Raw genomic sequence first — 72,089 nt, forward strand, 5'->3', positions numbered from 1 at the left:
CTATTATTCTGATTACACGCTTTTGTGCAATAAATACTTTATTCCTCAGTGATGAATTCCCCCAAAATATGATGCCATATGAAAGCAATGAGTGAAAATAGGCGTAGTAAGCTAATTTACTAAGATGTTTATCACCAAAATTTGCAATGACCCTTATTGCATAAGCAGCTGAACTCAAACGTTTCAGCAGATCATCAATGTGTTTCTTCCAATTTAATCTCTCATCAATGGACACACCTAAAAATTTGGAATATTCTACCTTAGCTATATGCTTCTGATTAAGGTCTATATTTAATAATGACGTCATACCATTTCCTGTATGGAACTGTATGTACTGTGTCTTATCAAAATTCAGTGAGAGTCCGTTTACAAGGAACCACTTAGTAATTTTCTGAAAGACAGTATTGACAATTTCATCAGTTAATTCATGTTTGTCAGGTGTGATTACTATACTTGTATCATCAGCAAAGAGAACTAACTTTGCCTCTTCATAAATATAGAATGGCAAGTCATTAATATATAATAAGAACAATAAAGGACCCAAGACGACCCTTGTGGAACCCCATTCTTGATAGTTCCCCAGTTTGAGGAATGTGCTGATCTTTGCATGTTACGAGAACTACTTATTTCAACTTTCTGCACTCTTCCAGTTAGGTACGAATTAAACCATTTGTGCACTGTCCCACTCATGCCACAATACTTGAGCTTGTCTAGCAGAATTTCATGATTTACACAATCAAAAGCCTTTGAGAGATCACAAAAAATCCCAATGGGTGGTGTTCGGTTATTCAGATCATTCAAAATTTGACTGGTGAAAGCATATGTGGCATTTTCTGTTGAAAAACCTTTCTGGAAACCAAACTGACATTTTGTTAGTACTTCATTTTTACAGATATGTGAAGCTACTATTGAATACATTACTTTCTCAAAAATTTTGGATAAAGCTGTTAGAAGGGAGATTGGACGGTAATTGTTGACATCAGATCTATCCCCCTTTTTATGCAAAGGTATAACAATAGCATATTTCAATCTATCAGGGAAAATGCCCTGTTCCAGAGAGCTATTACACAGGTGGCTGAGAATCTTACTTATCTGTTGAGAACAAGCTTTTAGTATTTTGCTGGAAATGCCATCAATTCCATGTGAGATTTCGCTTTTAAGCAAGTTTATTATTTTCCTAATTTCAGAGGGAGAAGTGGGTGAGATTTCAATTGTATCAAATTGCATAGGTATGGCCTCTTCTATTAACAGCCTAGCATCTTCTAATGAACACCTGGATCCTACTATATCCACAACATTTAGAAAATGATTATTAAAAATATTTTCAACTTCTGACTTTTTGTTCGTAAAGTTTTCATTCAATTTGATGGTAATACTGTCTTCCTCTGCTCTTGGTTGACCTGTTTCTCTTTTAATAATATTCCAAATTGTTTTAATTTTATTATCAGAGTTGCTGATTTCAGACTTGATACACATACTCCTGGATTTTTTAATAACTTTTCTTAATATAACACAGTAGTTTTTATAATTTTTGATAGTTTCTGGGTCACTACTCTTTCTTGCTGTCAGATACATTTCCCTTTTCCGGTTACAAGATATTTTTATACCCTTAGTAAGCCATGGTTTGTTACAAGGTTTCTTACGAGTATATTAACTATTTTCTTGGGGAAGCAGTTTTCAAATGCATTTACAAAAATGTCATGAAATAAATTATATTTTAAATTGGCATCAGGTTCACAGTACACCTCATCCCAGTCTAACTGCTGTAGGCTTTCCCTGAAATTTGCAACTGTTAAATCGTTGACTGAACGTACTACTTTGGAGGACTGTTTAGTATTGCTGAATGGAGCTATGTCATATATTGTAACTAGCTGAGCACCATGATCAGAAAGACCATTCTCAACAGGCTGAGCATTTGTCTGGTTAAACTTATCTTGGTCTATAAAGAAGTTATCTATCAGTGAGCTGCTATCCTTTACCACCCGAGTAGCAAAATCAATAACGGGTGTCAAATTGAAAGAACCGAGTAAAACTTCAAGGTAATTTTTCCTATTACCCTCTTTCAGAGAATCTACATTGAAGCCCCCACAAATAATAATTTGCTTCCCCCTGTCTGACAGGTAGCACAACAAGGAGTCCAAATTTTTCAGAAATAGATGAAAATTACCTGACGGGGACCTATATACAGTTACAATTATAAATGTGCCTTTATTTAATTTAAGCTCACAGGCACATGCTTCTACACTCCTGGAAATGGAAAAAAGAACACATTGACACCGGTGTGTCAGACCCACCATACTTGCTCCGGACACTGCGAGAGGGCTGTACAAGCAATGATCACACGCACGGCACAGCGGACACACCAGGAACCGCGGTGTTGGCCGTCGAATGGCGCTAGCTGCGCAGCATTTGTGCACCGCCGCCGTCAGTGTCAGCCAGTTTGCCGTGGCATACGGAGGTCCATCGCAGTCTTTAACACTGGTAGCATGCCGCGACAGCGTGGACGTGAACCGTATGTGCAGTTGACGGACTTTGAGCGAGGGCGTATAGTGGGCATGCGGGAGGCCGGGTGGAAGTACCGCCGAATTGCTCAACACGTGGGGCGTGAGGTCTCCACAGTACATCGATGTTGTCGCCAGTGGTCGGCGGAAGGTGCACGTGCCCGTCGACCTGGGACCGGACCGCAGCGACGCACGGATGCACGCCAAGACCGTAGGATCCTACGCAGTGCCGTAGGGGACCGCACCGCCACTTCCCAGCAAATTAGGGACACTGTTGCTCCTGGGGTATCGGCGAGGACCATTCGCAACCGTCTCCATGAAGCTGGGCTACGGTCCCGCACACCGTTAGGCCGTCTTCCGCTCACGCCCCAACATCGTGCAGCCCGCCTCCAGTGGTGTCGCGACAGGCGTGAATGGAGGGACGAATGGAGACGTGTCGTCTTCAGCGATGAGAGTCGCTTCTGCCTTGGTGCCAATGATGGTCGTATGCGTGTTTGGCGCCGTGCAGGTGAGCGCCACAATCAGGACTGCATACGACCGAGGCACACAGGGCCAACACCCGGCATCATGGTGTGGGGAGCGATCTCCTACACTGGCCGTACACCACTGGTGATCGTCGAGGGGACACTGAATAGTGCACGGTACATCCAAACCGTCATCGAACCCATCGTTCTACCATTCCTAGACCGGCAAGGGAACTTGCTGTTCCAACAGGACAATGCACGTCCAAATGTATCCCGTGCCACCCAACGTGCTCTAGAAGGTGTAAGTCAACTGCCCTGGCCAGCAAGATCTCCGGATCTGTCCCCCATTGAGCATGTTTGGGACTGGATGAAGCGTCGTCTCACGCGGTCTGCACGTCCAGCACGAACGCTGGTCCAACTGAGTCGCCAGGTGGAAATGGCATGGCAAGCCGTTCCACAGGACTACATCCAGCATCTCTACGACCGTCTCCATGGGAGAAATAGCAGCCTGCATTGCTGCGAAAGGTGGATATACACTGTACTAGTGCCGACATTGTGCATGCTCTGTTGCCTGTGTCTATGTGCCTGTGGTTCTGTCAGTGTGATCATGTGATGTATCTGACCCCAGGAATGTGTCAATAAAGTTTCCCCTTCCTGGGACAATGAATTCACGGTGTTCTTATTTCAATTTCCAGGAGTGTATATGTTTCTCTACACAAAACTTTTTTGTTTCTATACTTTTTGCACAATGATAACTTTTGACATATATGGCAACTCCTCCTTTCTCCATATTTTCTCTCATTACATGTGCAGAGAGCTTATATCCACTTACATTTACCTTATCCATATCAGTAACAATGTGATGCTCAAACAGGCATAGTATATCTATTTCATTCTCAGCTTCTAAATCTTCTAAACAAACCAGAAGCTCATCTACTTTATTCTTTAAACTTCCAATATTTTGATGAAATATACTTACATTATTTTTAATTATACTTTTATGAGAACCTTTCCTTATTCTAACATTTGCAGATTTATTTACGTTATGCAATGAGGGAGGCCAAGATGTGCGATTGTATTTGAGCAAAATTTTGAAATCTGTTTCAGCTTCCGTGGCCTGCGCAATTTTCCGACGGTTCAGATGGAAGGACTGAAGCATCTCCGAATCCTGAGCCTCAATGTAACAACAATATGCAGCAGGAGTTGTATGAGGGCCAATCGGAAGACGTGAAAGAACGTCTGCATTGCCATGTTGAGCTGGCGGACGACACACAGTCTCGTACTGGTATTGAGACAACGACAAAGCCCATCTTAGTAATTTTTAGGCAGTTCGTACAGGAACTGATTTCGTCGGATGAAACAAGGACTGCAACGGCTTATGATCCGTTACTAAGTAGAATTTTCTTCCACACCAATAGTGGGGGAATTTGGTGACAACACACACAACAGCCAAAGCCTCTTTCTCAATTTGTGAATAGTTACACTGAGCTTTGGTCAACATTTTTGATTGAAGAGCAATAGGTCTGATTTTACCACCAATTCTGTGCGAAAGTGCTGCACCATTCCGTAAGGGGAAGCGTGAACTTGCAGTACAATTGGCTTGTCCGGATCAAAGAGAACTAAGCATCGATCACTAGCAATGAATCTTTACGTTCTTGAAAAGCTACTTGGCACTCACCTGTCCAAACAAAGGGGACCTTCTTGCGACGCAAGCGATGCAACTGAGCTGCAATTTGTGCAGCATTCGCTATGAGCCGCATATGATAATTCATTTTTCCTAAAACTGACTGCAGTTCTGTGACATTGCGAGAAACTGACAAATCTAACAAATGCGATTGAAGAGGATGTACACCTTGACTGTTTAAGACATGACCAAGATAGTGCAACTCAGATTTTAAAAAAATCACATTTGTCCAGTCTACGCATAGTCCTGCATCAGAAAACACACTAAACAAAGCACGTAAATTGGCTTTCTTCAGGTGTAGGACCTGCTACAACAATATCGTCCAAATAGTTTAAACTATTTAGCACGTGTGAAGTCAGCTGTTACAAATACCGTTGGAAAATGGCGGGTGCAGAAGCACTGCCAAAAGGCAAACGCAAATATTTAAATGAGCCCAAATGAGTATTTTCTGCACACACTTTTTCATTTTGAAAATTTGCGTCCAGCGCCTAATTTGTCCGTAAGATCCTCTGGGCGTGGCAATGGATAAGTATCAATGACAGATTGTGGGTTGCCTGTAGACTTAAAGTCAACACAGAGGCGAATAGCACCTGAAGGTTTGGGGAGCTAAACCAGTGGACTTGCCCATTGACTTACCGATATGGGCGCGATAACTCTTTTATCTAGCATTCTTTAAGTTCAGCAGGGCCTTTGTCTCGTAATGCAATGGGAACAGTTCTGACCCGGCAAAATTTCGGCTGAGCATTGTCTTTCAGAGTCATTTGCGCAAAAAAATTGTGAGCTTTTCCTAAACATTCCGAAAAGAATTCCAAGAATTGTTTTAGCAAGCTAGCTACACTGTCTTTTGCGTTGAAAGCAGACACTGACAGCACATTTTCGTGAATGTTTAAGCCAAACAAATCGAAAGAATCAAGACCAAATAAGTTCTCACAATCGAGTGATTGTAGGGAGACGTACATGGCAGGCAAAGTATATGTTCTGAGAACGGGAATGTCTTGTCCATTAGAAGCCTTCAGCTGCGTGCTAGTTTAAGACAGGTGTGGGCAGCCTAACACTTTATATGCGTGACGATTTAGCAATGTGACAAAGGCATCCGTGTTCAACTGAAATTTCACACATTTGCCACAAAGAAGTAAATAAGCAAAACGTTTATTTGACTGCCATATCACTGACGAAACTACCAGCTTGCTAGTTGCGGACTTGGAATATACTGCATTAATGACATGGACCTTGAGACTAGACTTTTGTGAGTGGACCGAATTCATATGTTTCTTGTGTTGCAAACATACGGATTGCGTATGTCCTTTCCTACCATAAGCATAACACTGAGCTTGTCGGGAGGAGCAGTCTTGGCGTTCGTACCATGTATAACAGTGAGGGAAAGACTTAATTCTGTTCGCTTGTGTGTGTTGCATGATGCGATCTTGTACAATGTACCTGATGTCAAACTCAGATAAACAAATTTTGAAACAGTCCAATCCATCATTTCAGCAGGTAGTTCAAGTACTAGATCAGTACGATTCCGGTGCCTTGTCGACTCATACATTTGAGCAACCAGCTATTTGACGGGTTGAGTCCCTTAATTGAGATCACCCAATTCCGCACCGGCGGCTTACGCTATCCAAGCCGAGTAAACAACATTCCACGCGGCTTAAGCACTTTGCTAAACAGCGAACTATGGGACTTAACTTCTGAGGTCATCAGTCCCCTAGAACTTAGAATTACTTAAACCTAACTAACCTAAGGACATCACACACATCCATGCCCGAGGCAGGATTCGAACCTGCGACCGTAGCGGTTGCGCGGTTCCGGACTGTAGCGCCTAGAACCAGTCGGCCACTCCGGCCGGCTTATTTCACTTCAGTTCGAAATTCTGACTAGTTCGTCAAGTCGACACTAGAAAACATTTAATACTTCAGGTCGGTCTGAAACAATCTAGTAGCGTTCAATAGGCTTACTACTATTGCAGCGTCTACAAGAGATAGACTAATTAACATTTCCATTGCAGTGTTACATTGCAGTCACAGCGAACTTACAGCTCGATGCGGCTACAACTCTCTTCTTGGATAAATGTTATCTCTGATCTAGTTACTGTCTGGGCTTCGTAAAAAATATATCTTGAATTATTTATCTAAAGTTTCAGGCTTTGTATCATCTGACAGTCTTTCATTTAGTCCTTTTATTATAATAAACGTTATTAGGTACATAGTATTCCTGTTAGTCAAATTTGCAATAGTGTTAATTTTGTTGTCAGTAGCTCCCGTCAATGTCAGGATAACTAATTTTGCTATTTCTTTTGCTGCCAAATGGCTTTCATTAGGGGTTCCAAATTTGGGGTGTTTCAGAATCCACGTATACTGGCACATTTTTGCTTTTGCCACAGTGTACATTTACCATTATAAGTTTCCACTATTAGTTATGGTACATGTTGCGTAAGAAGTGGGCTATCTCGTATAAGCTTTTGACTCTCTGGGCCTATTCGTGGAGAAAGAGGTTGCACGCAGGAAAATCATATTATCAGGAAATAACTTATTTCAGTACACACAATGGTGATCGCATTTCTACATATACATCTACGTACATACTCCACAATCCGTCGTTCGAGGCAAGATGAAGTGCATCCTTTCCTGTTCCACTCGCAAATAGAGCGAAGGAAAAACGACTATTTATATGCCTCCGAATTGGACCTAGTTTCTCGCATGTTATCATCGTGGTCCTTACGCGTAATAAGTGTTGGAGACAGTAGAATCGTTCTACACTCAGCTTGAAATACTGGTTCTCCAAATTTTCTCAATACTGCTCATCGTAAGGAATGTCATGTTCCGTGCAGGGATTCCCATTTGAGTTCTTGAAGCATATCCGTAACGCTTGCTTGTTGTTCGAACCCGCCAGTAACAAATCTGGCAACTTACCTCTGGACTGCTTCGATGTCTTCCTTCAGTCCGACCTGGTACGGATCCCAAACACTCGAGCAGCACTCAAGAGTGGATCGCCCTAGCGTCCTACGTGCGGTCTCCTTCACAGATGAATTCTCCCAATAAACCGAAGCCGACCTTTCACATTCCCTAAAACAGTCCTCACATACTCGTTCCATTTCATATCGCTTTGCAGCGTTACGCCCAGATATTTAAATGATATGACTGTGCCAAGCAGGAAACTACTAATACTGTATCCGAACATTAAGGGTTTGTTTTTCCTACTCATCCGCATTAACTTACATTTTTCTGCACTTAGAATTAGCTGCCATTCATCACACCAACTAAATATTTGGTGTAAGTCATCCTGCAGCCTCCTATGGTTACTCAACTTCGACACCTAAACGTGCACCACAGCAACACCATCAAACAACTGAAGACTGCTGCCCACTCTGTCCGCCGAACAATTTTTATATATGGAGAATAATCCCGGTCCAACACACTTCTCAGGGGCACTCCTGATGATACGCTTGTCTCTGATCAACACTCACCATCGAGGACAACATGCTGGGTTCTATAACTTAAGAAGTCTGCAGCCTGCAATGGGGCACCATGACAAACGCTTCCCGGAAATCTAAAAATATGCAATCTGAAAGTTTCCCTGCATTCACAGATCGCAGTATATCATGTGAGAAATGGGCAATCTGAGTTTCGCATGAGCGATGCTTCGTAAAACTATGCTGATTCGTGCAGATAAGATTCTGGTGCTCAAGGAAATTTATTATATTCGATCTGAGAATGTGCTCAAGTACGGTACATCAAATCGACATTAGGGATCTTTCTTTCTTTCTTTTGCTACTGCCTTTATCCCGGATTTTGCGCAGGGTCGGCAGGGTTAAGTACGGATTTGGCATGGTTAATTGTTAAGGGGTGGCCAGATGCCCGTCCTGTCGTCACTCCATACACGGAATGAGTGTACCCCAGCGCTCTGCGTCTACTGTATATCGTGAAATAGTGTGAATGTGTTTCAAATGTCTGCGAGCCGTGTAACTGAGGCGGGACGTGGGGACCAGCCCGGTATTCACCTAGTAGGATGTGGAAAACCGCCTAAAAACCATATCCAGGATAGGCGGCACACCGGTCGTAGTCGTTAATCCACCGGGCGGATTCGATCCGGAGCCGGCGTGCCTGCTCGAGTCCAGGAAGCAGCGCATTAGCGCTCTCGGCTACCCTGGCGGGTCAAATCGATATTACGCATATTGCTCTTTAATTTTGCAGGTCCGTTATTTTGCCTTCGTCACTGGAGTCACCTTGCGACGAGAGGGCCGTATTCGGCTCTTGTCGCTCAGGTGGCCATGCTGCCACACGTCGTCCCACTCCTATTAAAGTACGATAGTCCTGTCATCCAATTTCTATCTAAAAAAACCGTAGCTCTCATTCCAGGTTTAGTTACTCCAGTAACCTCAATTGGCCGTCACCTCTCGGAAGCTTAACAAGAAAAAGCAAGGCAAAAATATTGAAGGGGACAAGCCACAAGATCTTGTTTTCTTTCAACCTGTTAACACTACAGTATTCCCCACACCTGTACAGAAGGACCTGCTATACGCTATCGTTTGTACAATCATCAGGGAATGTCAAATCAGAAGACGATCTCTTAGAACATCACAACCGGCCATCTGAAAACCAAAATAACCAGCTTAAATGTGATCACGACTGCGTGTTTTGGAATAAGTTATAATATTATAAAGATGTCTGTTCCTCCTACAACAATGGTTCAAATGGCTCTGAGCACTATGGGACTTAACGTCTGAGGTCATCAGTGCCCTAGAACTTAGAACTACTTAAACCCAACTAAGCTAAGGACATGACACACATCCATGCCCGAGGCAGGATTCGAACCTGCGACCGTAGCGGTCGCGCGGTTCCAGACTGTAGCGCCTAGAACCTCTCGGCCACTCCGTCCGGCTCTACAACAATGTTCCAAAGAAAAGTTGTCAGAAGATGATTATGAAAGATGATCAACAATCAGCGCAACAACTGCTAGATGGCACTTACAGTAGGAAAATGTAACGGAATGCATGTAAATAAAATGACGTGATATCGTTAGACTACATATTCGACTGTACGTCACTGGATCATTCACACCTGCAAGTAGGGTGTATCTGCTCAAAAAAAGTCAAGATGGAACGACCATAAACATCACGCCATAGTACAGGCAGGTGGCAGACTCAAATTTCTCAAAAGAATCCAAAAGAAGAAGTGCAGATTAGCGACGAAAGAAGTTTCAACAACTATAGCTCGATGAATTCTTTCATATTATTTGTCTGTCAGTTCTTACTTCTGTATATAATATACGTTTTCCATTTTCAGTTCGTAGGTTTCTAGATTTACATTTTACTTCTCCAAAGTTACGTTTTAATCTCCCTTTGTGCTGTGTCGATTTTCCTTGCAACCACGTCTTTTTCAACACCTTGACATGTTTCTCTCACGCAGCCTCATTTACCTATTTCGCGTTACTTTCATTCCTAAGCAACCTACACTATTACGTTACTACCTCATTCGTAATATTCTCAAGTTTTCTGCTTTTATCCACATGCTAGACTAATTCGTGCTTCTTCGCCTCTACTGTCGTGACACCTGTGCTGTGTCATGTCCTTTACTATATTCCACCTCTCCCCTAGTAAACTAATTTTACATAGACCAGCGGTTCTCAGACGTTTTTTGGCGGCAGAACCCCTTTGAGACACTAAATAACTTACGAAGCTCTCAAACGACAAAAACCTGGTTTCATGTTCATTAACTGCAATCATTTAACGAAAATCATAGAAAAGTAGGTACCCAATAAAACCGCTGACTTCTACAACAATTCAAACAACAACGCACAATAATACATTATATAAAATAACGCTGTAGTGATTCCGTGATAAACCGACAAATTTTATTTTCATTTAATGGAGGTATGAGGTTCTTTTTGTTGTTGACCAGTTGTTCAAGTTTGACAGATGGGAGTTGAACACGCGTGTCAGGTCCAGCATACAGTCTACTTCGTACTTTGTCTTTCTAGCTGCGTATGCTGAGAATCCCGTTTAACACAAATACGTCGTTGAGAACAGGAGAAGAGCTGTCAGAGCCTGTGTAGCAAGCTATGAATGTTCATCGCGAACCCTGCACCAAAGCTCAATCATATCATTTTGAACAATGATTTCGTGTTTGAATCGATTATATTGAGGTGTCATAGGTTTCCTTTGACATACTTCTGCAAAATGGTTACAAAAGGATTCCGAACTCATGAATTTATCCTCAGTTTTGTATTCTGCTCTTCAGAAAAATATACCTCAAAAGATGTGCAAATATCATTGACATATAGTACTAATTCTTAAAATATTTCATTTAGTAATTCTGCTGTCTCACAAACACATTCGGTGTCAAAAGGCTTTATAGTTCTCTCTTGCGAACACAGACAATCAAAAATCTATTTTTTAAGGCGGTTATTTTGTTATTTGTACTGGAAACTGTTGTCTGTTTTTCTTGTAACTATAGACTTCATTGATTAATTTTTTCCAAATATAACAGGTGTACGGACACAACTCTTATAAACACCATATCAGTGTTATAAAAAATATTTTTTCTCTCAGTACATAACAGGGGAAAGTGAAGCGACAAGCAGCCTAATTAATCTACAATAAAGTTACAATTAAAAAATGCAATAAAAGAATTTAGCTTGTACTCAGTCACCGTGCTGACACTTTCTCCCTCTCCCTCTTCCTCTCTCTCTCTCTCTCTGTCCTTCCCTCCCCGTCTCTTTCCCTCTCTCTTTCTCTTCTCTCTCTCTCTCTCTCTCTCTCTCTCTCTCTCTCTCCCTCTGTCTCACTGTGTGCTGTCTCATCTACTCTCTCATCCACAAACATAATAAACTGCCTCGAAGTATTCGGCGGCCATAATGTCGTCGGAAACATTTCATATGAATCACGTGAGTACAAGTGACAGCTCGACCAGTGCCCTGCCCTTTTACGCCTCGTGCACGTGATATTATTGTGTGTGTGAATATCGCTATCCCATGACTTTTCTTTCACCTCAGTGTAGTTGTATGGATCGTAAGTGGTGTACGGGGAGAGATCGTTGTTATAAAAATATCTGTAAATGAAATACTGGACTGCAGCTCATACCCAGCTGGAGAGGTACACTGAACTGATGCTCAGGAACAATAGACTGAAATTGAAGGAAGTAAAGGATAAAGAGTCCAAGATGGAATGGAGTACTGAATAGTCAAAACATGAAGTGATGAAATGGAGAAGTTCGCAGGCTGTCACCAATGGCCTACGTCAGTGACACTCAAAATCATCTCTGTGGAGCCCTGGAGCTCCAGAAGGCCTCTGCTGAGGACTCCACCAAATCAATATCAACTTAAAGAAAGCACATGAAGTCTAGTAATACTCTGAGAAAAACAGCTCTTACAAAAAATGCAAAACGAAAGATTATCGTATGACATTGATGGCTGGGAGGACCCAACAGAGGAAGTTCGACCGCAGAGTTGCAGGTCAATTGATACAAGTTTGGCAACTTGCAAGACAATGATGATGATGAGGACGAGGAGGAGGACTACACACACCCTGTCGCCGGACGGAGAAAATATCCGACTGAACCGAATACAGGCCCGCTGCATGGTGGTGAGCGTGTCTGACTCCCGATATCAGTTTGTAATAGCTGTCCTTAGAGTTCGAGAGTGGCGCAGAACTCTGGAAGCCATGGACCCAAGTTGTCAACAATGCACTGTGCAAGCTGGTGGTGCCTCCATAATGGTTCGGAATTTGTTTACGTGAAATGGTCCACCTGAATAGATAACCGGTCATTGACTGGAAATGGATAACTTCGAGTGCTTGGTGACCATTTGCAACGATGGAACCATTATGGATGAAAATGCGCCATGTCGCCGGTCCACAATTGCTCACGCTCTTGTTTGAAGAACGTTCTGGACAGTTCGAGTGAATGATTTGCCCACTCACATCGCCCGACATAAATCCCATCTCACATTAATGAGACATAATGGAGAAATCAGTTCGTGCACAAAATCCTGCACCAGCTACAGCTTCACCATTATAGACAAAAGGAGGTCCGACAGAGTATTACGAGGTAACCCATTACTTTTATCACCTCACTATATATACGATATATATTAAAATTATTCATAATGAATGTAGTAACCGGCATTTCTCTTCGACTTTTTGCACCATCGCCAAATGGTTCTGAAAATACTGACTTATTTGAGATTTGTTCTACAAATGAAGTTCGTAGAAGTCCCGAGAAATTTATCGGAAGCTCTCTCTTTAGTAACTACAAAGCTAATGATGTACGAAAACATATCTAAATGCATTTTTTCTTATTTTGGCTGCAGATAAGCCCCCATACTAGTAAAACATTTCTTGATTTAACGTGTACGTATCACGCAGCTGCTAGTTCAAGAAGTCCGCTTTTCGTATTTAGCTGCTCTGTGGATACAAAAACTAAAACCGAGGTTGCGAAAGTTTCCAGCATATGAGTGTACATTCTCAGTTTAAACAGTGGTGTGTATTCCGACAAATCACCTACAGCGAAGTGCTGCGTGAGCGTCATCAAATAAAATTCACTGTCGTTGTTTATTCTTTTTAAACACTGTATGTGGAATAAAAAGTGCAGATTAGCACTGGCAATGTAATTTTGCGAATATAAGTGGTAGCCTTTCAGTACAAGGAAACAAATGCAATAATATAAAAATTTCCCAGCATTTCAGTAATTGTCTATTCGACGAATCTCTCTCTCTCTCTCTCTCTCTCTCTCTCTACCCTTCCCTTCTCCTACCCTCGCATATACACACACTTTTGTTTACGCAGCCACAGAAATGGTTTTTCCTCCCTGCATTTTGTCAATATTTCACATATAGGATAAATAATGTTACATCGTGGTGGTGATGCTATTTGTTTGATTTATCCTTAGAATTTGTTTTTGAGGCTTTAGTTTGGCGAAAGGCCACAACTGCGACATTTTCTCTACATCAGCGTTTCATGTAACAATGTCATATTAAACATTTTTCCATTAATTTATGCTGGTCATTTATTTATTATTTCTTATGAACATGATCATATCGCCCATTTAAATGTAAAACAATCATCGAAAATGTGAATTACACAAGCTGATACGTTTGAAGTCTTGTATAATTTCCTTTTTAAACAAGCTTTACGGCAGTACCGAGTAGAAAAGAGTTTTCTTATTAAAAAATAATAAAAAAACTTTTCCTTGCAGCCAAATCGAGAAAAATAACACATTCACTAGGAAACATCATCAATGTAATTACTGTCTCTGTAGTGTAGTTACAATATTGGTCTTGCAAAACCTTTTTGTTAAAAATCAAGTTTTGTTCTTTTTAGACAAGTTTTCACAGTAATGTGCGTACCCCCATAAACTCTCATAAACCATGAACCTTGCCATTGTGGAGTCACTTGCGTGCCTCAACTCAAGGATACAGCTTGCTATAATATAGCTGCAGCCACAATGGAGGGGTACATGTTGTGTGACCAAACAAATGAGTGGTTCCTATAAAGGAGCAGCACGTTTTTCAGTAGCTGCAGGGACAACAGTTGGGATGACTGACTGATCTGGCTTTGTGACATCAACAAACATGGTCTCGCTTTGCTAACACTGCGAACAGCTGAAAGCAGGGGGAAAGTACGGCTGTTATTTTTGTGGTAGGCATGCAGTTCTACCGTATGGTTAAATGATGATAGCATCCTCTTAGTGAAATATTCTGGATATAAAATAGTAATATGTTCGGATTCTGGGCGAACACTACTCAGGAGTATGTTGTCATCGGAAAATACAAATCTGGCAATTTGTAGGTCAAAATGTGGAAGTTACTCGTAGATGCAGCAACCTCGGAGGTAAGTTGGAAAACTTGAAAAAGAAATGGATAGGTTGAATTTAGGTATAGTGGAGATTAGTGAAGCTCCGTGACAGGATAAACACGAGTTCCGGTCATGTGAGTACAGGGTTATAAATGCATTATCAAATAGGAATAATGCGGGAGTAGATATAAGGGTGAATAAGAAAATAGAAATGTTGGTAAGCTACCAAGAACAGCATAAACAACGTATTATTTTAGCCGAGACAGGCATGAAGCCAAGACCCATCACAGTAGTACAAGTTCATATGCCAACTAGCTCCGCAGAAGACGCAGAGATTGAAAGAATGTATAATGAAATGAAATAATTTATTCGAATAGTTAAGGCAAAGGAAAATTTAACTGTGTTGGGGGACTGGAATTCGGTAATAAGAAGAGGAAAAGAGGGAAGAATAGAAGGTGAATATGGACTGAGGGAGAGGAATGAAAGAGAAATAGGTCTGATAAAATTTTACACAGGGCATAATTTAATAATCACTAACACTTGCTTTAATAATCATGAAAATAGATTGTATATGTGGAAGAAACCTGGAGACTATGGAAGATTTCAGATAAATTATATAATTGTGTGAGAGGGACATCGAAACCAGATTTTAAAACTGTAACACTTTTCCAGGGGCAGACGTGGATTCTGACCTTGGGTCATTGGCTATGCGCTGTTGATAAAAACATAAGAAATCTCAAAAAGGTCGGAAAAGAAAGAGATGGGACCAGGATAAGTTGAAAGAACCAGAAATGTTCAAATGTGTGTGAATTCCTAAGGGACCAAACTGCTGAGGTCAACGGTCTCTAGACTTAAACACTACTTAAACTAACTTATGCTAAGAACAACACAAACACCCATGCCCGATGGAGTACTCGAACTCGAGGGGCCGCGCAATCTGTTGAGAGTTTCACTAGGAGCATTAGGCAGTGATCGACTGAAACAGGCGAAGGGAAAACAGTAGAAGACGAATGAGTAGATGAAATTGTGAAGGAAAGAGAAGATCAAATAGATAAAAAGACAAGGCATAGTAGAAAACCCTGGCGATTATCGAAGGAATTGGATCCAGTTGACGAGAGAAGACAATATACAATGAAGCGCCAAAGAAACTGGTATAGACATGCGTATACAAAAACAGAGATATATAAACAGGCAGAACAAGGCACTACGGTCGGCAACGCCTATATAAGACAACTAGAGCCTGGCGCAGTGCTACAATCCAGTCTTTGTCTTCCTCTGCAGTTTTTACAAAAAAAAAATGGTTCAAATGGCTCTGAGCACTATGTGACTCAACTGCTGTGGTCATAAGTCCCCTAGAACTTAGAACTACTTAAACCTAACTAACCTAAGGACATCACACACATCCGTGCCCGAGGCAGGATTCGAACCTGCGACCGTAGCGGTCGTGCGGTTCCAGACTGTAGCGCCTTTAACCTCTCGGCCACTCCGGCCGGCAGTTTTTACAATCAGCTCCCTCTAGTGCCATGGAAGTTATTCCCTGATGTCTTAACAAACGTCCTGTTATCCTGTCCCTTCTTCTCGTCAGTGTTTTCCATATGTTTCTTTTCTCACCTATTCTGCGGAGAACCTCATCAGTCCATCTAATTTTCAGTATTCTTCTGTAGCACCACATTTCAGTTGCTTCGATTCTCTTCTGTTCCGGTTATTCCATAGCTATTTCTCACTACCATACAATGCTCTGCTCCAAATGTATATTCTCAGAAATTTCATTGTCACATTAAGACCTATTTTTGATGCTAGTGGACTTCCCTTGACCAGGAATGTTCTTTTTGTCACTGATAGTCTGCTTTTTTTGTCCTCCTTGCTCTAGCCGCCAAGTGTTATTTTGCTGTCTAGGTAATAGAATTTCTTAATTTCAACTACTTTGCGAATACCAGTTCTGATGTTATGTTTCTTGGTATCCTCGTATCTGCTACTTCTCACTGCATTCGTCTTTCTTCGATTTTGTCTCAATAAATATTCTGCGCTCATTAGACTGTTCATTGTATTCAGCAGGTATGTAAGTCTTCTTCACTTTCATTGAGGATAGCAATGTCATCAGTGAATCTTATCAATGAGTTTATTTCCCCTCTTGAACCTCTCGTTTATTTCCGTCATTACTTCTTCGTGCTCTTGCACATGTTGTATGTTATCCTTGTAGCATACCCCTGTTCTCCTCAGAATTTCGAACGGCTTGGACCATTTGGCATTGTCGAACCCTTTTTCCAGACCGACATACCCAATGAACGTGTCTTGATTTTTCTTGAGACTTGGTTCCATTATCAACCTTCCAAAGGCCAAACTGCTCGTCATCTAACTGAGCCTCAATTTTCCGTTCTTCTACATATTATTCTTGACAACAGCTACGATGCATGGGCTGATAATCTGATTGTGAAGTAGTAGTCGCACTTGTTGGCTAGTGCTATCTTCGGAGCTATGTGGATAATATACTTTCGGAAGTACGGTAGTATACCGCCTTAGTCAGATAACGTGAACAGTCGTCTTGTTGCAACTTCCCCCAACTATTTTGAAATTTTGATGGTATTTTATCGATCCCTCCTGCCTTATTTGATCTTAATCCATCCAAAGCTCTTAAACTCTGATACTGAACCCACTGTCTCTTCTAAGTCGACTCCTGTTTCTTCTTCTAACACGTCAGACAAATCTTCCCCTCAGAGAGGTTCTCAGTGCACTCTTTCCACCTATCCGCTCTTTCCTCTCCATTATACGGTGGAATTCCCGTTGCACTTTTAATGTTAACACCAATGCTTTTAATTTCACCGAAGGTTGCTTTGAGTTTTCTTTATGCTGAGTCAGTCCTTCCGACAGTCACTTCTCTTCGATTTCTCCGCACTGATCATGCAACCATTTCGTCTTAGCTTCCCTGTTCTTCTCATATATTCCATTCTTCAGCGACTTGTATTTCTATGTTCCTGAATTTGCATGACGTTCTTGCCCTTCTTTCTTTTATCGATCAACTGAAGTATTTCTTCTGTTACCATGGTCTCTTCGCAGTTAAATTGTTTGTCCCTATGTTTTCCTTTCCAACTCTTGTGTTTGCCCTTTTTAGAGATGCCCTATCCTCTTCAACTGTAGTACCCATTGTATTAGTCCTTGATGCTGTATCTATAGCCTTAGAGAACTTCGAGTGTATCTCTTTCATCATTAGTACCTCCGTAGCCCACTTCTTTGCGTATTGATTCTTCATAACTAAACTCTTAAACTTGCTCGTCATCACTGCTACATTGTGATCTGAGTCTCTGTCGGCTCCTAAGCGCGCCCTACAATCCAGTATCTTATTTCGGAATCTCTGCCTGACCATGATCTACCATAGGTGAAATCTTCCAGCATCAGCCGGCCTTTTTCAAGTATACCTCATCCTATTGTGATTCTTGAGTTGACTATTCGCTATTATTAGCTAAATTTATTTACAGAACTCAGTTAGTCTTTCTCCTCCTTCATTCCTTGTCCCTAATCCCGTATTCTCCTGTAACAGTTTCTTCTGCTCCTTCCCCTAAAACTGCATTCCATTCCTCCACGACTATTAGATTTTCATCTCCTTTTACCTACTGCATTACCCTTTCAATATCTTCATATACTTTCTCTATGTCTTCATTTCCAGCTTGAGACGTTGGCATGTATACCTGAATTATCGTTGTCAGAGTTAGTTTGCTGTCGATTCTCATAAGAGTAACCCTGACACTGAACTGTTCACAGTAGCACACTCTCTGCTATACCTTCCTATTCATAACGAATCCTACTCCCGTTATACCATTTTCTGCTGCTGTTGATATTACCCTATATTCATCTGACCAGATATCGGCCTGCGGCGGTGGCTGAGCGGTTCTAGGCGCTTCAGTCCGGAACCGCGCGACTGCTACGGTCGCAGGTTCGAATCCTGCCTCTGGCATGGATGTGTGTGACGTTCTTAGGTTAGTTAGGTGCCAGTAGTTCTATGTTCTACAGGACTGATCACCTCAGATGTTAAGTTCCACAATGCTCAGAGCCATTTGAACCATATTTTGAGCCAGATATCGTTCTTTTCTTTTCACTTCACAACCCCAGTCTATATCAATTCTGAGTCTTTGCAATTACATTACCAGATTTTCTAGCTTTCCTACCACGTTCAAGCTTCTAACATTCCACGGTCCAACTCGTAGTACGTTATCATTTCGGTGATTCTTCAATTTTTATCCCATGGTCGCTTCCCCCTTGGCATTTCCCTCCCTACTAACACCTGAAGCATGGTCGGCTCCCCCTTGGCATTTCCCTTCCTATTAACACTTGAAGCAAAATAATTTAATTAATTTGGGCAACAGGACTTTGACATATTAAGACAAAACTGTTAATTTAAATAAAATTACTTAAAAGTAATTACTAAAAGTCAATCAACAATTTATCAAATATTTCAGTGACATCAATAGCAAAAGGTTGTAGAGTTAATTCAAACGCTCGATGTCAACTCTCCAGGAGTCATTCATGAGAACATGAAGTATGAATATTTAAATTTACAGCAAATGTTATTCTCTTTCCCAAAATATACAAATCTTGTGTGAAACTGGTTACTATTGTTGAAATATTTACAGCAAATTTTAATATGAGAAGTAAGATGTTGTTTCAGCAATTGAAATTACATAACAACTTCTCAAAGGTTCTGAGAAAACAGCGTTCAGATAGTTAGGCCACAAAAATTTCTTGAATGAGTTCGACTAAAATACAACAAATAATTGAGGTTTACCTAAGAGCAGTTCATTGAAAGGGAATATAAACAATTAGAAATCCTTAATGCGAAATCACCATACTTACGAATGGACCCGAAATTGCTTAGGGCAGGCCCGATACGTTGCTCACTTCGCTCCTTTCCTAAGCAACCAGTCGGAACAAGCCCCAGAGTACAAACATACAATGATAGCCTGATGAACAGAGAAGTAATTTTTAAGCAAAACGAGTTAAAAATATAAGGCTTCCGGTTACACGCTGGCTCTGCGGACAAAACAGTTGTCAAAAGTTGCTACTAGATAATAAGGTAACTGGCCAAGACAACCACATCCCACTTACACCTGATTGTGAAGAAGTCCAGCTGCCAACTGACATTCTAGTTGAAATGACGCGAAGAGGCCGAAACGGTAGAAACTTAACCGTCGCAGGGATGGGAAACATGCAGGTAGATCCTGGGGGAAAGGTGACAGAAACAGCAACACAAACAAAAGGTTTAGAAACCAACACAAAGAGATACAGGTGTATTCTGAAACTATCACAGAACGACATACACGGTTCCGAGGGCTGCTACCACTAACAATGGCACATTCTCACAATAACACGTGGAAATACCATTCACCTATAACTACGTAAGATTAACTGATAACTGTTCGGAGAGACGGTACTGAACCATGAGAACTAGATTTCGGCAGCAGAGAGAGGGTTGCTTAGCGCATGGCTGCCCTTCCGTAGTATAGCGAAATACAGGAAATCGTCAAATGACGGCAGCTGAAACCTCTTTACAAATGTAGGTGCCTCTATATGCAGGTAATTATTACTACAAGTTTTCTTTCGTTTCTGTAATTATTTAGGTGCTTCATTCACGATTGAAACTTCAGATACTTCGAAAAAAAAAAAAAACTGATGTGCAAATTACGGGTAGAGTAGCGGTTTGTTCGTCATCAAAAGGTCACGAATCTGTCACCTGATTTCATATTCTTCAATGACTTCTCGACTTATCCTTTGTTTCCAACCTTACGCAGCCACCCACGCCCTCGTCACTACACGTGCCGTTTCCAACAGTTCGTAGCACGATATGATGAAACTTTCCCTCCTCAAGAACCTGAGACAGGTCAATCAACTATGGTTCAGTCCTCCCCTCCGTTTACAAAACTGCATTATCCTTCGTAAAATTATGTAGGCCTAGATATGGATGAGCCAATAGAAAGAAGCGTGGTTAGTGAGTAGCACTTATTCGATTCGTGAGGAACATAAGTTCTTCACACACACACACACACACACACACACACACACACACACACACACACACACAAAAGGTGCACGATCAACTTAACTCGTGAAAAGCAAAATAAAATGCCTCTTCATCAACACACCACTTGTGATTTAGCGCGTGTGAGCGTGGAGGGAGCGCTGGAAATTACTTTCTGTGTTTACACAGACGGATGGCGCACTATGGGCTAGAGATCCGTTCGCCATAGCACCAAGCAGACGACCAGAAGTGGGCGTGGCGGCTCCGTGCTTTGACAGCCGAAAGGTGGGGCGGTACACAGCACAGTGCTCTCTGCTGTGTGCCCCCTCCGTTCGGCAGAAGCCGCCCAGTCTCACAGATGCAAACAGCAGACACCACACAACAAGCGGTCTCTCCTAGCACCCTGCCTTGGATGTAGCTGCGCTTGCCAGGAAGCCATCCCTAACTGTTACTAGTCTGCAATTGGCGGGAGTAGTCATTCCGCAAATCGAGAATGACTAACATCTTTACTTAATCTCTCGCATGAATCTCAGATCCTCACTGACAATGGGCACTCGCTGACCGAAGCGTTATGTCTGCTCTAAGTAGAGGCTAATTTACAATTTATAATTTACACCACAGATTGTAGAGAGTTTCGGGGAGAGCATTAGGGAACGATTGACACGAATGGGGGAATGAAATACAGTAGAAGAAGAATGGGTAGCTATGAGAGATGAAATAGTGAAGGCAGCAGAGGATCAAGGAGGTAAAAAAGACGAGGGCTAATAGAAATCCTTGGGTAACAGAAGAGATACTGAATTTAATTTATGAAAGGAGAAAATACAAAAATGCAGTAAATGAAGCAGGCTAAAAGCAATACAAACGTCTCAAAAATGAAATCTACGGGAAGTGCAAAATAGCTAAGCATGGATGGCCAGAGGACAAATGTAAGGATGTAGAGGCGTACATCACTAGGGGTAAGATAGATACTGCCTACAGAAAAATTAGAGAGACCTTACGAGAAAAGAGAACCACTTGCATGAATATCAAGAGCTCAGATGAAAACCCAGTTCTAAGCAAAGAAGGGAAAGCAGAAAGGTGGAAGGAGTATATAGAGGGTCTATGCAAAGGCGATGTTCTTGAGGACAATACTATGGAAATAGAAGAGGGAAGATGAAATGGGAGATATGATACTGCGTGAAGAGTATGACAGAGCACTGAAGTCGAAACAAGGCCCTGGGAGTAGACAACATTCCATTAGAACTACTGATAGCCTTTGGAGAGCCAGCCCTGTCAAAACTCTACCATCCGGTGAGCAAGATGTATGAGACAGGCGAAATACCCTCTGACTTCAAGAAGAATGTAATAATTCCAATCCCAAAGAGAGAGGGTGTTGACAGGTGTGAAAATTACCGAACTGTAAGTGTAATAAGTCACGGTTGGAAAATACTAACACGAATTCCTTACAGACGAATGGAAAAACTGGTAGAAGCCGACCTTGAGGAAGAACAGTTTGGATTCCGTAGAAATTTTGGAACCCGTGAGGCAATACTGACCCTACGACTTATGTTAGAAAATAGATTAAGGAAAGACAAACCTACGTTTCTAGCTTTTGTAGACCTAGAGAAAGCTTTTGACAATATTGACTGGAACACTCTCAAATTCTGAAGGTGCCAGGGGTAAAACACTGGGAACGATAGGCTATTTAGAATTTGTATACAAACCAGATGGCATGAAAGGGAAGCAGTGGTTGGGAAGGGGGTGAGACAGGGTTGTAGCCTATCCCCGACGTTATTCAATCTGTATATTGAGCAAGCAGTAAAGGAAACAAAAGAAAAATTCGGAGTAGGAATTAAAATCCATGGAGAAGAAACAAAAACTTTGAGGTTCGCCGATGACATTGTAATTCTGTCAGAGACAGCAAAGGACCTGGAAGAGCAGCTGAACGGAATGGACAGTGTGTTGAAAGAAGGAATGCGAGATGAACATCAACAAAAGCAATACGAGGATAATGGAATATAGTCGAATTAAATCGGGTGATGCTGAGGGAATTATATTGGGAAATGAGACGCTTAAAGTAGTAAATGAGTTTTGCTACTTGGGGAGCAAAATAACTGATGATGGTCGAAGTAGAGAGGATATAAAATGTAGACTGGCAATGGCAAGGAAAGCGTTTCTGAAGAAGAGAAATTTGTTAACATCGAGTATAGATTTAAGAGTCAGGAAGTCGTTTGTGAAAGTATTTGTATGGAATGTTGCCATGTATGGAAGTGAAACATGGGCGATAAATAGTTTGGACAAGAAGAGAATAGAAGCTTTCTAAATGTGGTGATACAGAAGAATGCTGCAAATTAGATGGGTAGATCACATAACTAATGAGGAGGTATTGAACAGAATTGGGGAGAAGAGGAGTTTGTGGCACAACTTGAATAGGAGAAGGGATCGCTTGGTAGAACATATTCTGAGGCATCAAGGGATCACCAATTTAGTATTGGAGGACAGCGTGAAGCGTAAAAATAGTAGAGAGAGACCAGGAGATTAATACACTAAGCATATTCAGAAGGATGTAGGTTGCAGTAGGTACTGGGAGATGAAGAAGCTTGCACAGGATAGAGTAGCATGGAGAGCTGCATCAAACATGTCTCTGGACTGAAGACCACAACAACAACAACAATTGACAGTCAAACAACTGCTCTTAGTTTCACACATAAATATAATTATACATATTTAAATAACGGAGGCTCGACCCGGTTCCTAAGGAACTCATGTCTTTTTTTTGCTGGGCCACAATGTTTTGATTAAATGGGAAAAAACATATAAAACACGTTAAATGTTAAATTAATATTAAGCTCTAGTCTTGCAGGACATGGGAAGGTTTACTGCTTCTGTCTTTTTGTCTTAGTGCTCAAAGTAATGTCTCTAAATTAACCTAAAGTCTTACGCTTCTAAACCAATGTACACTCTTACAGCTTTCTAGGCGGGACACATCGCGTAAGTTAGCACATAACTTATAAGTAAACGTTTTTTCTTTCGAGTCATCAGTCTTCTGACTGGTTTAATGCGGCCCATCACAAATTCCTCTCCTGCGCCAATCTGTTCGTCTCAGAGTTGGACTTGCAACCTACGTCCTCAACAATAGCTGCATGCATTTTAGTATCTCCTTTCCCCTACAGTTTTTACGCTCCACAGCTCCCTCTAGTACCATGGAAGTTACTCCATGATGTCTTAACAGAAGCCGGCCGAAGTGGCCGCGCGGTTCTGGCGCTGCAGTCTTTTTCTTTCGAGTCATCAGTCTTCTGACTGGTTTAATGCGGCCCACCACAAATTCCTCTCCTGCGCCAATCTGTTCGTCTCAGAGTTGGACTTGCAACCTACGTCCTCAACAATAGCTGCATGCATTTTAGTATCTCCTTTCCTCTACAGTTTTTACGCTCCACAGCTCCCTCTAGTACCATGGAAGTTACTCCATGATGTCTTAACAGAAGCCGGCCGAAGTGGCCGCGCGGTTCTGGCGCTGCAGTCTGGAACCGCGAGACCGCTACGGTCGCAGGTTCGAATCCTGCCTCGGGCATGGATGTGTGTGATGTCCTTGGGTTAGTTAGGTTTAACTAGTTCTAAGTTCTAGGGGACTAATGACCTCAGCAGTTGAGTCCCATAGTGCTCAGAGCCATTTGAACCATTTTTTGTCTTAACAGATGTCCTACCAGTCTGTCCCTTCTTCTTGTAAGCGTTTCCCATACATTCCTTTCCTCAACGATTCCGCGGACAACCTCCTCATTTCTTGCCTTAGCTGTGCATCCAATTTTCAACAATATTTTGTAGTACCACATCACAAAAGCTTCGATTCTCTTCTGTTCCGGCTTTCACACAGTATGTGTCTCACTACTGTACGACGCTGTGCTCCAGGTGTACATTCTTAAACATTTCTTCCTCAAGATCTATGTTTTATACCAGTAGACTTCTCTTGGCCAGGAATGGTCTTCTCGCTAGTGCTTGTCTGCTTTTATGTCCTCCTTGCTCCGTCCCTCATTGGTTATTTTGCTATCTAGGTAGAAAAATTTCTTAACGTCACCTACTTCACGCCAATCCTGATATTAAGTTTCTCGCTTTGGTTTTTCTTCAGTTTACTCTCAATGCATATACTGTATTCATTAGACTGTTAATTACATTAAACAGATCGTGTAATTCTTCCTCACTTTCACTGAGGATAGCACTGTCCTCAGAAAATCTCACCATTGATAGGTACTTTCACCTAGAATTTTAGTTCCACTCTTGAACCTTTCTATTATTTCCGTCATCGCTTCTTCGATGTACAGATTGAACAGTAGGGAGGAGGAGGAGATTAATGTTTAACGTCCCGTCGACAATGAGGTCATTAGAGACGGAGCGCAAGCTCGGATGAGGGAAGGATGGGGAAGGAAATCGGCCGTGCCCTTTCATAGGAACCATACCGGCATTTGCCTGAAGCGATTTAGGGAAATCACGGAAAACCTAAATCAGGATGGCCGGAGACTGGATTGAACCGTCGTCCTCCCGAATGCGAGTCCAGTGTGCTAACCACTGCGCCACCTCGCTCGGTTTGAACAGTAGGGGCGAAAAAGACTACACCCCCGTCTGAACCCCTTTTTATCCAGGTACTTCGTTCTTGATCTTGCACTCTTATTATTCCCTCTTCGTTCTTGTACATATTGTACAGCACCCGTCTATCTTTATAGCTTACCCCTATTTTTCTTAGAATTTCGATCAGTTTCCACGATTTGATATTGTCGAACGCTTTTACCAGGTCGAAAAATCCTTTGAACGTATCTTGATCCTTCTTTAGGCTTGCTTCCATTGTCAATCGAAACGTCGGACCAGCTCATTTGGTGCCCTTACCTTCCCTAAAGCCAAATTCATGGTCCTCTAAGCGTTCCTCAACGCTCTCCTCCATTCTTCTGTACACTATTCTCGTCACCGACTTGGCTGCATGAGCTGTTAAGCTGATGGTTGCGATAATTATCGATTAGGAATTGCGTGGATGACGTTACTTAGAAAGTCAGATGGTACATAGTGAGTCTTATACATTCGACACACAATATGAATAGTCGTTTAGTATCCTCTCTTCCCAATGAGTTTCGAAATTGTGATGGAATTCTATGTATTCATTCTGCCTTATTCGATTTTAAAAGTACCAGAGCGCTTTTAAATTCTGATTCTAATGCTAGATCCCTATATCCTCTATCTTCTTCTATCACGTCATCAGATTACCCCTCACAGAGGCTTTCCACATATCCACTTTCTCCTCTGGATTTAACAGTGGAATTCGCATTTCACTCTTAACGTTACCTCTCTTACTTTTAATTTCAGCGAATGCTGTTTCGACTTTTCCAAAGGTCGAGTCTGTCTCTCCGGTAATCATCTCTTTCTCGATTTTTTCACATTTTCATGCAGCCATCTAGCCTTAGTTTCCCTGCACTTCTGCTTATTTCATTCCTGAGTGCCATTTTTTCTGTATTCCTAAATTTCTCTGAAGGTTGTTACACTTCCATCTTTCATCGATCAACTGAAGTATTCCTTCTGTTAGGCACAATTGCTTCGCTGTTACGTTCTGGGTACCTACGATGTTCTTTCCAAAATCTATGATTACACTTTTTGGAGATGTCCATTCTCTTCAACTGAACTGCCTACCGAGCTATTACTTGTCGCAGTATCTATAACCTCAGAGAACATCAAACGTATCTATTCATTCATTAGTACTTCCTTACCCCACTTCTTTGCGCATTGGCCTTTCCTGGCTCTCTTAAAATTCAGACTACTCTACATCGCGACTACATCGTTATTTGAGTCTATATCTGCCCCTGGGTACGCCTTACAATCCAGTACCTGATTTCGGAATCTCTGCCTGACCATAATGTAATCGAACAGATATCTTCCCGTATATCTGCCCCTGGGTACGCCTTACAATCCAGTACCTGATTTCGGAATCTCTGACTGACCATAATGTAATCGAACAGATATCTTCCCGTATCTCCCGACGAAGTTACATTCTCGTCTTGTGATTCTTGTACAGAGTATTCGCTACTACTAACTGAATTTTACTGTAGAAGACGATTAGTCTTTCTCCCCTCTCATTCCTACCACCAAGCCCATCTTCTCCAAGAAACCTTTCCCCTACAACCGTAATCCAATTCCCCATGACTATTAGATTGTCATCTCCCTTCACGCAATGAATTGCCCGTTCAGTATCGTCATATACTTTTTCTGCCTCTTCAAAAAGGCATACTTTTTCGAAATCCCCTTCCCCCCACTATTTTGTTTTTCATTTTGACATTTGACTAACTGCAAAACTTATAGAATCGTTAATACGAAATTGACCGTAAATTATGAAACGGTATTCCAAAGACGCATCAGTCAGAAACAAGCTAGAAATATCTCTACACCTCTAATATCTGGCTTTAATGCCAGTTGTCATGTTGGACTGTTTAGTAAGTCTTTCCTAGATAAATATATTCTAAATAAGTATTCTACATACAATGTTCTTTTAATTTTATGGAATATAAAATATCTTCTGTTGTATTTGTGTTTTCTTTCTGCATTTTTTTTCTTTTTTCCATGTTGCAACCTTTGCAGGTATAATTGTGTTTCCTTTAAAATTGTTTGTGCATTATTGTTGTAACAATATTGTCAATATTTACAATAATGAGAAAGGCCGAGAATTGTTCGGGTCAAAAGAATACTGAATGCATTTTGATACAGAGATAATTGTTTATTTATTTCTGATAAACGTTTTTCTGGAATACTACGTCATCATATGTGATTGAAATTCGTATTAGCCGTGCTATATGTTTTGCTATTAGTTAAATGTCGAAATGGAAAACAAAATAGATTGGGGAGGGTGGATTTCGAAAGAAATTACTTTTTCCACAAATCTGGGTACTCTTTTGTAGTGCACACTAAAAAATATAGAAATTCTATTTGAACCATTTTAATATGTTTTACCATTTCTGGGATATTATTAAAAATTATTGAACTGAATTTTATTCACCTGAGTGCTGCACCTTCTTAATGGCTGTATGGGCACATATTAAAGATAATGTATCTGTTATTTTACTCCACACTACAACTTATTCAAAGCCAATGAAATTCAAAGTGTATCACTTGGACAGGTTTTCTGTTAGAAATTATCAGAAGCAGACGTGAACACTTTCATCCTTGTGAAGCAAATAGCGAAGCGATTTATGTGTAATATCATTACCAAATCAGTGACACGATGGCATGTAGATCATTTCTATGAGAAATAAGAATGGCGGGGAATACCAGGAAATGTTCATATTAGCTCGTTTTCAAAAATGTGATTCAAATGGCTCTGAGCACTACACGACTTAACTTCTGAGGTCATCAGTCGCCTAGAACTTAGAACTAATTAAACCTGACTAACCTAAGGACATCACACACATCCATGCCCGAGATAGGATTCGAACCTGCGACCGTAGCGGTCTCGAGGTTCCAGGCTGAAGCGCCTAGAACCGCACGGCCACTCGGCCGGCTAGCTTGTTTTCCCGGCGCGCCCACTCAGCGACGGTCGATTCTATTACAGGGGGTACTGCAGTTCGCACAGGATCTGTACGTTATTAGGGAGCGGCAACAAATTGATTATTGGGGTCAATGGGAGTCTCTTCACTCTTAGACATTAAATCACTTAACAGGAGTCACAGGTTCCTTGGATAGATCGGTCTGCTAAAGCAGTCGTACATCTCAGGCGGGTCCTACCCGAACTGGTGCAGTCAGCTCTGATAGCGACTGACTACCTTTCGTTAAATCAAATAATGTTGTCGCGCTGGAGGAGGTGGGGGGGGGGGGGGGCGGGGACCAACGGAATCAAAACCCCGTAACGCACAAACAAGGGACTTGAAGGGTCAACATCGCGAGAGGTCTTCGCTGCTGTGCCAACTAACACTCAGAAAATATACGAGTGGAATATTCGCCCTTACACGACCGGAAATCAATGAAACCAGTCTGATTCTGTAGTATCACCAATGGCCTATCACGACGTAATGGCTGAATTTCAAGACACAGTCTAATAGCATCGTGCATCATCTCACTAGATATCAATTTGGACAGGAACAACTGAGATACTTAAGAGCGCTGTTAGAGTAACACATAAATATCTGGACACTTCTTTAAATAATCTGTAATTTTCGTGTGATATGATTAGGGAATGAATGGGGTTTCTTCGTCAGAGGAGTCTTTATCAGCTGAGCTAAAAAATTTATTCATCTTACTGAGGTACTGAAAATCGTTTTCAGTACCGTTCTCCGAATTTTCTGATAACTGTGAGAAGTTATATACGATTTTCTGTCCAATTTCTCCCTCTCGTTATACCGTTCCGACAGCGTTGTAGAAACTTGTCCGGTGTACTGCGACGTTGCGCCAGTCCAGGAGAGAGAGGTGAACTGAATGAAACGCTTAGGCCTTTCTGGCGCCGCAGTGGCACTTTGTTCTGTACGAGCGACCAATTCCATGGTTGTTCGGGGTTGAGTAAATCCTGTGGTGCCGGCTGCGCTTTGATCTGTCGGAGAGGAAATTTCCAAAATTGGCTGGTTCAAATGGCTCTGAGCACTATGGGACTTAACATCTATGGTCATCAGTCCCCTAGAACTTAGAACTACTTACACCTAACTAACCTAAGGACATCACACAACACCCAGTCATCACGAGGCAGAGAAAATCCCTGACCCTGCAGGTAATCGAACCCGGGAACTCGGGCGCGGGAAGCGAGAATGCTACCGCACGACCACGAGTTGCGGACCCAAAATTTGTCCTGAGGGTATTGTTGGCACCAGAGTAATATTAGTGTCGCCGTTCCGTCGCTCACTTCGCTTCCTGTAACTCTGTCGTGCGCCCATCACCATTATCTGGTTTCTTACTTTCAGGTGACAATTTGTTTTGTGCAGGTCGTGAAGAAGACTGTTAGGCGTTATTCCCGTGGAGGGTGAGCAACTCTTTAATCAATGCAAGAGAGCTGCTATCAGATCTGCCCATCACCTCGACTCAAAATGTTCCTTTGACTTAAGGCCGTTGTCAAAATACTTACTTTGCTGTTGGTCTGATAGAGGGAAGGAATCGTACAGATCTCCGAAGTCACTGACAAAACTTACGAAGCGGATACTGGAATTTAGTCCTTCAATTTTCTCTCAAGAATGGGTCGGAAGTTGGGAAGAAATTTGCACAGGAAGCAGCGTGTGGAGGAGAGAAAAGCGCGAGGTCTGTCGTAGAAAAGTATCTGTGTCATTCTGGCGTGAAGGAACAGGGGCGGTAACTGAAAGGGATTGTCCCTCTGCCTGGCTTACCCTCTGGGGACCGGACCCTGTTAGCAGCGGAGCGGAGGGCACTGTCCGCTGGCGACTTGTACTTGCTCCAGCGAGTTTGAGACACAACAACTTGACCCTCTCCCTAGGGACAGTAGCGGCACCGAAAAACTGCCGCTTCTCTTCTTACTGCGCAATTTGCGATTTCCGTGGCGCGCGACTTCGAAAAAACAGCCTGCAGCACTCAGATTCCGCGTCACAGTATCGAACGACTGAGCAATTCTTCACTTAGTGACTGATAAAGGCTTTGGACTTTTGCATTTACCACTTTGAGACGCCCTGCTAAACTCGCAAGACAGGACAGGTAGTTTAAATTGTGGAAAAGGGCCAAAATAAGCTGCTGTCAGTTACACTCGAACATACAGCTTTATTTATTTGACCATATATTACAAGAGATAAGAAATTAAAAAAAAAACAAAGCATTAATTTTTGGAACTTAATAACCGGCTGAAAACACTATACAATCTCGTGCCTTAAGGGCAAGACCACTTTAATTTAAAATTGGCCGAAAGTGAATAACGTAAGACTCAAACCAAAATCAGAAATTTAAAAGGCAGAAGGCCTTATCTTAAATCAGTTCTTTCAATTAGGCTGAAGGCCCAAACAATCTGACACCTTAAGAGCAAAATAACTTTAATACAAAATCGGCTGAAGGCCAATCATTTAAGAATCAACAAAATTAAATTTTTAAAAATGCCAAAGGCCTTACTTAAAACAGTTCTTTGAATTAGTCTGAAGGCCCAAACAATCTTACGCCTTAAGGGCGGTAGGACGTCAAATGGGCCGACTTGGAGCAGGAGAGGCATCACAGCACATTTTAATTTCCAGTGTCTATACTTTTACAAATAAAGTCATAAAACTTTGTCAGCATCACCAGGAAGGATTCAGGATTCACAATCATTTCAGTGGAAGTTCGAAAACATAACAAAATATTTTTTTTTACATGTGAAATTTCATCATTTTTTCACTTACCTATGGTTGCATTTGTTGCTATAGGTACACTTTCCTTCGTAAGTTAGAAAGATTCTTTGATGAATTTTGCACAGCATACATACCATACTTACAGGTGTATGACACCCTAGAATTTATTTAATTTATGAAAAAACGAATGAGCTGTTATATTTTAAACTTCATGTTTAGAAAAACCACAAATTTTATAGTTAATTACTTCAATTTTTACCACAGTTTTTAATAGATTTGGAAAATTCTAGAGCTTTATACACCTTTAAGTACGGTTTGTATGCTGTGCAAAATTCATCGAAGAATCTCTCTTACTTATGAAGAAAAGTGTACCTATAGCAACAAATGCTGCCATTAATAAGTGAAAAAAATGATGAAATTTCAGATGCAAAGAAAATTATTTCGTTATGTTTCCGAACTTCCACTGCTATGAGTGTGAATTCTGAATTCTTCCTGGTCATGTTGACAAAGTTTTATGAATTTATTTGTAAAAGTATAAACAGTGGAAATTACAATGTCCTGTTGTACCTCTACTGCTCCAAGTCGGCCCGTTTGGCGTCCTACCCCCCTTAAGGGTAAAACAACCTTAATTTAAAAATCGGCTAGAAGCCATACAAATACGAGGGGCGTTTGAAAAGTCTGTGCAAAAATAAAAACTACTTACGTGTTCTGGGTAAACCTTTTTTTATTTTTCGACATAATCTCCTTTCAGACTTATACATTTCGTCCAACGCTATTCTAACTTGCTGACCCTTTCCGAATAATAGGAATGGTCCAAGTCTGCAAAATAGCTACTAGTTGCTGCAATCACCTCCTCATTTGAATAAAATCTTGGTCCTGCCTGCCATTTCTTCAAATTGGGGAACAAATAGTAGTCCAAGGGAGCCAAGTCTGGAGAATAGGGGGGATGTGAAACTTGAAACCCTGCTTCCAGTAATTTTGCGACCACAACCGCTGAGGAGCGTGCTGGTGCATTGTCGGTCCAGTCGCAGGCGGTTTTCTTGCGGCTCGGTTTTCAAACGGTCCAATATCGATGAATAATATGCACCTGTAATAGTTTTACCATTTTCCAGATAGTCGATGAGGATTATCACTTGCGAATCCCAAAAGACAGTCGCCATAACTTTTCCGGACAAAGAAACTGTCTTCGCCATTTTTGATGCAGATTCTCCCATGGTAACCCATTGTTTAGATTGTTGTTTGGTCTCAGGAGTATAGTAATGTATCCATGTTTCATCCACAGTGACGAAACGAAGCTTAAAGTCCTGCGGATTCTTCCTGAACAGCTGCAAACCATCATTGCAACACTTCACACGATTCCGTTTTTGGTCAAGCGTGAGCACTCACGGAACCCATTCTGCGGATAGCTTTCTCATGTAAAAATGTTTATGCCAAATATTACGTGCCCTTTCATTCGAGATGCCCACAGCACTAGAAATCTCACGCACCTTAACTCTTCTGTCATCCATCACCATATCATGGATTTTATCAATGATTTCTGGAGCCGTAGCCTCCACAGGGCGTCCAGAATGTTCAGCATCACTTGTGCCCATATGGCCACCCCTGGAACTACTTATAAACTGTTCTAGTCGAAGGTGCATAGTCACCGTAATGTTTATCAAGCTTCTCTTTAGTCTCCTGAGGCGTTTTGCCTTTCCTAAAGTAATGTTTAATCACCATACGAAATTCTTTTTCTTCCATTTTTTGACAATCACTCGGCTTCCTTGATTCACAGGAATGCCAAACACAAAGAAATAGACCAATATGGCTGAAACGTGGTGTGCGTTCTTTCCAAAGATGCTACCAACCAAACATGACTTCGATACTCGCCGGTGGTATCATCTCTCGGACTTTGCATGGACTTTGCAAACTCCCCTCGTACAAACAACAAGAACAAATGAGAAAAGGCCGTACACCCAACGACGCTCAGAAGTTTCCGAGGGTCGGCCTGGAATTCAAACACTAACGTTCGCTTAGGTGAGACAGGCAGTCGGCCCAACCATTCTCGATCTGATGACAACCCAACCGACAGACAGTCAACAAACCCACATACAAGATAACTTCTGCTCCACCCGACCAGCACACAACAAGGAGTTCAATGGAACAGCGTAGAAGGTATTGGCGCCCACAACCAATTATACATTGAGCTGTCAAACTACACACCGTGACAACACGATGAGGAGAAGACACTTCCTGAGTTTATGTCAACGGCCAGGGCAGGTAATCGGAACATTAACAGCCACAAGGCAGAAGATTCCGTTGGTGCACTTCAATTCAAAATAACCAAGTACAGTTAACCTCCACTGGAGGGTGGCTAAAATTTGCGAAACTTGACAACACACGTTGTTACTCGCAGGAATGTCCCAACAGCCGACAACGAAATCCAAGCGACATAATGTGAACAGTCGTGAATCGCTGGTAGATTAATTCAAAACTTCGTGTCCAGGACCGATGAGCCATGGACCTCGTAGCAATGTGAACGGCAGCACACGCTCCAACCGCGCGTGGACGCCACCAGCGGCTTCGGACAAACTACACGCCATGAAGATTTCCTCGCTGCTCGACGCCAACTGACCAACTGCCCAGGCCTGGCAACGGTGGAAGGTCCAAATATATGTCAGCCAATGAGACGACCAACCAACGGTCGTCCCGCTCCAACCTCCCTCCACTGGACAGTACATGTGGCGATCGGCGAGCACTGGTTGTCGGCACCTCACTGGCGCTCCGTCCCCGACTTCACTGCTCATGTGTGCCGACTGACTGCCAGACACATGACGACCCGGAAATACTATCGGTCACTCCAGAGATGGTGCGACAGTGCACTTATCGATATGCGCTGCTGTTGCTCACAGACAAGTAAGGCAGGAAGTTAGTGACACCAGTAAATGGAATAAGAAAACGAGGCAGCAGCACCATAGTAGAAGATGACAAACAACAAGGGGCATGAACATGTGCCATGCATGGCTCACACTTCGGCTACAGAACCTAGTGTCAGCTAGCTCTTTTTCTGCGTGCCTCTGATTACAGATACCGTAGACGTAAGCTGCAACATTTCTGCCGACTTGTGCGCCTAATCTTCGCTTATCTCTCTGCGCAAGTAGTGAAGGTCACCTGTCTACCACGTCATACACTCGCTCATTAACGCAGTCGAGCCCATTAATTAAATTTTGACTCTCAACGTTTTCCAGCGTCTTTGTTGTTGTTGTGGTCTTCAGTCCTGAGACTGGTTTGATGCAGCTCTCCGTGCTACTCTATCCTGTACAAGCTTCTTCATCTCCCAGTACTTACTGCATCCTACACCCTTCTGAATCTGCTTAGTGTATTCATCTCTTGGTCTCCCTCTACGATTTTTACCCTCCACGCTGCCCTCCAATGCTAGAATTGTTATCCCTTGATGCCTCAGAACATATCCTACCAACCGGTCCCTTCTTCTTGTCAAGTTGTGCCACAAACTCCTCTTCTCCCCAATTCTATTCAATACCTCCACATTAGTTATGTGATCTACCCATCTAATCTTCAGCATTCTTCTGTAGCACCACATTTCGAAAGCTTCTATTCTCTTCTTGTCCAAACTATTTATAGTCCATGTTTCACTTCCATACATGGCTACACTCCATTGAAATACTTTCAGAAACGACTTCCTGACACTTAAATCTATACTCGATGTTAACAAATTTCTCTTCTTCAGAAACGCTTTCCTTGTCATTGCCAGTCTACATTTTATATCCTCTCTACTTCGACCATCATCAGTTATTTTGCTGCCCAAATAGCAAAACGCCTTTACTACTTTAAGTGTCTCATTTCCTAATCTAGTACCCTCAGCATCACCCGAATTAATTCGACTACATTCCATTATCCTCGTTTTGCTCTTGTTGATGTTTATCTTATATCCACCTTTCAAGACACTATCCATTCCGTTCAGCTGCTCTTCCAGGTCCTTTGCTGTCTCTGACAGAATTGCGAATGTCATCGGCGAACCTCAGAGTTTTCATTTCTTCTCCGTGGATTTGAATACCTACTCCGAATTTTTGTTTTGTTTCCTTAGTAGCAACATTCTGTCCAGGTGCCGGGCATGGGCTTCTAGCTTCTCGTCTAAATTATTACTTAGTTGACTAATTATTTGACTGTGTATTTCTACTTTCTGTGAATCTAATTTCTAGGACTTCTTTTCAATGGAGTTAGCCAACTGAGGGACATCATCTCCAAGGGATCGAGGCTGCCGCTAGGAGGCTGCCTGCAAAGCGCAACTTGCCCGTGTCGGAGATACAGCGACAGGCGGCATCGCGATTGTGGGCGGCGTCAGCGGGGAATACGTCGGCGGAGGCTGTTGCAGTAGTGGCGGAGGCAGTGACGTTGGCAGCGGCGGCGGCGGCAGTGGCAGGTGCCATAGTGGTGGTGGCATGGTTATGTGACGCTGTGCCCCCTCCGATCTCCATATGGCTGGTGGGGACTGTGGTTCGTATCCCGCGGTGGCCAACTGGCTGTCGCTGTGCAAAATGACGTCATTCGGGTCGTCACTGGAGCTGACAGACGTTTAACAGTCTCCCCATCTTCTTGCAACGCCAGCCTATCCCCCATGGGCCTTAAACCTTGTCTCGTGATTCTAGGTTACTAACCTATAGACCGATGACTCATTCTCGACTGCCACCCTCTCTCTCTCCCTCCAAAATTTTTTAACGACAGTGCATGCCAAACGCAGCTTAAAATTTTTTTTGTCTTGTCGGAAACAATAGAATGATGTCACCGAGGCTACATGCCCCAGATCTCACTCAGGGCCGGAATTGTAGGAAACGCTTCAGTAGCGTGGCCATGAGCTTCGCCCTTGCTGGATGTTCAGTGACAAGGAGACCGCCTGTGGTTAATGTGGGCCCGAAATGCTAGCCACATGCGCTACCACAATTGATCTGCCACTGGTCTCATATCCCAAGTGGCCCAAATGAGAGGAGCTTTCGCCAGTTAGATGGCGAGATAAATATTGATAGCCTGTCGGGATCTCATCTTATAATTCTATCCAGTATCAGACTGTGGGAAGACATGGGCTACAGCCCTATTTGCAAGGAGCCACTGATTTGAATGGGTACTGGGAGGAAGGTGTTAGAAATCACTACAGAAAAACAAGATTTAGAATTTAACACAAAAAATGTATATTCTGAAATTACACTTGACCGGAGCAGTCTCCATTGACATAGATTCATTCTCGGAACGACATACAGAAATAGCATTCACTTGCAACTACACAAGTTTAACTGACATTTCGGAGAGAGAGTACTGAACCTTGAGAACTAGGTTTGGTAACAGAATTGGGGTTGGCAGACTACGGTGAACTGTACCGCATAGCTAGTCTCCTTCAGTATCGCGAAATACTCGCGATCGCCAAACGAGCGAAACGGTGTCCAAATTCGAGCATCATTAAGAGACTGTGTCCAAATTGACGACCCTTAAACTTTACCATAGCTTGTCGGTGTGTACCTATGGACAAGAAGCGGTCGTGGGTGAGACGGAAGCTGGTGGACCTTCCAAGAACAAGTTTCAGAATGTGCTGCTGGAGCGGCAATGCTACGGGTTTTTTTAGCTGACCGGCCACCTCACACACTATCCCTTTGGCTGAATAAAGTAGTCCTCATGGGTCAAACTGGGGGTCAAGCGGTTAGTTGACGCCTGCTGGGTCACAGAACTCGCCACTTCACTTTTGTACTAGAAGTATCCTAACCTTGCACAGTCTCGGCCGTTGGGACGGTGAGCTTTTCAGTATTTGTGCGCGCCACAACACCAAGAAGAAACTTCGTTTGAACGTGAATGTTATTAATGGCTGCCTCCATATTGCACACTTTATTAATTGCTCTCAGAATGATGGCAGCTGAAACCTGTTTACAGATGTCTCTTCCTCTGTTGGCACACATAAAAAAAAGTTTTACATCACCCCGGTTCCCAGAACTCCTGAAGATAGACGTTGACTGTGGATGTTGTATCACAGACACAGTCCCTTTGACTGTTCAGAGATGTTAGTAAACCAGCCCAAAGATGTAAACAACCATGCATGGGCAGCGTCCATTAGATGGAAGGGGTCCGACAGCCGTTCATTTCCAGTCATTCCACCAGGAAGTAGTTCAGCCATGGCTACACGGTCAATACCGCGGTTCGATCGCGTTCGCATTGTTACTTTGTGCCAGGAAGGGCTGTCAACAAGTGTCCAGGCGTCTCGGAGTGAACCAAAGCCATGTTGTTCGGACATGGAGTAGATACAGAGAGACAGGAACTGTCGATGACATGCCTCGCTCAGGCTGCCCAAGGGCTACTACTGCACAGGATGACCGCTAACTGCGGATTATGGTTCTGAGGAACCCTGCCTGACAGCAACACCACCATCTAGAATAATGCTTTTCCTGCAGCCACAGGACTCGTGTTACGACTCAAACTGTGCGCAATATACTGCATGACGCGCAACTTCACTACCGACGTCCATGGCGAGGTCCATCTTTGCAACCACGACACCTTGCAGTGCGGTACAGGTGGGCCCAAAAACATGCCGAATGGACCGCTCACTATTGGAATCACGTTCTATTAACCGATGAGTGTCGCATATGTCTTCAACCAGACACATTGTCCAACGAGTGCAGCAAGGTGGAGGTTTACTCCTGTTTTGGGTAGCATTATGTGGGGCCGACATACGCCTCTGGTAGTCATGGAAAGTGCCGTAACGGCTGTGCGATACGTGAATGCCATCCTCCGACCGATAGTACAACAGCATATTGGCGAGGCATTCGTCTTCATGGACGACAATTCGCGCCCCCATCGTGCACAACTTGTGAATGTTTTCCTTCAGGATAACGACAGCGCTATACTAGAGTGGCCAGCATGTTCTCCAGACATGAACCCTATCGAACTTGCATGGGATAGATTTCAGAGGCCTGTTTATGGACGACGTGACCCACCAACCACTCTGAGGGATCTACGCCGAATCGCCGTTGACGAGTGGGACAATCTGGACCACCAGTGCCTTGATGATCTTGTGGATAGTAAGGTCTCGCTCTATGGTGGTTCAACATACAGTGTGTGGTTTTCATGAGCAATATAAAGGGCGGAAAAGATATTTATGATCATCTCTATTCCAATTTTCTGTATAAGTTCCGGATCTCTCAGAACCGAGGTGATGCAAAACATTTTTTGATGTGTATATTGTTATAAAATTTCTTTCTTGTCTGTAATTATCTAGGTGCTTTAATGGACAGTTGAATCTTGTTATATTTCGAAAAAAAATTGGTGTGCAAATTGTGGATAGAGCAGCTGTTTCTTCGTTATCAAAAGACCCCGAATTTGTCACCTGATTTCATGCTCTTTAATGACTACACGACTGATCCTTTGTTTCAGGCTTTGTACGGTTGTCTACGCATTATTAACTGCATGTGGCGTTCTTCGGATATTTATAACTCGTGCAGAAACCAGACCGCAGTTGTAAGGGTCCAGGGGTATGAACAGGGAGTAGCGGTCAGAGATTTTCTCTGCCTCTTGATGACTGGGTGTTGTGTGATGTCCTTAGGTTAGTTAGGTGTATATAGTTCTCAGCTCTAGGGGACTGATAACCATAGATGTTAAGTACCATAGTGCTCAGAGCCAGGGAGTAGCGACTGAGAAACGATTGAGACAGGGTTGTAGCTTATCCTCGACGTGTTCAGTCTGTACACTGAGCAAGCGTTAAACAAAACCGAAGAAAAATTGAAGAAGGAATTATAGTTCAGGGAAAATAAATAAAATTTTGAAGTTTGACATCATTTTGTAATTCTGTTAGACACAGTAGAGGACTTAGGAGACTTGTTGAACGGAGTGGGCAGGGTCTCTAAAGGAGGATATAAGATGAACAGTAGCAAAAGTAAGACAAGGGTAATGAGATAGGGTCAAAATAAATCAGACGATGCTGTTGGAATTAGATTAGGGTACGAGACACCGTAGATAGTAGATGTGTTTCGCTATTTGGCAGTAAAATAAGTAAGGATGGCGAAACAGATGGGGCATAAAGTATAGACTGTCACTGGCAAGAATAGCGTTTCCGAAGAAGACAAATTTGTTAATACCGAATGTAGATTTATGTGTTAGGAAGTTTTTTCTGAAGGTAGTTCTCTGGAGCGCATGTAAGTAAAACGTGAACGATAAACAGTTTAGACAAGAAGAGAATAGAAACTTTTGAAATGTGACGCTACAGAAGAAGGTTGGATATTAGATGCGTAGATGATTTAATTAATGACGAGGTCCTCAACATAACTGGATCTAGAGAAAGGAAATTTGTGGCACAACTTGACTAAAAGGAGGTATCGATTGACAGGATACATTCTGAGACATCAAAGGATCGCCCGTTTATTTCTGATGGTATGTGTGGAGGGATAAAAGTTCTAGAGGGAGATAAAGAGAGGAATACAGTCAGCAGCTTCAAAAGGATGCAGTCTGCCGTTGTTGTTCGGAGATGAAGAGGATTGCACATGATAGAATAGCGTGGACATCTGCATCGAACCAGTCTTCGGCCTGAAGACCTCAGCAACAACACCAACAACAACAACAACAATACGATATTGTGACAGTAACTGCTTCGGTACGCGCTACCAAATACAGTCAGATTGTTAACAGTGTATAATAACAAACGAGTCCACTCAATTACATAACTAATTAGCGCCTCACTCTTCAGTACCCTGACTGGAGCCAGCCGCGGTGGCCGAGCGGTTCTAGGCGCTTCAGTCCGGATCCCCACGACTGCTACGGTCACAGGTTCAAATCCTGACTCGGGCATATATGTGTGTGATGTCCTTAGCTTAGTTAGGTTTAAGTAGTTCTAAGTTCTAAGGGACTGATGACCTCCAATGTTAAGTTCCATAGTGCTCAGAGCCATTAGAACCATTTTTGAACTATGACTGGAAGTTGTAATAGTTTAGTTATGCGTGAGTTTTCTATTCCCCGTAAAGTATTAAAGCAAATCAAACAATGGTGTATAAAAAATTAACCCGTTGTTGACTGGTAGAAAACTGGAATACGTGAGGAAATTTCTATTATTAATGAGTGTGTTTAAAAGTGTTTCATATAGCTGACTGAAAAAGTAAATTCGAGCCACCTCATACCAGGGAACTGACTACCTGGAAAACTGATGCAAAGGCAATGGAGGTCACGAAGAATGGTTACATTAAGGAGCAATATACGCACTCTGGGGGGAGCCTACACACCCAGAAGATGTTGTTTTGGAAAGGGAAAAATTTCATTGTATTCGAGTCAGTTATTCTATTCAAACTGGACTAATGACATTATTGCACCAGCCTAGTGCAATATTTGATTTACTTGTTCATATTTCGGAGCTTAGCAACAGATAAGATATCGACGTACTGTGGCTGTAAGTGTGTACTAGAGCAGATCATATCAAATGGTTACCTTTCTTCGTTTTTTTATGTATTTCATGGAATGTGTGTTAATAGATGGGAAATATTTTTCTAGTGGATTTTTACTTGGGTGTCGTAAAATAGGTGGCTCAACCAAGCGTAATTATATAGACAGAACTAAATTTTATTCTGAACATTAGCATTTGGGATCAGGATATCCATTCTATTGGGAGAGACTTTGGGAGCCACCATTAAGTTAATTCTTTGACTGCTACATAGGTGCTCTCTGCATTCTTTGTTCACAGTGACTCTGATGCCACCGTGCTGTTCACTTATTGCTGCTACCTGTGCTGATGGGGGACGGTTGGACTGATTTGGTGATAGAGACCAAACAGCGAAGTCATCAGTCTAGTTGGATTAGGGAAGGAGGGGAAGGAAGTTGGCCGCCCCTTTTCAAAGGAAACATCCGAAATTTGCCTGAAGCGATTTAGGGAAATCATGGGAAAGCTAAATGAGAATGGCCGGACGCGAGATTGAACCGTCGTCCTCCCGAATGCGAGTCCAGTGTGCCAACCACATCGCTACCTCACTCGGTGATGACGAGCGGTGTTCTGGCCAATATGAAATACTTATCATCTGATTTTAGGAAAGCTGTTAGACGAAAAAAAAAAATTATATCTTACAGTCTGACATCTTCACTCAGTAAAGGATGGAATTTATTTCCATTATTCATCGTAGTTGCTATACAGTATGAAACGTCCCCTTAGAAAAATTATACATGACTGTGCTTAAACTGACACACAATATTTTTAGCGCAACGCAATCTGACTTTCTATAGTCCCTACAAAAGAATGGCCCTGACTAACATTAAACTATACCTTTCACAAATCACTTACCTCACAAAAATCTTCGTTACTCGAACTACTGCAATACAGCGAGCGCCACTACTGCCAGCTAAATAAAAGATTCTAACTACTGAAGGCACTAACTACTGATAGACATAGTTAGAAAATGAAAGATTTTGATAGAGAACAAACAATGTATTTACTTTATTAGTGTTCAAAAGTCATGATATATATAGCAGTTCATGACATCCATTCTTACAAATGTACTGTTTCTGATGGACACACATCCAGATCATCCACTCTCAGAATTCCGCCATTTCTCTCCCCACATCCACCACTGCTGGCGGCTCACCTACAACTGCGCAACGCTACGCGCTGTTAACATCCAGCTGCCCAACACTACAACAGCCAACAACAATGCAAACCAGCCACAGACCGCACACAGCACAGCCAGTGATTTTCATACAGAGTGCTACGTGGCGTTACCAATAAAAAAACCTAAACAGCCTACTTACAACTGTGTCAAACTTAAGTTAATCATTGCACGAAATTTTAAAGAGTTTTCAGAGGTAAAAGCTCATTGCATAGACTTTGCATGTGACTGAATTTAGCTCATATATCACTGTGTATGAAATGTGGGTGACGTATCGAAATTTTATTTAAAGTTGATACAAGAGTGATATCTCATTTCCAGCAGAATCCAGCTCATACGTGGACAACGGTTCAAATGGCTCTGAGCACTATGGGACTTAACTTCTGAGTTCATCAGTCCCCTAGAACATAGAACTACTTAAATCTAACTAACCTAAGGATATCACACACATCCATGCCCGAGGCAGAATTCGAACCTGCGACCGTCACGGTCGCGCAGTTCCAGACTGTAGCGCCTAGAACCGCTCGGCCACTCCGGCCGGCGGGAAAACGGTCACCTGTATTCCTTATTATTTGTGGAACTGAAGCACCAACTGCCCCTTCCAGCAATCGTGTTGTCCTGACTGGCAATGGTGGTAACACTGAAAATATATTCCGCCATTGGCTGAGCAGAATTGCAGGTATGTCGGTAGACTTCGATTTTGCTTTACAATAGACCTCTCGAACCTCTCTCAGAAATCTTCCTGATGATCTCGCATACCACCTTATTTTTCGTGGAACGGTTTATGGTGTTCAGGAGCTGTTTCCACGATCTCTTCTTGCTCTCTTCAATAATAGGGCGACATTTCGGCTTCCATACCCGAAAAGCTACGAGTTTTTCGGCACCTGGACGTCACTAAATCGGCGCAGAGCCGCACATCTGAACCTGACTGGGGAGCACCCTTCGTTGCTCCACCAAGCGACAGCCTGCATATTTAGGTGGCCTGAGGATTGGAAAAGGTGACTCAGCGGAAAGGTGGGCCGTTATGGTAATACGATCCACCCATACCTTGACGCTATCGCGGTGTTCGTAGACAATAAGTTGGCTGTAAAGCGTACAGTTTCCGTTGCTGAGCATCCAGCGTGGCACTGTTCAGTCTGACAGGTAAATCCAAATCGGAAAATGACTAGCTGACTGGAAGTCTTTGACCACCTCCTACTGAGCAGTGTGTGCGAGGGCTGGAAATCAACAACAGTGAACGATCCTGTTGCAGCGCTGAAGTGCCTGCTGTGCTCTCTGTTTAACAGATACGCTTACGATGACAGCATGTGCACAGTGAAAAACTATTTGTCTAGAGCCCCGGCCAGTTATAGGGCAAATATTCTCAATTTATGAAGCGCATGCCGACATATAGCAGCTGCTTATAGCGCGGCAGTAACCGAGAGATGTCAGAAATGGAACACAAACCCATACTTCAGCTATCTCTTTACACTAAGATCATCCTTTTTGTGAATGATGTATTCGCATACACCAGGGGCATCAGGTCGCTTAAAATGTATTTCTGGGAGACGTACATACATGTGTCCTGTACTCATTATTCCACCATAATGCGGAAGCTATCTTAATAGTAAGCCTTTCCTCCGTCTTTTCCTCTGTCGTTACTCGGTAATGGGAAGTTTCCAGCGCAGATGGAGGCGGTGGGCTGATTTGAGAGTCTTACTGATTCCCTCAGGCAAACATCAACGACCAAAACGACAGCGACGCCGTGTCAGGGCAATTTATTCCTACTTCCTTTCCAACTCACGTTTCACCATCTTCCATATTTCATCCTGATTCTAGTACCTTCTCATGTTTATACAAATCCCTTCAATTTTCTTATCCCCTTGAACACCTTTTACATAAAACACTTTTACATTTTCCTCATCCAGATCGTACCCTACCTCATTATCTTCATTCAACAGTAACCAGGATAAAGCATCTACAACTTTGTTCTGTGTACCTTTGACATATTTTATCTCAAAAGGAAACTTGTAAGAGCAAAGTCATCTTGTTAACCGTCTATGTACCAGCCAAAACGTTTTGAAAAGTATAAGGGCTCTGTGTTCAGTGTAAATGATAGTTTTATTTCTCCATAGGTAATCTCTAAACTATTGACAATGCTTCACACTCAGTCACAGTGCAATTTCTCTCATACCTGGTCAATGACCTACTTCCAAAAGCTATGGTCCTATGATCTTTATTTTCCTCATCCCCAAAATTTTGAAACAATTCCACTCCAGTACCATACCCACTCGAATCCGTCCCCAAACAAAATGGTTTACTTAGATCAGGATGGTGTAAAATCTTTTCCTCTTTCAAAGCTTCCTTAAGTTCATAAAAGGCTTTCTGCCACTCTTCTGTCCAAACATAGCTCACTTTAGGACTCAATAACTTATTCAAACATGGGTTGTTAAAAACTTGCCCTGACACAAAATTACAGAAAAAATTACACATACCCAAAAATGATTTCAAATCTTGTCTATTCCTCAGGGATGGACACTCTTTAATTGCTTTCATTTTGTCTGGATCGACTTTAATACCAGTAGTTGACAAAATTCTACCCAGAAACTTCATCTCCTTGCGAACAAACACTTTTTGAGTCTCAGAATCATGCCCCGTTTCCTTGAGGTTTAAAGCTACACATTTAATAAACAACAATGTTCTTACCATGACTCTGTGGCAACTAATAGGTCGTCCACAAATATTGTTAGTTTTGAACTCAGCTCTGGTCCTAATAATTGATCAAGGGCTCATATAAAAACAGATACACTAATATTCAGCCCGAATGGGACAACAGTGTACTGATAACACTTCCCATTTACCAAACATGCTGTATACTTCCAATATTCCTTGGCAATTGGCACCTGCAAATATCTGGAGGTCAGATTGAGACTACTAAGATAGTTTACTTTGTGATACCTCTGTAACATCCCCTCCATACTCTCTTGCCTATCAGTTTCTCTCCTTACCACTTCATTTAACTTCTGGCATCAATAACTAGTCTCACACTACCATATTTCTTGCCCACAGCGACCAAAGGCGAATTATATTCACTCTTCCCTCGCTCTATAACACCACAATCCAACATCCTCTTGATCTCTTTATTCATCACTTCCCTCTGCACGAACGGTATGGCGTATGTTTTTTTCGAAAAAGGTTCATGCGGTTTGATACCCAACTTACATTCAAAATTCTTTACTCTTCCCAGTTTGTCAGAAAAAACTCCTCTATTTACCCACAAAACTTCTTTCAGTTCTTCTTTCTGGCATTCATTTAACCCTTCAACTTAAGACATTTGGTTCTCCAGTTCGTCTATAAGTCCATTTGTATCCTACTCACATCTATAATCCAAGTTCAGCTTAACATCACCCAAACTAGTCCCTACAGGTATCATCTTCATTTTCGAATGCCCTAATGTCTATAAACAATCCATCAAACTTCACACTGATCCCTGATCCATCACCCTCAATATTAACAAAACTTTCCCCACAATTTACCTCTGCATTGTACTCTGTCAACCATCCATGCCCAATATAATATTCACTGTTAACCCAGGTACCACAAAAAATTATGTACTCGACCTATGTCCCTAATCTCAAACTCCAGAATTATTTGATGTTTAATAACCTTGCTTAATTTCCCGGTAGCACCCACTATCTTCAAACCTACTACTGGTACATTCATCACTTCATTATGCTCCTTTATGTTATTAAATAAACTTTCAGCAATAGCACTAATTTCACTACCTGTATCCAAAAGAGCTTTTTCTTCCCCACCATACATTCCAATTCTCACAAAAGGTTGCTTAATCCTATCCTCCTCATCACTACTTTCTTCACATAACAAATCCTGCTCAATTTCACTATGAACCCAGTCATCACAATTCAACTTTGAACTTTTATTCCTCTCTAAACATTTCTGAAGAGAACAAACACCTACTTCCTCCTTATCATCATCTGCTATTCCTACATCTCTATGAATAATAAAAACATCAAATTCTTCCTCATTAATTACTCTCTTCTTATGGTTCAAAGCATGTGTATTCATCACTTCTCCATTGACCACAGAAATTGACTATTCTCCTAGCTTAACGTCTTTTCTTAAATCATCACATTAATGGAAAACACCCTTTTCACTACTATCTTTCTCTCCTCCCCTACTGCGATCGTTACTCATATTCTCCTCTTCAATATTATCAGTAGCATTTTGCAGTATCTTCTGTTCCTCTATCACCCTCTTTGGATGCCCTTCATATTCTTTAACTCCCTCATACATCTGGGATAATCTTTCCATACATGGGTCCCCTAATTCCTTACCACCTTCACCATCAACTTCAGGTCCAATTTCTTCAATCACAAGACCATGATGAATACACATCCTATCACCATAATCATTACTAATACTATTACACATCACTGTATCCCTTACATTACCATGGTGATTTGAAAATTCAATAGGCCCTAACCTATGATCCCCCCCCCCCCCCCCCAGCACCGGCGTTCACTGTATGGGGGCTCCATTTCCCTCTCGTGACTCCCCTACTGTCTGGTAACCATGGCTATTTCCTCTGAAATTTCCTCAGCCTCGTCCTCTTCCTCTACCTCTAACATTTACTTGGTTCGCTCTTCCTGTTCTAATCTGATTCTCATGATGACCATCTACATGCCTGTTTTCATTAAATGAAACCACTTGCCACCTATCAACATCCCTCACTCTGTTCGAAAAAACCTTTAATAGTATTAACATTTCCTATCATCCACATCTTATATTAGGATACAACTTCCCTATAAATACTTCTATAGTGTCTTTGTCACTCCATGAGCTGTCCAAATGTTTCAGTTTACTGATCCACTCCTCACAATATTCTCTCATATTCTCCCTACTCCTCGTATCATACCATGGGGTCTTCTTAAAAGCTTCAATGACATCACTTCATTTATCTTTCGACCAATACTCTTTCAAAAACGTAATCACGTGGATGACTTCAGACTTTTCATTATTTAGAGTCAATTGCCACTTTCCCCACATTACAGGTATCTCCTGTAAGTCATTTTCTAATAGGTTTTAATCTCTGATGACTTTATAAGACAGTAAATCACAGCATCATTTGCAAACAGTCTAAGAGGGCTGCTCAGATTGTCTCGTAAATCGTTTATTAGATCAGGAACAGGAGAACGCTTATAACACTCCCTTGCAAACACCAGATATTACTTCTGTTTTACTCGATGATTTTCCGTCGCCTACATACAGTGATCTTTCCGACAGGAAATCTTTAAACCAGTCGCACGACTAAGACAATACTCCATAGGCACGCAATTTCATTAAAGTTGCTTGTGAGGAACTTCATGTCTATCGTCGTCACATGACATTTTCGTTTGGAAATCACACTAAAACGTTTACAGATACACATTCACTTCTATACTGCTACAAGATAGTAACATCGATATCTGAATGAATAATTCGGTCGCTATGTGAATGAAACTGCGTTGTCGCAAAATACGGCAACAGCGCAGAACGTGGGAGAGAGATCCTCGCAGTCCAATTTGTAACTCACGGTTAGCCGCTCGGAAAGAGAATGAATCTTATTGGCTACTAGCAGTTAATGGTGGAGGATGCGCACAATGGCTGAAAATGGGAGCTATAGTGACAAAGGAAATCCAGCAACACACAGTCAGAACATTATTCGTATAAAGTTGGCTATCCATGCGACAAATAGTTTTCCACCTACACTGGCTCAGGTAGCGAAAGTTTAACTATAACCACGCTGTAAACACAAAGCAAAAAGCGGACTTCAGTGAATTTAAAAATTTTCCCCACGAATTGAATGTTTACATTTCGGGCTCGCAGCCGGTCGTCGTTTAAGACATTCTACAATATTTCAACTAGACACCTGCCAGTCATCTTCAGGAAACACATCGAAGGCTAACGTAGACCTTCTCCATTTCACAATATATGGCACACTGTGAATATTCCGCTAATGCTTCAAAACCAAGTTCACAGATGGATCACGCTTCTCGGAGACAGCCCTCTCGCAGAGGAACCGTGGAACTCAGCAGTCGTTGGCGCACTGTGCTGTCTTTGATTAGAGAAAATCTTAGATATGACTGGTTCAATGCACTGTTCAACTGGTAGCCGCTGTCACACAGATTCTTTAATAGTGGACACTCAAAAAGATGTTGCTGTGGTCAGAATCATGTTGTTGTTGTTGTTGTTGTTGTTGTTGTGGTCTTCAGTCCCGAGAATGGATTGATGTAACTCTCGATGCTAAACTATCCTGTGTGAGCCTCTTAATCTCTGAATAACTACTGCAAGCGCTATCTTCCTGGATCTGCTTGCTGCGATCATCTCTTGGTCTCCCTCTACGATTTTTACCCTCCACACTTCCCTCCAGCACTAAATTGGTGATCCCTTGACATCTCAGAATGTGTCCTATCAGCTGAACCCTTTTTTTGGTCAAGTTGTGCCACAAATTCCATGTCTCTCCATTTCTACTCAGCGCTTCCTCATTAATTTCGTGATGGACCCATCCAATCTTCGCCGTTCTTCTATAGCAGCACATTTCGAAAGCTTCTATTCTCTTTTCATCTAAACTGTTTTTCGTCCATGTTTCACTTCCATGCGCGGCTACACTCTAGACAAATATCTTCAGAAAAGACTTCCTAACATTTAATTCTATGTGCGATGTTAACAAATTTCTCTTCTTCAGAAATGCTTTTCTTGCCATTGCCAGACTACATTTTATATCCTCTCTACTTCGGCAATCATCAGTTATTTTGCTGCCCAAATATCAAAACTCATTTACTACTTGAAGTGTCTCGTTTCCTAATCTAATTCCCTTAGCATCACCTGATTTAATTCGATTGAATTCCATTATCCTTGTTTTACTTTTCTTGATGTTCATGGTAGAACCTCCTTTCAAGACACTATTCATTCTATTCATCAGCTCTTGTAAGCCATTTGCTGTCTCTGACAGAATTACAATGTCGTTGGCAATGTTCCAAGTATTTATTTCTTCTCCCTGAACCTTAATTCCTACTCCAAATTTTTCTTGGTTTCCTACACTGCCTGTTCAACGTACATATTGAATTACATCGTGGATAGGCTACGACACTGTCTCATTCCCTTTTAAACCACTGCCTCCCTTTCATGCCCATCGACGCTTATAACTGGCGCCTGGTTTCTGTACAAATTGTGAATAGCTTTCCGCTCCCTGCGTTTTATCCCTGCTACCTTCAGAATTTAAAAGACAGTATACCAGTCCACATTGTCAAAAGCTTTCTCTAATTCCACAAATGCTATAAATGTCGGGATGCCTATCCTTGACCTATATTCTAGGGTCAGTAGTTCCTCAAATGTACCTACATCTGTCTGGGATCCAAACTAATCATCGTCGAGGTCTGCTTCTACCAGTTTGTTCAGTCTTCTGTAAGGAATTCGTGTCATTGTCTTGCAATCATGACTTATGAAAGTGATGGTTCGGTAATTTTCACGCCTGTCAGCATCTGCCTTCTTTGGTATTTGACTATTTATGTAGTTCTTGAATTCTGAAGATATTTCACCTGGCTCATACATGTTGCACACCGGATAGAAGACTTTGACATGGGTAGCTCTCCCAACGTCATCAGTGGTTCTGACGGAATAGCGTCTACTTCCATGGCTTTGTTTCGGCTTAGATCTTTCAGAGCTCTGTCATTATACTTCTCGCAGTATGGTATCTCCCATCTCATCCTTATCTAATTCCACTTCCCTTTCTATGATATTGCTTCCAAGTTCATTTTCTTTGTATAGATCCTCTACATACTCCTTCCACCTTCCAGCTTTCCCTTCTTTGCTTAGGACTGGTTTTCATCTGTTCTCTTGATATTCATACAACTGCTTTTGTTTACCCCAAAGGAGTCTTTAACTTTCCTTTAGGCGGTATCTATCTTTCCCCTAGCGAAATATGCTTCTAAATCTTAACATTTTTCCTCTAGCCATTCCTGTTTAGCAATTTTGCGCTTCCTGTCAACCTTATTTTTTTAATGTGTGTATTCCTTTTCACCTGTTTCATTTGTTGCATTTTTATTTTTTCTGCTTTCTTTAGTCAAATTCAATATCACTTGCAATATCAAAGAATTCCCGCTGGGCCTCGTCTTTTTACCTATCTGATCCTCTGCTATCTTCAGTATTTCAGCTGTTGAAGTCTCCTTCGTCTCCTACTGTATTCCTTTCCCCTATCGTAGTCAACCAGTGCCTAATGCAGCTGGAGCTCCCAGCAATCCCGCGTTCTTTCAACTTATCAAGATCCCATTCTCTTAATGTCTTACATTTTTCCCAATTTTTTCATTTTTAATTTACGGTTCACAACCAATAAATTGTGGTCATAGTCAATATCTGCCCTGGGAAATATCTTACAATTTAAAAATCAGGTTCCTAAATTTCTGTATAACCATTATACAATTATAATGAATCTAATACTTTCCTGTGTCCCCAGCCTTCTTTTATGATTCTGTAACCAAGATGTTGAAACTATGCTCTGTGCTAAATTCTACCAGGTGGGTACCTCCTCCATTCCTTTTCCCCAGTCTGTACTCACCTACTAATCTTGCTTTTCTTCAAGACGAACATCTAACTTGTAGGTGTGGGCTTCGTGTCTGTTTTGGCTATGATCATGTGTTCACTATGTTGTTCATAGTAGCTTACCTGCTTTCCTATTTTCTTATTCATTATTAAACCCACTCCTGTGTAATGATCCTGTTTGACTCTGAACTAATAACGTTTACTCATCTGAGCAGAAATGCTGTTCCTCCTGCCACCAGACTTCGCTAATTCCCACTATATTTAACTCTAACTTATCTATTTCCATTTTTAAATTTTCTAATCTACCTTCCCGATTAACGGATCGTAGTTTTATCACATTGCATTGAATGCCAAGTGGAAAAATAGTGCTCGGCAATAGATGACTTGCTTGGTTGCGAAAGGAGAGTTCAACACTGATGTCCAATGCAGCGTTCTTTCACAGTATGTGTGGTCCGTCTTGTGTAAACCGTACCACATTGACAGGTTAGTTTAATGTACAGAAAGTTTCGGTTGAGAATTAGGAGTAGTTTACGGGCAAAGGAGGCGACTCACCGAAAGGCAGGAGCGCTGCGTCCTCGATAGGTACACAAACAAATGCACAGAGAGTGGCTAGCTTTCTGAATGCACTTCCTTTTTCAAGCTTGTAGAAAAAAAGGTGCACATAAACATACACATACACGCACTCACATGCACACGCTTGACTCCCTACAATGCGCCCACAGAAAACTCCCCACTCTCCCATAAGCTGCTTCGCACCAATTCCCTCCCTGTCTCTGGCCTCTCTCCATCTCTCACCCCACCTCACCCGACACCCCAGTACTTTCACTGTGGGCCAGGAGAGAGATGGCAGTCGACTGAGCACGATGTAGGGAGACAGGTTTGTGCATGTCAGTGAGTGTGTGTGCCTGTGTGGGTTTGTCTGTGTGCATCTTTTTCCTACAGCTTGTAAAAGGGAGTGCATTCCGAAAGTTAGCCAATTTCTGTACCATTTGTTTGTGTACCTATCGAAGACACAGCTCTTCTATCTCTCGATGACAAGCTATTTTCTATTTTGCGGCCTTCTGCAATAACAAGTCGTCCTCCGCTGAGCCCAAAAGGTCTGCAGTCTTAGTTGGTGGTCGGAAAATCACTTTCAACTGAAATGTACAGAGGATTCTTGCTATTTTTAACGAAATGTTTCCTGTAAAAGGAAGAAAAGCCATACGTTTTGCCAGCGTGTCCTCCTCTTTATCTGCTTCCTGATTCATGGTTTTAACTGACAGTGGCCTGTTAATCTGCCAGGTGGAACACCCATTTTTTCTGAACATAGTCTTTGAGGTGAATTACATAGATCTGAGACAGAGGCTAGTTGTCTATGGGCACGCATTGGCGTCTGATAGCTTCCCATATTTGTTCCATCACAGTCACATGAGGCGATTTGGTGGCAAAGATATCAACTTGATGGTCACCATCGTGCTTCTCAAACCATTGCGATACTATTGTAGCCTTGTGACACTGAGTAGTCTTGTTGGAAGAAGCCGCCGCCGTAGAGAAGACGCCAAACATAAAAGATGCAGGTGATCTGCAATGATCTTCACTTAGTTCACAGCTGTAGTGGTGCCATTTAGTACTACCACAGATCCCACAGAAGCGCATGGACTGTCTTTCATAGAGTAATATTTCCCCCACCGGAATCTGTCCGTGGTGCGGCGCATATTCCACGCAGCCGACACTAGGAGGACGGTTTATCTGAGAGACCACCATCGACTTGGTGTAAGGATAAACGTGACTGATCGGACCAGACGACACATCTCCATTAATCCTTTATCCTATCTCGAGTGTCGTGTGCTTGCACAGTTAGAATTGGCAGTGTCGTTGGATAGGCACAGGAGCACATACAGGCTATCTAATGGGGGCCTAATATTTAACTATGTGCACTGACCAGTGTTCTCTAAAAGATTTGTGCCTGCCCGAACATTGCGCTCTGTCGTCTGATGTGCCGAAGATGGTCGCCTATCCTTCATTACAGAGCGGACTGCCTCCGACAGCACGTTCTGTGATGAGGATGTCGCTAACCCGTGATCTCGCCGCCCTTGAACTGCTTTCTATGTATGCTGATGACGGTAGAATGTGAACTGCAAATGGCTTACGTCGTTTCCTAGATGTCGAACCATAACAATGTGTCCGTTGTTACAGAACCGTACGTCAATGTATTTCCCCATATTTGTCCCGAATCGGTGTTAAAATGATTTTCCATTCGTCTCTGCTGCAGTTATATGCTTCCTTACCGCCAGCCCCCCTGCTCCCTCCCTGTGATAAGCAATGGTCATAATGCTTTGGCTCATATGGTTTCCAGGGGAATACGGAACCATAAATAACAGATAAAAATCTTTGCACTAGTATTAAAAACGGGAATTTTGCATTCGTAGGCACCGAACTGTTCCTTAATTTTTTTCTATCACAAAATTAATTTACATTTTCACATTAAAATATGTATGAAATACGTCTATAAGCCGCTGCTTTGTGTGCTATTTCTCTCGTTGGATGGGATAGAAAAATATTTAGTTGCAAATTTCGTTAAACCGCAGATTCCATGTTTTTCTGTCAGTGACTAAAGAAGAACTACATACTAGATTAAAAATTTTGTACTTAAAGCATTTTAATTAAATTTATGTCCGCCCCGATAGCTGAGTGGCCAGCGCCCAGGTTCGACTCCCGTCTGGGTCGGGGTTTTTCTCCGCTCAGGTACTAGGTGTTGTGCTGTCTTCATCATCATTTCATCTCCATCCGGCGCCCAATGTGGCGTCGAATGTAATAAGACCTGCATCAAGGTTGCCGGACCAGCCCTGCAAGGGGCCTCGCGGCCTATGACGCCAAACGCTCATTTCCATGTTTCAGTTCTAATACACGCAATATTATCGTGTAGCGCCAGCTCACATCAGCAAATATATGATTGTACGCACACGTGAGGTGCGTTCGGTAAGTAACGCAACAGATTTTTGTGAGAAAGCAAGTTGGTTTTACTCTGGAGAACAATTCATCATATTATTCCCCACTCTTCTGGCTACAACTACCTATTTTTCAACATAATTTCCGTTGAATGCTGCGGCCCTATGGCCACCTACCTAGGTGGGCCTGTATGCCCGCGTATTACCACTCTACTGGTCAACGTCGGAGCCAGCGTCATGCTGCATCAATAACCTCCTCATCAACTACAGTATATACTGCTTCCAGTGGAGAGCATCCTTCACTGGACCAGACAGATGGAACTTTGTTGTTCTTTATGGTCTTCCCCGTTAGCTGGCTAGGAACCCACCTGGTACCAAATTTTGAGTACCCGAAATGGTGGACGTGCGTGTCAACACTAGCAACAGAGACGTCCAGTTGTGCTGCGAGGTGTTTGATTGTGATCCGTCGATCACCTAGACTGAGAGTGTTCGCAAGTTCCAATACTGCAGGAGTCACAACTGTGTGCGGGCGGTGGTCATGCGTGAGATAGGACAGGTTCGACCGGCATTATTGCGGTGATACCTGACCCCTCGCCCAACGACTCACGGTGCTTTCGTTCACAGCCACGTCTCCGTAGACATCCTGCAAGCGCCTGTGCATATCTGCGATGCTCTGGCCTTCAGCCAGAAGAAACCCAATTACAGCTCTCTGTATGGAATGCACTTCCATCACAAACGCTATTTTGAAGACTATATATAACGCCGCCACCTATTGTGATGTAATGAAAGTATAGAGGCTGAAGCTGGAATATTCCATGATGTTGTTGTTGTGGTCTTCAGTCCTGAGACTGGTTTGATGCAGCTCTCCATGCTACTCTATCCTGTGCAAGCTTCTTCATCTCCCAGTACCTACTGCAACCTACATCCTTCTGAATCTGCTTAGTGTATTGATCTCTTGGTCTCCCTCTACGATTTTTACCCTCCACGCTGCCCTCCAATGCTAAATTTGTGATCCCTTGATGCCTCAAAACATGTCCTACCAACCGATCCCTTCTTCTAGTCAAGTTGTGCCACAAACTTCTCTTCTCCCCAATCCTATTCAATACCTCCTCATTAGTTACGTGATCTACCCACCTTATCTTCAGCATTCTTCTGTAGCACCACATTTCGAAAGCTTCTATTCTCTTCTTGTCCAAACTGGTTATCGTCCATGTTTCACTTCCATACATGGCTACACTCCATACAAATACTTTCATAAACGACTTCCTGACACTTAAATCTATACTCGATGTTAACAAATTTCTCTTCTTCAGAAACGATGTCCTTGCCATTGCCAGTCTACATTTTATATCCTCTCTACTTCGACCATCATCAGTTATTTTACTCCCTAAATAGCAAAACTCCTTTACTACTTTAAGTGTCTCATTTCCTAATCTAATCCCCTCAGCATCACCCGATTTAATTTGACTACATTCCATTATCCTCGTTTTGCTTTTGTTGATGTTCATCTTATATCCTCCTTTCAAGACACTGTCCATTCCGTTCAACTGCTCTTCCAGGGTCTTTGCTGTCTCTGACAGAATTACAATGTCATCGGCGAACCTCAAAGTTTTTACTTCTTCTCCATGAATTTTAATACCTACTCCGAATTTTTCTTTTGTTTCCTTTACTGCTTGCTCAATATACAGATTGAATAACATCGGGGAGAGGCTACAACCCTGTCTCACTCCTTTCCCAACCACTGCTTCCCTTTCATGCCCCTCGACTCTTATAACTGCCATCTGGTTTCTGTACAAATTGTAAATAGCCTTTCGCTCCCTGTATTTTACCCCTGCCACCCTCAGAATTTGAAAGAGAGTATTCCAGTTAACGTTGTCAAAAGCTTTCTCTAAGTCTACAAATGCTAGAAACGTAGGTTTGCCTTTTCTTAATCTTTCTTCTAAGATAAGTCGTAAGGTTAGTATTGCCTCACGTGTTCCAACATTTCTACGGAATCCAAACTGATCTTCCCCGAGGTCAGCTTCTACCAGTTTTTCCATTCGTCTGTAAAGAATTCGCGTAAGTATTTTGCAGCTGTGACTTATTAAACTGATAGTTCGGTAATTTTCACATCTGTCAACACCTGCTTTCTTTGGGATTGGCATTATTATATTCTTCTTGAAGTCTGTGGGTATTTCGCCTGTCTCATACATCTTGCTCACCAGATGGTAGAGTTTTGTCATGACTGGCTCTCCCAAGGCCATCAGTAGTTCTAATGGAATGTTGTCTACTCCCGGGGCCTTGTTTCGACTTAGGTCTTTCATTGCTCTGTCAAACTCTTCACGCAGTATCTTATCTCCCATTTCATCTTCATCTACATCCTCTTCCATTTCCATAATATTGTCCTCAAGTACATCGCCCTTGTATAAACCCTCTATATACTCCTTCCACCTTTCTGCCTTCCCTTCTTTGCTTAGAACTGGGTTGCCATCTGAGCTCTTGATATTCATACAAGTGGTTCTCTTCTCTCCAAAGGTCTCTTTAATTTTCCTGTAGGCAGTATCTACACTCCTGGAAATGGAAAAAAGAACACATTGATACCGGTGTGTCAGACCCACCATACTTGCTCCGGACACTGCGAGAGGGCTGTACAAGCAATGATCACACGCACGGCACAGCAGACACACCAGGAACCGCGGTGTTGGCCGTCGAATGGCGCTAGCTGCGCAGCATTTGTGCACCGCCGCCGTCAGTGTCAGCCAGTTTGCCGTGGCATACGGAGCTCCATCGCAGTCTTTAACACTGGTAGCATGCCGCGACAGCGTGGACGTGAACCGTATGTGCAGTTGACGGACTTTGAGCGAGGGCGTATAGTGGGCATGCGGGAGGCCGGGTGGACGTACCGCCGAATTGCTCAACACGTGGGGCGTGAGGTCTCCACAGTACATCGATGTTGTCGCCAGTGGTCGGCGGAAGGTGCACGTGCCCGTCGACCTGGGACCGGACCGCAGCGACGCACGGATGCACGCCAAGACCGTAGGATCCTACGCAGTGCCGTAGGGGACCGCACCGCCACTTCCCAGCAAATTAGGGACACTGTTGCTCCTGGGGTATCGGCGAGGACCATTCGCAACCGTCTCCATGAAGCTGGGCTACGGTCCCGCACACCGTTAGGCCGTCTTCCACTCACGCCCCAACATCGTGCAGCCCGCCTCCAGTGGTGTCGCGACAGGCGTGAATGGAGGGACGAATGGAGACGTGTCGTCTTCAGCGATGAGAGTCGCTTCTGCCTTGGTGCCAATGATGGTCGTATGCGTGTTTGGCGCCGTGCAGGTGAGCGCCACAATCAGGACTGCATACGACCGAGGCGCACAGGCCCAACACCCGGCATCATGGTGTGGGGAGCGATCTCCTACACTGGCCGTACACCACTGGTGATCGTCGAGGGGACACTGAATAGTGCACGGTACATCCAAACCGTCATCGAACCTATCGTTCTACCATTCCTAGACCGGCAAGGGAACTTGCTGTTCCAACAGGACAATGCACGTCCGCATGTATCCCGTGCCATCCAACGTGCTCTAGTAGGTGTAAGTCAACTACCCTGGCCAGCACGATCTCCGGATCTGTCCCCCATTGAGCATGTTTGGGACTGAATGAAGCGTCGTCTCACGCGGTCTGCACGTCCAGCACGAACGCTGGTCCAACTGAGGCGCCAGGTGGAAATGGCATGACAAGCCGTTCCACAGGACTACATCCAGCATCTCTACGATCGTCTCCATGGGAGAATAGCAGCCTGCATTGCTGCGAAAGGTGGATATACACTGTACTAGTGCCGACATTGTGAATGCTCTGTTGCCTGTGTCTATGTGCCTGTGGTTCTGTGTGATCATGTGATGTATCTGACCCCAGGAATGTGTCAATAAAGTTTCCCCTTCCTCGGACAATGAATTCACGGTGTTCTTATTTCAATTTCCAGGAGTGTATCTTACCCCTAGTGAGACAAGCCTCTACATCCTTACATTTGTCCTCTAGCCATCCCTGCTTAGCCATTTTGCACTTCCTGTCGATCTCATTTTTGAGACGTTTGTATTCCTTTTTGCCTGCTTCATTTACTGCATTTTTATATTTTCTCCTTTCATCAATTAAATTCAATATTTCTTCTGTTACCCAAGGATTTCTATTAGCCCTCGTGTTTTTACCTACTTGATCCTCTGCTGCCTTCACTACTTCGTCCCTCAGATCTACCCATTCTTCTTCTACTGTTTTTTTTTCCCCCATTCCTGTCAATTGTTCCCTTATGCTCTCCCTGAAACTCTGTACAACCTCTGGTTCTTTCAGTTTATCCAGGTCCCATCTCCTTAAATTCCCGCCTTTTTGCAGTTTTTTCACTTTCAATCTGCAGTTCATAACCAATAGATTGTGGTCAGAATCCACATCTACCCCTGGAAATGTCTTACAATTTGAAACCTGGTTCCTAAAGCTCTGTCTTACCGTTATATAATCTATCTGATACCTTCTAATATCTCCAGGATTCTTCCAGGTATACAACCTTACTTTATGATTCTTGAACCAAGTGTTAGCTATGATCAAGTTATGCTCTGTGCAAAATTCTACAAGGCGGCTTCCTCTTTCATTTCTTCCCCCCAATCCATATTCACCCACTATGTTTCCTTCTCTTCCTTTTCCTACTGACGAATTCCAGTCACCCATGACTATTAAATTTTCGTCTCCCTTCACTACCTGAATAATTTCTTTTATCTCGTTATACATTTCATCAATTTCTTCAACATCTACAGAGCTAGTTGGCATATAAACTTTTACTACCGTAGTAGGCATGGGCTTTGTGTCTATCTTGGCCACAATAATGCGTTCACTATGCTGTTTGTAGTAGCTAACCCGCACTCCTATTTTTTTATTCATTATTAAACCTACTCCTGCATTATCCCTATTTGATTTTGTATTTATAACCCTGTAATCACCTGACCAAAAGTCTTGTTCCTCCTGCCACCGAACTTCACTATTTCCCACTATATCTAACTTTAACCTATCCATTTCCCTTTTTAAATTTTCTAACCTACCTGCCCGATTAAGGGATCTGACATTCCACGCTCCGATCCGTAGAATGCCAGCTTTCTTTCTCCTGATAACGACGTCCTCTTGAGTAGTCCCCGTCCGGAGATCCGAATGGGGGACTATTTTACCTCCGGAATATTTTACCCAAGAGGACGCCATCATCATTTAATCATACAGTAAAGATGCATGTCCTCGGGAGAAATTACGGCTGTAGTGTCCCCTTGCTTTCAGCCGTTCGCAGTACCAGCACAGCAAGGCCGTTTTGGTTAATGTTACAAGGCCAGATCAGTCAATCATCCAGACTGTTGCCCCTGCAACTACTGAAAAGGCTGCTGCCCCTCTTCAGGAACCACATGTTTGTCTGGCTTCTCAACAGATACCCCTCCGTTGTGGTTGCACCTACGGTACGGCCATCTGTATCGCTGAGGCACGCAAGCCTCCCCACCAACGGCAAGGTCCATGGTTCATGGGGGGTATTCCATGATGTCGCACAACAAATTCGGCATTTTGTCTGACGAAATTTGACATGAAAAAAAAAACGTGTAGCGTTACTTATTGAAAGACCCTCGTGTAAATGCAACACAAGTTTTGAAAAGCGACCTGTGTATAGTATCTGTATCCTTTTAGTGGACGCACAGACTGACTTGGTTTCATCTCGTAGAGAAACAACAGAAAAAGAGTCTTGATGCTTCACAGGAGCTGACGAATGGGTTGCGGTCCAATGGCCTTCGATAGTGACAGAATTTGTAGATACGGTCGTTTCTGGGATATTCCTGTGCTTGTCATCGTAAAGGCAGCGGAACCAGTTTGGTGTTCCAATGAGGGAAGGATCTACCTCTGAGTGGAGTATCCGGAGCTCTTTTCATTTGTCCCATTGAATGAGAAATCCTACCACTATCAATGTCAATGCTTTATCGCTCATACTGACTGTGTTTCTCTCTGCGCCTGACGAAATATCATTTTTGTCCGTCAGAACCCACGCGGGGAATTACATATGGATGTTTCGACTACATCTTACGCAGATGGATTACCTAACGTTCGCGTGGAATGGTCATTTCCCGGCTTCTGGATCAACTGCTGGTTTTCCTGACGCTGAAAACTGTCTTTGAAGACAACAGATACTGACTGGGATTTATGAAACGTTGTCCACTTATGATGCAAAATTCAGTTTAAAAAATATGGAAGAGCTTTTACATGTCGACTGATACACGGATGGTAAGAGTAAAATTCGCAAGTTAATCCTTTCACTTAATGCGCCAAATCGTTTGCCATACACGAATGTCCCACAGATTGAAAGGAAGGCTGAATGAAATTATACGAGAGGAGCGAAGGCAATGAGACGCACGAATACTTATCAAGGTCAGTGATGTACTGTAATTGGTCTTTGCTATGAAACATGCAGGCTGTACTTTATACTAAGCAAGCAGTAAAGGAACCCAAAGAGAAATTTGGAATGGGAATTAAAATCCACGAAGAATAAATATTAACTTTAAGGTTTACGGTAACATCGTAGCGTATCAAAGACGGAGAAGTGTGACTTCCATCCCGCTGTATTTCGTGATTAAACACTTTGCTTTGCGGCGATCCAACGTGGATTTACAGAGAGTTTACATTTCGTAGGAAAACTGGCCAAATTGCTTAAAAGAAAACGTCTCTCTTATCTTTACGACTATTAAAATTCTATTTTCTTCAGTTAAATGAAAAGGATATTTTATATGGATAACACTTGATATTGTTCACTTCGTTGGCTGTGTTCGTAAGTTACACACTTCTAAACAATACGTATACCCTACCATGCTCATATTAGTAGTGAAACTCAGTTACAGTTTCGTACTGATTTTCTTCATTACTTTACTGCATGTCCATTAAACTATAACGTTATGAATGTTCACGGTAGCCTTAATAACTGTTCGTGCAATAAAATATAGCCCGACAATGTATGCTACTGGCTAAAAATAACGAAACTCGTTGGCCTGCTGATTTTGCGTGAAACTGCGAGCACCCTCAGCGAATGAACAGGTGGATCTCTCTGTGTTTCCTTCCATCATCATCATCATCATCATTTAAGACTGATTATGCCCTTCAGCGTTCAGTCTTGAGCATAGCCCCCTTATAAAAATCCTCCACTATCCCCTATTCAGTGCTAACATTGGTGCCTCTTTTGATGTTAAACCCATTGCTTCAAAATCATTCTTAACCGAATTCAGGTACCTTCTCTTTGGTCTGCCCCGACTCCCCCTACCCTCTACTGCTGAACCCATGAGACTCTTGGGTAACCTTGCTTCTCCCATGCGTGTAACATGATCCAACCATCTAAGCCTGTTCGCCCTGACTGCTACATCTATAGAGTTCATTCCCAGTTGTTCTTTGATTTCCTCATTGTGGACACCCTCCTACCATTGTTCCCATCTACTAGTACCTGCAATCATTCTAGCTACTTTCATATCCGTAACCTCAACCTTGTTGATAAGGTAACCTGAATCCACCCAGCTTTCGCTCCCATACAATAAAGTTGGTCGAAAGATTGAACGGTGCACAGATAACTTAGTCTTGGTACTGACTTCCTTCTTGCAGAAGAGAGTAGATCGAAGCTGAGCGCTCACTGCATTAGCTTTGCTACACCTCGCTTCCAGTTCTTTCACTATGTTGCCATCATGTGAGAATATGTATCCTAAGTACTTGAAACCGTCCACCTGTTCTAACTTTGTTCCTCATATTTGGCACTCAATCCGTTTACATTTCTTTCCCACTGACATTACTTTCGTTTTGGAGATGCTGATCTTCATACCATAGTCCTTACATTTCTGATCTAGCTCTGAAATATTACTTTGCAAACTTTCAATCGAATCTGCCATCACAACTAAGTCATCCGCATATGCAAAACTGCTTATTTTGTGTTCACATATCTTAATCTCACCCATCCAGTCTATTGTTTTCAACTTATGATCCATGAATAATATGAACAACAGAGGAGACAGGTGTCCTACCATTCGACGGAAAAATTCCAAACTCATATCTCAGCAATATCTGCAAACTGACATGATTTTCTGGTACGATTCGATTGCATACGGACGTTCACGTGAACAGCGAACAACGACTGCTTTCGCCTTGCATGAAGGCGCGCGAACTGTAGCGCTTCAGCTGTGTTGAGCGACACAATGGGATGCTTGCGGAGGAGGCGTGCTCAGGGTCCGACTGTTTCTTGCAACCAGCGATGAATTTGGCGCACAATCGACTACGTTACACGGGCGTCCGCAAGGTGTCGGGGAGGGGGTGGGGGAGCCCGTAAGGCTGGGCCCATGCCCCCGGACACTATAGAGCACAGAGTTTCTATTCATGTACTTGTAGAAGTGGTTCCGCAAAACCTCTCGTTAGCCAACTGTAGCATTATCTGAATGATCACAGTGAGGTAACACCGTGGCAATTACCATCTTCTCTTTTCGAAATGTAACACCAGACATTCTGAAAATGGAGCGCTGGCTACATCTGGTTTGTAATTCGCTCTGCTTCCCATAACAATGATCATGCTGCTGCAACGTACATCAAAGGAAGGCGGGAAAAAGCCGCTCTTGTGTATTGTGCCGACTGCCTTTATTGCCTTTATTGACAGTTCGGCTACGAGGCTGTTGTGGAATGAAATTCCCCGTCACAGTCCTCATAAACCGTAATCAACAATAGCTAAACGCAGCGCTCCGTGGAGCATTGTTTCGGAGAATTCCACATGCAGTACCACGTGAGCTCCGCTAGGCCTTAACCGTTCGTTACTCGTGCGTAATTCTTGACACGTTCACTCGCCTATTTGACAGGTGTCATCCTCAACATAAACGATGTATCCTCACACTCTGAACGGTGTAAATGAATGATTTTAGGGGCGCTTTATTTAAATCTAAATATAATACGCTTAACGTACAAATACAGCAAGGTACTTTTGGCAATTGTTTGTAAATATCTCCAATACCTCTCTGATAGGAGCCAATTTGTTATTCGCTCTGCGAACACCTCTGTCAAGAATACTGTCAAACATCAAACATCTCAAGTGCAACCTGAACCGGTTTTCATTCATGCATAAGTAGTACGATTCAAGTCCATTGTCCTTTGAGCTGTCTCACAAGTTTGCTAACTCTTTCCAGAAGCCGGCCGCGGTGGTTTAGCGGTTCTAGGCGCTCAGTCAGGAACCGCGCGACTGCTACGGTCGCAGGTTCGAATCCTGCCTCGGGCATGGATGTGTGTGATGTCCTTAGGTTAGTTAGGTTTAAGTAGTTCTAAGTTCTAGGGGACTGATGACCACAGATGTTAAGTCCCATAGTGCTCAGAGCCATTTGAACCATGTTTTCTTTCGAGAACGTCTCAGAGATCCACACAGATATTATAAAGCTGTGAAAGCTCTGAGCTGTGTAACACCTGCTTCTGCAGCAGTCCTTTATCTAGAAACGTTACCACGAAATTCATTGATGTAAATATTGGCACATATTGCAGTACCAGGTATTATATTTGCAACCGAAAATTGGCCCGTAATATATATTTCTGCTTTTGTTACAGTACTTTTATTTTTCAGTCCAGGTAAATACGTAATAATCTAACAAGATTTTCTTCTAAATTTCGTAGGACATTTACTTTTCATCCACTTAGCTATTCCATATTTTCCTAAAAGAAATATGTCTTCTCCAATTACTTCTTCCTGTGAGTCATATTCATCATTTTCTAACAGTTCTTATTCTGTTCCTGAATCATGACCATTTTCACGTACACGAATTGGTCCTCTGAGTCAGCAATATCACTGTCACGATCTTCATAACTCATCTCGTGGAACCATTTTAGCCAAACATCAGAATCTCTATTAAGCGCTGTCCTAGGTTCTTTACCTTTCACATTTATTCCAGAAACTAAAACTATAGAGAATATTTACTTTTCGTAGGTAAGTATTCTAGGTGAAAACCAAATTAACTGTAATTAGTTTCGTTGCACCTGAAATTACACACATGAAACTTGGATTGCACCTAGGAAAGCAGTAAAGTACCATACTCTAACTTTAACAGTAGTGCTGGCTCCGATGACCGGTGTTCAAGAGGCTACAATGCAACCCTGAGTAACTGAAAGCCAATGACGGCTGAAGTTAACATTGGAGAGTTAAGAGAAAAGCACCGAAAATGTCGCGAACTCAGTCCAGCCCAGTAGACAAAACAGACCAGAATAATCATATGGATTCGAGTGTCACCGGCGCGAGCGACGGAGCGTTGAAATTTGTTCTCTGCTTTATGACATTCAAGGAAGATTACCCAAAGGCTTTTAATGACTTGGTAATTATTGTCTGTAACCAACAGTAGTCGCTTTTCTGATTATTTTCTACTTCAGACTCTTCAGATTCGGTATCACTTTAATATCATTGGCATATGGATGAAAGCATACTTTCTAAATATTTTACTGCTTTATTTCCAAACTAGCTCATCATTTTGTTGGGAACAAATCAAATTTAATCGTCAAAGGATACAATTTTAGAACGCCAACTTAAAAAAAATGTTTCACATTTATGACCATTTTAGTAATACAATACGATTTACTTTAAAGATAATCGTGACTCATGCGTACCATTGACGTATAAAAGTACCCTAAAAACTGTACCATACTCCGTCAGAACAGGCCACGGAAGACCTTAACGCTACTAATCGACCACCTTGTCTCCTCAGCCTATAAACGTCACTGGATGTGGATATGGAGGGGCGTGTGGTCAGCACACCGCTCTCCCGGCTGTTGTTAGTTTTCGTGACCGCTGCCGTAACTTCTCAGCCAAGTACCTTCTCAATTTTCCTCCCAAGGGCTGAGCACACCCCACTTGCCAATAGCGTTCGGCAGACCGGACGGTCACCCAAGCAAGTGTTGGCCAAGCCCGACAACGCTTAACTTCGGTGATCTGACGGGAAGGCCGCTGGAATAATAGTTATCCACCTATTAGAAAAATAAATATTGAGTTGATAACCATCAGTATTCCGGGTTATGACACTTTTTTGTGTTGCCTGAAATATTTTGTTCTTTTGGCGTGACACATCTCAAAAATGACCAGGTAATTTATACCAAAAATGGCAATGTTACACTCTTGGTACCACCCCCCCCCCCCCCTTCTGAAAAAAGTTTCTGCAGACGCCCATGTTACATCGTACCATCACCGATAGTAGTTCCCTTCACAAAAGGACTTGTAGGACTTCTAAGATCTGTTGAAAGTAATCGAAAGTATCTTGAAAAGAAGTTATAATACGAGTATCGCCAAAATTAAATCAAGGGCGATCCAGTTTAGTAAAGTTAAGGGATTTATGTTCGGAAGCGGGGTACTAAAAGCATTAGATGAGTTTTCCTTTTAGGCAGCAAGTTAGCAGTTCACGGCCGAAGTAGTGACGATTTGAAAGGCTTATTTGCGTCAGAAAGTGAGTTACGTCTGAAAATGGGAGATTTTTATCGTTTTATAGGAATTAAAGAGATAAAACGTATTTTTGGAAAATAGTTGCTGCATTATAGGATTACACTGAGGTGTCCAAAGTCATGGGATACCTCCTAAAATATTGTCTCGGACCTCCTTTGTGCCCAATGGAGTACAGCAACTCGACATGGCGTGGACTCGAGAATCCTTGAATGTCCCCTGAAGAAATATTGAGCCATTATGCGTCTATAGCAGTCAATAATTGTGAGAGTGTCGCCGGTTCAGGATGTTGTGCACGGACTGCCTTCTCATTTACCTCCCACAAATCTTGCCTGGGATTCATGTTGGGCGATCTGAGTGGCTAAATCATTCACTCGAATTGTTCAGTTACCCGATCACTTCACAATTGCCGTTTCGCATGGGAGCGCTGTGAGCTGTTGCCGTACTCTGCTATTCGTTGTTCTGAAGGACGCTTCAGCGGTAGAGTCTTACTGAATTACAGTGTGATATGGATTCCTGAACTGCACTTGGTGTACGGCAGCAGAGAAAACAAAATTGTGTTGTGTTAACATATTCTTGTGTAGAAGGACAACAGAAACGAACAGAAGGAAAATAACTTTTCTTTTGTGGTCTAAAAATTCAGCAAAACGTGCAGGAGACAACGGATTTTTGTTAAACATTCACTTTTAATATGTTCTTTTACACGAAACCGTTGATGAAAATGAAAATAAAAAAGTTGTGTTACGATCTAAAAATTGAAGCGAACGTGTCATACATTAGAAATTATTATGTACTTCTACAGAGATGCGTTGAAAATTAGAATTAAACTGTCGTTTTACGATCTAATAACTTCAGTGTGGAGCAGATAAAAAAAAAACACATTCGGTATTAATAAGTGAATCTGTAGGAAAGCGTAAGAAATGAAAATGAAATAGAGATTTCGGTGCGCGAACTAATACATGAATACAGACGAACAAACAAAGAACTGGATTTGCTGTTACATAATTGCACAGACTTGTGTGGAAAAATCAAATTCGTTTTATAATCTAATAGTTACGAGTAAAGCATTAGGGTCTGGGTAGTTAGATGTTGCATGATAAGTGTATACAGTAACTGTAATCCACATAAGGGCTGAACATTTTTGTACTGCAGCTACTACTCTCACCATACCTCTTTCTAATGGTATTAGCAAAGATTTTACGTATTTATCGACAGAACTGAACTACGTTATTTGTTAAGAATTTTTCAAAAAAAATGGTTCAAATGGCTCTGAGCACTATGGGACTTAACATCTTAGGTCATTAGTCCCCTAGAACTTAGAACTACTGAAACCTAACTAACCTAAGGACATCACACACATCCACGCCCGAGACAGGATTCGAACCTGCGACCGTAGCAGTCCCGCTGTTCCGGACTGCAGCGCCTAGAACCGCAAGACCACCGCGGCCGGCAAGAATTTTTCATCTGAGATTCCGAAAACATGTATTTCCGCGATAATTATGCATTTCAGCCGGCCTCTGTGGCCGAGCGGCTCTAGGCGCCTCAGTCTGGAACAGCAATTCTGCTACGGTCGCAGGTTCGAATCCTGCCTCGGGCATGGATGTGTGAGACGTCCTTCGGTTAGTTAAGTTTAAGTAGTTGTAAGTCCAGGGGACTGATGACATCAGATGTTAAGTCTCATAGTGATTAGAGCCATTTTTCTATACATTTCAGCAGACGTCAAGAATACGCATCAGTTGTAATATACTACAGTGTCGGTATGACTTGACTGAACAGCGCCGAGCGGCCTGTGTCATTTGGGTATTGTTTAGTATTGTTGGGCGCCGTCGCTCACATTTGCACGTAAACGAGGTTTAGTTCCGCGTTTTGCCATCGGCAATTGTAAAATAAACAGTTAATACGCAGTTTGTAAATCCAATGAATGTGCTCTTGTTATAATATAAATCACATTATAATCTTAAATTTTTAAAACTAGTATGAATAAATAAAGAAACTCACCCGTCAGCAAAGTTCGTGTTTGGCTTTGACGGCGTTCCGGAAGATGTACACATTCAGTAGGAAAGGAAGGCTCTAAATCTTTGTCATATGACGCTTGACGTTTTGCTGCACGTTCAGCAATATCGTTAGGTGAACTGTTCTTAAGGTTACTGAAAACTGTGAAGCATTCTAACGGTGTTCTATAGCTTGTCTCGCTCCACACTACTTCCGCATACAAGTTATGGAGTACTAGGAGAATGTTTCAACTCTAAATTCTTCCCTTCAGTCAGAAAAACTTCTTCAGAGACCGATTCTTCGTCATCATGAAGTCAGCGTTTTCGTGGTCTTTTATAGGTGTATTCATAATCTATATCAGTCACAATCTCCATGGATTTATTTTCATAATAGTCGAACAAGCCACGAATAGATTCAATAAATCCTACAAGTGATTCATATAATTCATGCACTGTTTTAGTATCAATATTTACACTTTGCAATTTCAGATTTACACTATTGAATCTCCGGAGGTGTCCCTCCAAACCGTCATCATGAATACAGTTTCTAGTCTGCTGAGTTGATTCAATAAAGCTGCAGCCACATTTCGAATAAGTGGTTTTTCAAACGTATTGTTGGCTAAATGTGCGAGGATACTGATAACGCCCTCCCAGTTTTCATACAAACTTACACACGGTTCCTCTCTTGCTGACCAACGTGTTTTTGTTAAACTTTTTACTCTTTTGCTTCCTGGTTTCATGAAAGAAAGTTTATTCCAGCGCTGTGTAGAGGCAGAGGAAAAATTATAAAGGTTTTGCACTATATTGAAAAATGAACATGCTTCCTGACAACAGCTTGCAGCACTAGTGTCGACTAAATTCGAAGAATGTGCTGCGCAAAGCACATAATGCGCTTTCGGATTTCGTTCTTTAATGCGTGACTGCAAACCCGTGTAGGTTCCTGACATATTGCTTGCATTGTTGTATGACTGGCCTCTACAGTCAGTAATGTCAATGGAATTTGTAGACAGGATTTTTAGTACGGCCTCAGCTAAAGTTTCGGACTTGTGTCCCGGGTTTGGTAAAAACGGAAGCAAACCAACCTGTTCACCATTCTCGTTCATATAACTTAATATGAAAGATAATCAATATGTGAAATGTCCGCAGTAGAGTCTACTCTTATAGAGAAAAATTGGCCTGTTTCATTTCACTTATGATAATTTTTTTTATTCGTTCAGAAAGAAGTTCTATTATTTCATGACAGGTTGTTGAAGAGCGGTACCTTGTATGTCCCTTCCCTGGATTTCCATATCGTTCAATGTGCTCTGCTAGAAAAGGATCAAACTTGGCTATAAGTTCAAGAGACATCATAAATTCACCATTATGTAATGAATGGAATCTTTCAAAGTGTCCACGTAGGGGAAGTCAACGACCTGTTAGCTTCTTCACTTCTGCAAACACCCTTTTCAATACAATGCGCCAGTACATATTTTCTGTCTCAACATATGACTCGAAATGGTTATCTATTGTTCCAAGTGACTTTTTTCTTGTTAAGAGTGATAACTAGAATTTTTGTGTTCAAGTGAATTCTCATGATGAGATAAAATATTATAAATATTTTTCCAATCTGCAACATCATTGGCAGCAATCGCGGCCTTACCTCCGAACGATTCACATGGTGCACAAGAAACAGCACCGGTGCTACCATGTAAAACTTTATGGTAAAATACATGTTTGTTCAAATATCTGGTTTTATCGCCTATTGATCTTCTTGAATTAGAAAAATCACCGTTACAATTTTTGGTAATGCCACGTTGTAAGAGAATGTCGATTGCTGACTGATTGACACACCTGTGGTGTCACCGCCAGACACCACACTTGCTAGGTGGTAGCCTTTAAATCGGCCGCGGTCCATTAGTATACGTCGGACCCGCGTGTCGCCACTGTCAGTGATAGCAGACCGAGCGCCACCACACGGCAGGTCTAGAGAGACGTACTGGCACTCGCCCCAGTTGTACCGCCGACTTTGCTAGCGAAGCTACACTGACCGATACGCTCTCATTTGCCGAGACGATAGTTAGCATAGCCTTCAGCTACGTCAATTGCTACGACCTAGCAAGGCGCCATAATCCTTTGCTATATATATATATTGTGGTTATAGCATGTACCGTAACGAGAGATGTTCTACAATTGTGGATTGAAGTTAAGTATTACATCATCTACGTACTTTATTTGCAATTCTCCAGATATTGTCCTGTTCCAGACTTCACGCCAGTCAGCGTGTAATTAAACGCGTGCATTTCGGCCTCCTCTAGAAAAACAGTGTTGGCTCTTCTGCCAACACTAAAACACCATTCTGTAGGATTATCACTAACGAAGTTATTCCGTTTTCTAATGATTGACTCGACACTTAGTTCTTCATGAAACCAGAAATCAGGAACAATTCGCTTGTCCCCATTTTTAACTTTTGTTTCGTATGTATTTACTTCTTTTACAACAGCTGCAGTGCCCGGAAATCCGAATGGGGGACTATTTTACCTCCGGAATACACTCCTGAAAATTGAAATAAGAACACCGTGAATTCATTGTCCCAGGAAGGGGAAACTTTATTGACACATTCCTGGGGTCAGATACATCACATGATCACACTGACAGAACCACAGGCACATAGACACAAGCAACAGAGCATGCACAATGTCGGCACTAGTACAGTGTATATCCACCTTTCGCAGCAATGCAGGCTGCTATTCTCCCATGGAGACGATCGTAGAGATGCTGGATGTAGTCCTGTGGAACGGCTTGCCATGCCATTTCCACCTGGCGCCTCAGTTGGACCAGCGTTCGTGCTGGACGTGCAGACCGCGTGAGACGACGCTTCATCCAGTCCCAAACATGCTCAATGGGGGACAGATCCGGAGATCTTGCTGGCCAGGGTAGTTGACTTACACCTTCTAGAGCACGTTGGGTGGCACGGGATACATGCGGACGTGCATTGTCCTGTTGGAACAGCAAGTTCCCTTGCCGGTCTAGGAATGGTAGAACGATGGGTTCGATGACGGTTTGGATGTACCGTGCACTATTCAGTGTCCCCTCGACGATCACCAGTGGTGTACGGCCAGTGTAGGAGATCGCTCCCCACACCATGATGCCGGGTGTTGGCCCTGTGTGCCTCGGTCGTATGCAGTCCTGATTGTGGCGCTCACCTGCACGGCGCCAAACACGCATACGACCATCATTGGCACCAAGGCAGAAGCGACTCTCATCGCTGAAGACGACACGTCTCCATTCGTCCCTCCATTCACGCCTGTCGCGACACCACTGGAGGCGGACTGCACGATGTTGGGGCGTGAGCGGAAGACGGCCTAACGGTGTGCGGGACCGTAGCCCAGCTTCATGGAGACGGTTGCGAATGGTCCTCGCCGATACCCCAGGAGCAACAGTGTCCCTAATTTGCTGGGAAGTGGCGGTGCGGTCCCCTACGGCACTGCGTAGGATCCTACGGTCTTGGCGTGCATCCGTGCGTCGCTGCGGTCCGGTCCCAGGTCGACGGGCACGTGCACCTTCCGCCGATCACTGGCGACAACATCGATGTACTGTGGAGACCTCACGCCCCACGTGTTGAGCAATTCGGCGGTACGTCCACCCGGCCTCCCGCATGCCCACTATACGCCCTCGCTCAAAGTCCGTCAACTGCACATACGGTTCACGTCTACGCTGTCGCGGCATGCTACCAGTGTTAAAGACTGCGATGGAGCTCCGTATGCCACGGCAAACTGGCTGACACTGACGGCGGCGGTGCACAAATGCTGCGCAGCTAGCGCCATTCGACGGCCAACACCGCGGTTCCTGGTGTGTCCGCTGTGCCATGCGTGTGATCATTGCTCGTACAGCCCTCTCGCAGTGTCCGGAGCAAGTATGGTGGGTCTGACACACCGGTGTCAATGTGTTCTTTTTTCCATTTCCAGGAGTGTATTTTACCCAAGAGGATGCCATCATCATTTAACCATACAGTAATGCTGCATGCCCTCAGAAAAAATTACGGCTGTAGTTTCCCCTTGCTTTCAGCCGTTCGCGGGACCAGCAAAGCAAGGCTGGTCAACAACATCAAAAGCCACGGTAAGTCCAGGAAAATGCTTGTAACACAGCCATCCTTATCAAGAGCTTCACGTACCTCTTACGTGAACTCTTTAACTTCTGAAACCAAACTGTGCTTCGTTAAAAATGTTTTATTCATTCATGTCACTCATCAGTCTGTCTTTCATGATTGATTCTGTTATTTATGAAAAAGGCAGATGTTGGCTTTCTTTAAGGAGGAAACAGCTCGTCCATGCTTCAGCTATCGTGGAAAAATACCTGAATTCGGACTCCTTTATAATGTTTGTTAATGGAACTTGTATGCTTTGTGTGCACGCCTTCAAAACAGAAATTGGAACATCTAATATTCCACTAACTTCTTATACTTTATGTGTTTCCTTCTGGCTTCAAGATCTTCTGTAGGAAAAAAAACATCACAGTGCTTGTTTAAGTCATTGAGATGCTATGTATTTTTGAGGAAAATTTTTGTTACTTCTCCACAATGTGAAAGAAACAATCATTCACAAAATATGCGATTCCTGGGGATTTTTTAGTACTCTACCACACTTTTTATTTGTATGTTATCATACTTGTGTCTGCTTTCTCCAGTTTCTTGTCTGATGACTTCTCACATTACATTGCTTTTGTTTTATGCATTGTATATTAGCTTTTCACTGAATAATTTTCTTGCAGCCCATTTTTTTAAATTTCTGCGATAATGAACTAGGAACTGTGAGGAAAATGTTTGGATCTGCCTGGCCATATTTATACGTTTGTGAAATCACTTGGGTAGGTCTCTGTGCTACCCATTATTTCACAAGCCACGATCCCTTATCTAATGGCATCATCGTCAAGGAGAGAAAAATCACGTCACCATTTCAGTAAAGTCACGTTGTTAGTAAATTTGAAAATAACGACGAAACAGGCAATCAGTTTGTAGCCGCCATTTGCGGAAGGATGTAAACAATTTGAATTTTATTTTCGCACCATGAAGAGAACGTCTTTAGCCTAGAATCTCACTGACTGGGATCGAACTCTCTTCAGTGATGATTGCCGCTTCAAACTGAGCCCCGATGGCCAGTGAAGATGTGACTGTAGTCGCCCCAGACAACCAGGAGCGATGGTTTGGGATGCCGCTTCATTTCGTAACTGGACCTATATGGTTGTCATCCGCAACATCCTTACAGCACTGTGCTACGTCTACGATATTCTACGCCCACTTTTGTTGCCCTTCACGGCTTGTCTTAGTAGGCTTACGTTTGCCCCTCCCGCTGGAGTTTCGAGTCCTCCCTTGGGCATGGCTGTGTGTGTTGTTCTTAGCAGAAGTTACTTTAAGTACTGTATAACTCTAGGGACCGATGACCTCAGCAGTTTGGTCCCTTAGGAATTCACACACATTTGAACAATTTGAGCTTACGTTTCAGCAAGATAATGCTCACCCGCAGACTGTGAGTGTCGCTACTGCTTGTTTTCGTGCTTGCCAAACCATACCTTGGCCAGCAAGGTCGCCGTATCTTTCCCCAGTTGAGAACGTTTGGAGCATTATGGTTAGGGTCCTGCAAAGCTCGTGATTTTAACGGTCTAAAGCGTCAAATGGATGGGATTTGACACGATATTCCTCTGCAAATTCCTGCACTTATTAAAACCTCTTTTACATGCATAGCGCCACGTTTACATTAATGAAAAACATTTCGTTATTCCGCTGCACGCCAAGCATGTTAATGTGTCCCACTGTACCAGCGAACCTATTTTAGATCTGCACGTTGAAAGGTGG

Source organism: Schistocerca piceifrons, chromosome 2 (genome assembly GCF_021461385.2).
Source record: "Schistocerca piceifrons isolate TAMUIC-IGC-003096 chromosome 2, iqSchPice1.1, whole genome shotgun sequence".
Taxonomy (NCBI): domain Eukaryota; kingdom Metazoa; phylum Arthropoda; class Insecta; order Orthoptera; family Acrididae; genus Schistocerca; species Schistocerca piceifrons.